This window comes from Hylobates moloch, unplaced genomic scaffold (assembly GCF_009828535.3).
Source record: "Hylobates moloch isolate HMO894 unplaced genomic scaffold, HMol_V3 SCAFFOLD_16, whole genome shotgun sequence".
Taxonomy (NCBI): Eukaryota; Metazoa; Chordata; class Mammalia; order Primates; family Hylobatidae; genus Hylobates; species Hylobates moloch.
In genome coordinates, this window is record NW_026652291.1 from 20,086,958 (window position 1) to 20,159,046 (window position 72,089).

General features: G+C 37.3%; 1 long non-coding RNA gene across 1 annotated transcript; it reads right to left on the minus strand.

Moving 5' to 3' along the window:
* Nucleotides 1-24,364: 24,364 nt before the first annotated feature.
* LOC116456190 (uncharacterized) lies at nt 24,365-50,597 on the minus strand. The gene is made up of 2 exons (XR_004244567.1): nt 50,553-50,597; nt 24,365-24,755 (listed from the first exon to the last, which is right to left on the minus strand). It is a non-coding gene; the product is annotated as an uncharacterized LOC116456190 (long non-coding RNA).
* Between the last annotated feature and the right edge of the window lie 21,492 nt (nt 50,598-72,089).

Sequence of the window (72,089 nt, forward strand, 5' to 3'; positions counted from 1 at the left end):
TCTACTAGAATGCTAGCTTCTGGACCACAGATCTTATGAATTATTTAAATATTGGCTGGGCGTGGTAACTCACGCCTGTAATCCCAGCATTTTGGGAGGCCTAGGTGGGTGGATCACTTGAGACAAGGAGTTCGAGACCAGCCTGGCCAACAGGGCAAAACCCTGTCTCTACTAAAAATACAAAAATTAGCCAGGTGTGGTGGCACATGCCTGTAATCCCAGCTACTTGGGAGGCTGAGGCAGTAGGATTGCTTGAACCCAGGAGGTGGAGGTTGCAATGAGCTGAGATGGTGCCACTGCACTCCAGCTTGGGCTACAGAGCAAGTCTCTGTCCCCCTTCCCCACGTAAAAAACCCTAAAAACCAAATAATAAATCTTTATGACCAGTTCCTTGGCATGGCATAAACTTAATAAATGTCTGTTGAATGAATGAATATTTGTTGAGTGAATGGGTGAATATTATAGAACCATGACTTTATTTAACTACTATATTTATTGGGAATATTAATTGCTAGCATGTACGGAACACTGTGTGCCAGGAACTGTTCTTTGCATTATATGTTGTAACTCATTGATGGTGTGTAAAAGTCCTGAGAAATGCTGTTATTATCCCATTTCACAGATGAGGAAACTGAGACACTGGAAGAGGAAGTAACTTGCCCAGTGTCACTCAGCCAGGAAGAGGTGGAACCCAGCATTGAAATCCAGACAGTCTAGCTCCAAAATGAATAAATAATACCAGCATACTTTTACCTTTTATGCTATAAATTTCTAATGGCCAATGAAGAAAACAAATTGAAAACAAAATTCCTCCCTCCTGCTCTTGCTTATTCCTAATGGCTGTCCTTTTTAGCTCATGTAGAAAATAAAGTAGTAACATGTTTCAGTATTTATTGTAGCTTTAGTAATTTCAGCTTGTAAATTTGCTTTGGAAGCCTTAGTGTTCAAATATTAATCAAAGAGATGAAACCTTCCAAGCAACTGTTGTCAGAGAAAGATCAACATTAGTTAGATTTTTACTTACTGACAAGTTAAAAATAAGATTATGGCAGCTTTCCTACCTCCTGAAAATCTGTTGGTCTTTAAGACCCTCGTGAGATTCTAAAGAAATATTTTGCACTCAACTTTAAAGCAGAGATATATAAAAATTAGCAAATAAATGAAAAAGTGATTAAATTCTTTATTAAAGACTTACCAAAAATAATCCTTTAACTATGTTATCCTACAATTGTTTTCAAATACAAATGATTTTCCCCATGTTTAGATTAATGTATTTAATGAATACAATTCAGTATAATGATCTTCCTAAAAATCCCCCTTTTGTTTCCTTTTCTGAGACTTCTAATATATTAAAAAATAAATAATGCCAAAAAGCTTTTATTAAATTGTGAAAAATTTAAAATTTCCACGCTTGTTAAAGAAATACTTTTAAGCACACACATGGGCAGTGACTTGCTTGTATTTTTCCCTTGATAGTAACAGGATTTATAAAGATGTTATTTTGTAGCTCACTTTGTTAGTTATAACACTTGGGGCATTTGGGATCAGTTACTTAAACTGTTGCTGATTCCTTTTCTTATATGTAAAATAGAGGTAATAATATGACTTACTTTAAGAAATTAAAGTACCTAGAACAGAGCTCACCAAAAATTCAATAAATTGCGATTATTGTTATTATTGGCATTGAGCCATGTGGTTTCATAAAAGAACAAGCATTTAGAAAATGACAAACATTAGCCAGTCGTGGTGGCTCACGCCTGTAATCCCAGCACTTTGGGAGGCCGAGGCAGACGGATCACAAGGTCAGGAGATGGAGACCGTTCTGGCTAACAGGGTGAAACCCTATCTCTACTAAAAATAGAAAAAAATTAGCCAGGTGTGGTGGCCGTGGTGGCGGGCACCTGTAGTCCCAGCTACTTGGGAGGCTGAGGCAGGAGAATGGCGTGAACCCTGGAGGTGGAGCTTGCAGTGAGCCAAGATCCACTGCACTCCAGCCTGGGCAACAGAGAAAGACTCTGTCTCAAAAAAAAAAAAAAAAAAATGAAAAACATCATTTGGTATGTCAGGTCATCTTCTGTGACCACAGCTATGTGTTAGTGTGCTCTGGTTACCACAAGTGAATGTCACAGACTGTATGGCTTAAGCAACAGAAATTTATTTTCTCACAGTTCTGGAGGCTGGAAGTCCAAGTTCAAGGTGGCAGCAGCATTGGTTTCTAGTGAGGCCGCTCTTCCCAGTTTGCAAATGACCACCTTCCCACTGTCTTTACACAAGCTTTCCTCTGTGTGAGTGCGTTCCTAGTGTCTCTTCCTCTTCTTACGTTAATATTAACATAAGTTCTATTGGATTAAGGCCCTATCTTTGTGACCTCATTTGACCTAAATTATCTTCTTTTAGACCTTATCTCCAAATGTAGTCACATTGGGCCTTAGAGGTTCAACATATGAATATTGGGGGGCACCACAGAGGCCATAACAAGGTAGAACATCATTTGGGGATATCTTCAATGTCTGAATTTGAAGTTCTTCATATAAAGCCTAAGTCAAATTCCACCCCCCGCCCTCCCTCCCCACTGGAAGGTTTAAAGAGGTCATCTGATTCCCATTTTAAATGAATGACTTCAGCTCCTGTTTGAAGTTCCACTCATTAATATGCTTTCTTTCTCCAGTCCTGTAATAACAGGTATTTCCATGGGGTTTTCCATTGGTTTTATTTTATTCCTTAGAGGACTGGTGGGGAGCTTGATCACTACTTGACGCCAGGAAATAAGAGATTCAGAAATGGAATAAATAGGGAACAGTGGAACATTTGTCTGGGCATACCATCAGCCTCAAGCATGTCAAAAATGTTGCTGGAATGGCTTTGCCATCAGAGGAATGGTTCTAGCACCACATATCAGTCCTTCACTTGGGGAAGTGTGAAATTCCTAAGGTTTTAAAAATAACAGAATGATGTAATAGGCTCTCATTGCAACAAACTGAATCTTACCCACAATTATAATAAATAAGATTTGGATAATGATGACATTTTAAGTTGACACTAAAGTGTCTCCAACCAGAAAGCAGTAATGACTAATTTCACATTGTGCAGAATAACTTATTTGTCAGGGAAAACCTAACTCCTATGCTTAGATTCTCATTGTTCTTTATATGATAACTGCCCAGCGTTTCTGTTTAGTTATGATGTCAGTTTGATATACTATGTAATATTAACAACTCATCACATAAAACAAACAGAGAGCTAATTTTCTGCAAGTGCTCAAGTAAATGCTGAATTATGGTTAACCCTTAGAGCAATGCACTTGAGAAAACTTCCACTTTCCTTTTACAGTCTGCCAATCTTTAAAACAATTTCCACCATCCCATGTGTTTGTATAAAACCTCAAATGGAACTATCATTTTATTTTATGTGATATGGCTAGTGATTCTATTTTTAAGTACTACTATGATCTGGATAAACTAAGTAATCTACAGGCCTTAATGGTATCTTACAGCCACTAGATCTTCAGGTAGATTAGATAAAACATTAATTGTTATCTATAGGAAGTCCTTGGCTAACTATATTTTCATAAGTCCTAAAAAGGCGGATCATCTGAGGCTAGGAGTTCAAGACCAGCCTGGCTAAGACGGTGAAACCCCATCTCTACTAAAAAAAGAAAAAAAAATACAAAAATTAGCCGGGCGTGGTGGCATGCACCTGTAATCCCAGCTACTCGGGAGGCTGAGGCAGGAGAATCACTTAAACCTGGGAGGTGGAGGTTGCAGTGAGCTGAGATTGCGCCATTGCACTCCAGCCTGGGTGACAAGAGTGAAACTCCGTCACAAAAAAAGAAAAGGAAGAAACGCTCTATTAAAACAATAACTTTTGGCCCACATTATAAAAACAAAGTAGAGATATCCAAGATGGAGATGGTAGTAACAGACAAAGTATCCCTGCATAGAAATCTAACTCATACAAATACATGGCTTGACCAGTATTATTGGTTGCAGAGAATTTTTAACAATTCTCACAGCCTGGATCTTCAAAATATGGGTCCTCTGTTTTTCTTTCTTATTCCAGATCTGACAGCCCCAAGTAAGTAGCAGACAAGTAATGCTAGAAAAAATCAGCCAGCACAATTCTGGCAGCTGGGTTTTATGGTCAGGCCCTGGGGAAAGTGAACCTACATTTGTCTCCAAGAAAAGATTAGTAGGCCATAGGGAGAGAAACTGTGTGTGAGAAAAACAGGGCAAACGTTAGTGTGATTCTTGCTATGCGTGGCTTGGTCTCTCACGGTGGAGTCTTAGTTTTTCTCTTTGGCTCACAGTTAAATGACAACTGTTTCAGGGAAAAACTGTCTCACACTACGTTTTTCCTCTGCTCTCACACCACCAAAACAATCATCAACACAGAAGCCTTCTGTGACCAGATGTGTGGGGGTTTCTCCCCACACACCAAGCAGCGGGTCCTCCAATTCAATTCTGACGCTATCTACCCAGAGATGGTGTCAGATCCCACAGATTGAGGACTCAGTCCCACAAGACCGCCACCCTCCTTCCTCTCAGTCACCAGTCCCGGCCTCCAGAAATCCTGACCAACTGGCTTCCAGTTGGGATTCCCACGACCCCTTCTTTGAGTTCAGTTAATTGGCTAAAGCAGCTCTCAGAATTCAGGGAAACACTTCCTTATGTTTACCCATTATTACAAAGGCTATTTTAAAGGATACAAATAAATAACTAGATGAAGAGATACATATGGTGAGGACTGGAAGGGTCCCAAGTGCAGGAGCTTCTGTCCCCGTGGACTTGGGGCATGCCACCCTCGGGGCACGCGGATGAGTTCACCTTCCTGATGGCCGCCATGTGTTCAGCTCTCCAGAAGCTCCCTGAACCTTGTTCTTTGGACCTTTTATGCAGACTTCGCTGGTTGTGTATCGCTGAAGCATGAATGATCATGTGGAAATGTAATTGGACACAAAGGATAGGATCTGAATCCAGCAAGACCTGTCCGTTCAGATTTTTCTTGGCCTCTCTGTGCAGTGTTCCCTCCCCCAGAATATGCGGCAGGACCCTCTCTGGGATGGGGGTCTTATGACCCACAATCAGATGAGATTCTTGCCTTGGGCAGATGAAAGGAGGACAAGAGAAAGTCAGAGAGATACGTTGTGTTTCTAAAACCTAAAGTGCCCTCAATTTTGTAACAAGACCATAAGAATGGAAAATGGTAAACGGGAGTTATGAGCTAGGAACTGTGAATAAAAACCTGTATGTACATATATGATCATAATTTCACACAAGAAACCCAGCATTGACTGTAAACTTTTGTGGTTGTTGTTGAGCTTTTTGGTCTCCTGTACCTTCCACCTCCTCTATCTAATAACTGGGTCTTTGTTTCAGCCTCAACCTTAAAGTTACCTTCTCCAAGAAATCATTCACCTTCCCAGCATTTGGAATCAGTGTTTTATGACACAATACATGGAAAATAATACATATACTATATGATAATCTTTGAAAAAAAAAGAAGGCTGACCAAGCAGGGAGATTGTCTGGCTTTGGAAAGCTATCACGAGTTGGCAATTGTTAGAGAGTGACTCAGCTGTCTGGCTCTATCTACCTTTCAGACAGATTTAGGTGAGCTGGAGACAGATTCAACAGTAAGGCTTATTCACACATAGGCATGCCTGGATCAGCCAAGTCTCATCAGCATACAGGAAGGCCAAATATCCATGACTGCATTAGGCAAATCCTACCTTTTCTCTGTTGAAATGCCATCAATTTAAACTTTCTAAGCTAAGAGCTGCCTAATTATATTTAAGGATATATTTCTATATGTTTCTTCACACATTCATTATGTTTTTAGTTTATTCATTTACTAAATGTTTGCAATGTAACGGTGTCGAATGCATTTAATGATTATTTAAGAACATTTATACTCATTTTACAGAGGAGATAGAGGCTTAGAAAAGTTAAATGACTTTCTCCAATTCACATTGCTGATTTATACTAGAGACCAGACTTAATACTTGTTTGTACATTTCCCACTAAATTCTTACGTAGCTGTCTTTTTTCATTCAGATTTTATATAATTCCAAAATACCTAAGTGTATTGAGTGCCTTGTGTATACTAGGTTCCATTCATACTGGTCCAGTTTCTGAGATTGAGAAGAACACACACAGAGAATAGCAAGGAAGAGGAATGGAAGCTCATGGGGTCTTCAGTGACTTCCCTGTGTCCTGAGCCCATCCTGGGGACATGTACCTACACTTTCTTGCCATGCAAGACAGTTACATGCCCTTATTGTTTATTTAAATCAATAGTTTGTCATTCTCTTATTTGCAACAAAATGTTTTTAACTAATAGACTAAAATAATAAAGATAGTGCAATGACAAAGTAAAAGGTTTTTTTTAAGGCTTCAACTTAAACAAATTTGCAAAAACACAACCCCATTAAAAAGTGGGCAAAGGACATCAACAGACACTTCTCAAAAGAAGACATACACATGGCCAACAAACATATGGAAAAAAGCTCAACATCGCTGACCATTACAGAAATGCAAATCAAAACCACAATGGAATGCCATCTCATGCCAGCCAGAATAGCTATTATTAAAAAGTTAAAAAACAACAGATACTGATGATGTTGTGGAGAAAAAAGAAAACTTTTACATTGTTGGTAGGAGTGTAGATTAGTTCAATCATTGTAGGAGACAGTGGGTGATTTCTCAAATACCTAAAGGCAGAAATACCATTTGACCCAGCAATCCCGTTACTGGATATATACCCAAAATAATATAAATCATTCTATTATAAAGATACATGCACTTATATATTCATTGCAGCACTATTCACAATAGCAAAGACATGGAATCAAATTAAGTGCCCGTCAATGATAGACTGGACAAAGAAAATGTGGTCCATATACAACACGGAATACTATGCGGTTATAAAAAGGAATGAGATCACGTCCTTTGCAGGAACATCAGTGGAGTTGGAAGCCATTATCCTCAGCAAACCAATGCAGGAACAGAAAACCAAACACCGCATGTTCTCACTTATAAGTGGAAGCTGAATGATAAGAACACATGGACACAGGGAGAGGAACAACACACACTTGGGGCAGAGGGGTTGGAGAGAGGGAGAGCATTAGGAAGAATAGCTAATGGATGCTGGGCTAAATACCTAGGTGATGGGATGTTCTGTGTAGCAAGCCACCATGGCACACATTTACTTATGCCACAAACCACATCCTGCACATGTACCCTTGAACTTAAAAGTTGAAGAGAAAAAAAAGCCTTAAAAAAAGCCCATGCTGAACATATTTGAGTTTGTAAGAGTCATGTGTGAAGAAGCTGTTTTGAATTTACACAATGTGGTTCACTACCAGAAATGCTAGGAAACTCTCATTATAAAATTATTCACCTTATAACACAATGTCAAGTACAGGTACTTTCATTCTTTTTTTTTAAATTATACTTTAAGTTCTGGGGTACATGTGCACAACGTGCAGGTTTGTTACATAGGTATACATGTGCCATGTTGGTTTGCTGCACAGGTCAACTCGTCATTTACATTAGGTATTTCTCCTAATGCCATCCCTCCCCCAGGCCCCCACCCTGCAACAGGCCCCGGTGTGTGATGTGTCCATGTGTTCTCATTGTTCAACTCCCATCTATGAGTGAGAACATGTGGTGTTTGGTTTTCTGAAGTACAGGTACTTTCAAAACCGTGTTGTACAGGGACGATGGTGGACGATGGTGGATGATGGTGGACGATGGTGGATGATGGTGGACGGGTCAGGGACTGTAGATGCTTTCCATGAGAAAATGTAATTCAGACTGTGCCTTGGAGATCAGCATATGATATAAATGGCTTAGGTTTCTAACATCCTAGTATGAGAGAAGTGTGCAAGACAAAATTTGATTGCATTTTCCATATCAGGAACACCTTTGTAGACACCTGATTTCAAGGATTCATAAATATTAGGCCTGTTTCATAAAGAGTTGTTATAGAGCAAAATAAGATGTGACAGTGTGTATCATCACTCTGTAATGATCGGTGATGTTGATCCTTTTTTCAGATGTTTCTTGGCTGCATGTATGTCTTCTGTTGAGAAGTGTCTGTTCATGTCCTATTGCCACTAATGAGAGGTAACATTTGCGGCATTTACTATTTTCCATGCACTATTCAAAGTGCTTTTCATGCCTTTCCCTAGTAGAGCCTCATGCCCTTGTTAGATAGGATGTTTATAAATCCCTCTCTTTATATACGAATAACCTGTAGCTTGGTGTAGTGAAATAACTGGTGTAATACCATTAAACTAGTAAGTAGAAGAACCAGGATTTGCCCATAAGCAGGGTGACAATCTCTATGCCCTACTGTCAATTGCAATAAAATTATAAGCATTTTATATTACTTGCATACCAAATAGATCATTTCCCTGAGTGCCGGTTGTCTGTTTTCATGTAGTGTTGCCGGACCTCGAAGACCTGAAGTTTCTTATCCTTGAAAGAAGATAAAAGCCACCTTAATTGTGATTGAGATAAGAGATGGGGTGAAAGTAGGAACGTTGTGTAGAATAGCTGAGGTTTTGCTTCAGTCTCTTTGCTGTATGCTATCATGGGCACATGTGCAAGCTTGGGTTAAAGGGAAAAGGAATTAAGTGGAGAAATTGAAGTAGTCCTTCTCCTTGTCACTGGGCATTGTCATCCATTAACATTTGGTCATGTGGGAAGTAGAACAAATAAAATCTTTAGAATCGTATAAATCTGAGTTTAAATTCTATTCCACCATTTTTCTGGCTAAGTCTTGGTTTCCCTACGTTCAAACTATGAGCCTAATGCCTACCTTGTAATGTCATTGAGGAGAGTTGTATATGTTTGTAATTGTCTGTGCATTTATCAAACAAAATGCTTGGCACAGAGGTGAAACAACAGACAATAGTTATACCTATTTTATATATATGCTTATATAATAGTTATAAAAATTCAATTGTTTTCTATTATTATTACCTTGCTAACTACTAGTTTATTTTCTCATTTTGCCTTTCTAATCTCACCTGGCTGCTCTGGCTCTTAATGACCTCTCTAGGAGTTGAATTATTTTTCTTTTCTTCATTTTCAGCTGAGAAGATTTATTAACTGTATCATTATGGTTTGAATTAAAAAATATTTCAATCAAAGTGCTTCTAAAATCAACCAATTCATATTTCTAGCATGCTCGTATTCCCTCTTTAATATTACCACCTTTTCTCAAAATGTGGCTAAGGAAAAAGGCTATGATGTTCATATAAGCTGAGGCACATAGTCCCTATCAAGGAAAACCTCCTCAGATTTTTATGCTTGTTACAGGTGATTTAGAGAACTATTAAGTAAGATAGTGTGATTTTAAAATGATGTACTTGGCCATGCGTGGTGGCTCACACCTGTAATCCCAACACTTTGGGAGGCCGAGTTGGGCAGATCATGAGGTCAGGAGTTCAAGACCAGCCTGACCAACATGGTGAAACCCCGTCTCTACTAAAAATAAAAAAATAGCTGGGCATGGTGGCGCATGCCTATAATCCCAGCTACTTGGGAGGCAGTGGCAGGAGAATCTCTTGAGCCTGGGAGGCAGAGGTTGCAGTGAGCCGAGATTGAGTCACTGCACTCCAGCCTTGGCGATGGAAAGAGACTCTGTCTCAAAAACAAAAGCAAAAAAAAAAAAAAAAGATGTTATTGTAGACAAACAACTAGACCAAAGAATGGCTTAGGGAAACTTCTATATTAAAATTCATGATTGTATTCAGTTTGGATAACTCTATTCATGGTTCATGATGGCTTCCATCTCATTAAATACGTTTTGACAATTAAATAAGATAACACATATGTAGCACCCAGCATACAGTAAATATGTATAGTAAAAATCTAGCATATAGTAAATGCTATTAAATGCTAGCAATTACCAGTATTGTTTACTGTATTGTGGAACTACAAGTATAGCTTTGCAAACAGTAATGGTAAGTGACAGGCAAATTAATACAGGTTGTTTTCCTTTTGCACCAGTTATTAAGCTATTGCCTTTCTCAGCTTTAAACCCTCCCTACTATGTTTTGCTTTGTATTCTGGAGAAAACCACACTTCTTTGCCAGCTATCTTCAGTTAGGCTTTGACAACAGTCAGACTTAAAAGGAGATTGGAAGGCAGGAGGAGGCACGGACCTTCTTCAGGGGACTCTCACCGCTCTTCAAGTAGAGGGCACCTTCCCCAGTAACAGGGAGTGAGTGTTTTCTGCTCTTATCTGCTGTCGTTATTGGGGTCATCCTTGAAATAGCTCTTCTCACTTATGTCAAAAGTAGATTCCAAAAGCTGCAATTGGTCCCAATTTATAGTTTATCCACATGCTAGAAATAGCCTCTTAAAGCCTCCTCAACTTTATTAAAGCCAGCTAATCTAGGTCCTAACTCCATGGGGGTCCCTTTTTTGAACCCTTGATGTATTAGTACCAACTAGCTGGGACACCTTCACCAGAATTCTAGGTCCAGGCTCTGCAAGACTCTTCTCTAAACTTCTAAATTTTCATAATACCACCCTCGTCCCATTAGTTCCTGAACCCTAAGGGAGATAGTTGCTCCCTCCAGTAATTACCTATGTGAATCCCCCGAGTTCCTCTTTTGCCTTTCACTTCTGTAATACTTGTTTGCCCATGCTTTATAACAACTTTTTCCATTAAAATAACTAGTAGACTTTTTCCCCTGACAGGGCCCAGACTAATAAGTGATCCCACTTTCTGCTCAGGGCATCATGCCTTGATAGCAAATATTGCATGCCTAGGAAAGCATTTTTTTTTTTTTTTTTTTGAGAAGCAGTCTTGCTCTGTCTCCCAGGCCGGAGTGCAATGGCATGATCTCAACTCACTGCAACCTCCACCTCCCTGGTTCAAGCAATTCTTCTGCCTTAGCCTCCCGAGTAGCTGGGATTACAGGTGCATGCCACTATGCCTGGCTAACTTTTTGTATTTTTGGTAGAGACGGGGTTTCACCATTTAGCCAAGATGGTTACGATCTTGATCTCCAGACCTCGTGATTTGAAAGCCTTTTATTATGTGTAAACTAATCTCAAATGGTGGATTTAAGATTATAGCATATTAGAGTATTTAAAAGTTAGATCTATCTTTCTAATAATTGTGGTTGTGCACATTCTCTTCTTAAGATCTATATTGACGTGTGTGTGTGTGTGTGTGTGTGTACATAGCTCTTAAGATTACATATTATCTATCACTTAGAACCCTGCAATTTGAAGGAAAATTCTCTCAGGTTACAGTGCCCAAGAATATTCTTGGATTGGAGGAAGGTTTATGCTCTTTAACTTAAAATGTCAAGAAAATTAAAATGAAGGATTTTTTTTCCTACAAAATATTTGACTTAAACTTTATCATGTAACTTTAAATTAACATGTGGATTGTTAGTGACTTGGGGGCCTTCCTCTTTTTAACTTTTATTTGCACTTTTTTTTATTATACTGTAAGTTTTAGGGCACATGTGTACAACGTGCAGGTTTGTTACATATACATACATGTGCCATGTTGGTGTGCTGCACCCATTAACTCGTCATTTGCATTAGGTATATCTCCTAATGCTTTCCCTCCTCTGTCCCCCCATTCCACAACAGGCCCCCGTGTGTGATGTTCCCCTTCCTGTGTCCATGTGTTCTCATTGTTCAGTTCCCACCTATGAGTGAGAATATGCGGTGTTTGGTTTTTTGTCCTTGTGATAGTTTGCTGAGAATGATGGTTTCCAGCTTCATCCATGTCCCTGCAAAGGACATGAACTCATCATTTTTTATGGCTGCATAGTATTCCATGGTGTATATGTATTTGAACATTTTTTAAAGTTTATCTTTCTCCTCCAGCCCTCTGCCCCTACCCACATTTAATCTATAGTCACACTTTTTTTTTCTTTTTAAACACATTCCTTTTATAGGTTCTTGAATTGTTAGAAACTAAATTACTTAATACTAATCTGGCAACTGTAACCAAAGTAATGATTTCAGCATTACAAATAAAACCATAGCAAATGTTGGAAAACATTAGGGAGGAGAAGGAGAACCAGAAGTTAACCATGTTGCGAATGACTGATCTCAACACAAACTGGCTGCTCTTCTTGTAAAGTTCAAATAAAGTCTAATACTATACGAGTTTAAGACTACCATACCTACTTCATTGAGTCTCTCTCTATATATATATCTCCACATATATATATACCATACAGATATATATATACACACATATTTATACAAACACACACACACACACACACACACGTGTGTGTGTGTATTCAAAGAAATTGAAGAAATTGTATAGATACAGAAGCAGTGCTTTCCCAAACTAAATCACATCAAAGTACAATATGCAGATATATACATATATACGTGTATATGTATATATATATAACTGTGTATATATTAATATATATGCACACATATACATCTATGTATATATATACAGACATATATACACATATGTATATCTGTATAGTACATATATGTGTGTGTATATATGTCTATATATATCTGTATATATATAGTCATGCTTGAATAGCTTACTTACAGAAGTATTCAGAAAACTACAAATGAATCTCTCAAGATGAGCCAACTATAAGATAGATATTGACTTTTCCTGTGTCATGAGTAAAAATAACTTAGGAATAGGCTGGATCTTTCCACTTCGTTTGATCTGTTGAGATATGAATTGAATCTGATAATATTTGAAAAATGTTTAAAACTAAATTTAGTGGAAAGTACCAAGGTTTATTAAAGGAAATGAAAGCTATAATATTAATCACTTCAGTTAAGAAAACATGTGTGCGCTCAAGTGGGCACTAACTGAGTTATAATTGTAATGGGAAACAGAAATTTCTTCTTATGTGATAGATCTCAGTTTTAATTTAGAGCAGAGCCAAACAAAATTAATTACAATTACTTGGCAGTATATGCAAAGCCACATTCTATGCTTTCTATAGATACTATAAAGAATTACTATTACTTGGCTCCTTCCTGAGTACCTTCTTAAAATGTCTGAGTTTACTAGTCAAATTCATGGTACAGCTTCCAAAACCATTGAGCAATTTACTAAACTTATTAGTGTACTTGCATATTTCCTAGCATAGAGAATTCACTGAGGTTCATCACCTTATTCTTTTTGTATTGGTTAGATGTTTCTAAAAGAAGCAGCATGTTCAAGTAGAAAGTTAGATTGAAGTCATTAATGTGGTTTAACTCTGTGTCACCACCCAAATCTCATCTTGAACTGTGACATGAATTGTAATCCCCAGGTGTTGAGGGAGGGACCTAGTGGGAGGTGTTTGGATCTCCATGGTGTTCTTGTGACAGCTAGTGAATTCTCATGACATTTGATGGTTTTATAAATGGCAGTTTCCCCTGTCCTCTCTCCTGCAGCCTTGTGAAGAAGGTATATATTTCTCCTTTGCCTTCTGTCATGATTATAAGTTTCCTGAGGCCTCCCCAGCCATGCAGAACTGTGAGTCAGTTAAACCTCTTTTCTTTATAATTACCCAGTCTCGAAAATTTACCTATAACAGTGGGAAAACAGGCTAATACAGTCACATTTCCCCCCAAATAAAGTATATAACAGAATTATTATGGGTTTTAAATGACACGATTCTCTAGAATATAATGTCCATGAGGACGGAAATTTTTGCCTGCACTCTATTCCAACAACCTAGAACAGTGCCTGGAACATAATAGGTGCTCAATAAATAGTTATGGGCTGGGCACAGTGGCTCACACCTGTAATCCCAGCACTTTGGAAGGCCAAGGCAGGCAGATTACTTGAGGCCAGGAGTTCAAGATCAGCCTGGCCAACATGGCAAAACCATATCTCTACTAAAAATGCAAAAATCAGCTGGGCATATTGGTGCACACTTGCAATCCCAGCTATTTGGGAGGCTGAGGCATGAGAATTGCTTCAACCAGGGAGGCAGAGGTTGCAGTGAGCTGAGATGGTGCCACTGCACTCCAGCCTGGGCAACAGAGTGAGACTCTGTCTCAGAAAAATTAAAAAAAAATAAATAATACATAATAAATAAATATGGAGTGAATGAATAATAATTTTAAAACCACATGGTAAACTGCAAAGCTCTGTGAAAATATTATTTTTCACTGGTATGGTTTGGCTCTGTGTCCTCATCCAAATCTCATCTTGTAGCTCCCATAATTCCCACATGTTGTGGGAGGGACCCAGGGGAAGATGATTGAATCATGGGGGTGGGTCTTTCCCGTGTTGTCCTCATAAGTGAATGGGTCTCATGAGATCTGATGGTTTTAAAAACGGGAGCTTCCCTGAACAAGCTCTCTCTTTGCCTGCTGCCATCCACGTAAGATGTGACTTGCTGCTCCTCACCTTCTGCCATGACTGTGAGATCTCCCCAGCCATGTGGAACTGTAAGTCCAATAAACCTCTTTCTGTTGTAAATTGCCCAGTCTTGGGTACGTTTTTATCAGCAGTGTGAAAACAGACTAAACGTTCACTAATATACTTTGATGTCAAACCTGTTATCAAATGTTATTGGAACTCAATAGATAATCCCTGCCCTTTATTATAAAATAAATCCCACCTTGGATTTATTTGCTTTTGTGTCCTGCTAGGATATGTAAGCATTTTGCTACAAAGAAGAATTTGTTTAGGTACAGAAGCAGTGCTTTCCCAAACTAAATCACATTAAAGTACAAAAGGGTAGTAGTATGTATGCATGTTTGTATCTCTGTGTATGTAAATCTCTCATTTGCAAGTGTATCTGTGAGTATGTGTTACTGCTACTTTGATCTTTAGTCTCTCACACATATGTGAGATGCTAGTTTGTGAGACTCTTAGAACTGAAGGACCAGCCAAATACATAGGACTTTACTTTGCCAAGTCTTAATTCAGCACTTTCCAAGACCACCTATCATAGAAAGTTTAAAACAGAGAAGGGAAAAAAGGAAAGAGAACAAAACTAAAAAAGATTTGTGCATTAGATAGAACTGTTTCTATAAATCTTGAGATAATAAAACAAATTACAAGATGAATTCACTTAGTCTTCTGTTTTTATGGCTTCCCATGAACTGAGTCTTGAATCTTCTCAAGCTCCTATATGAGACACACGGTATTTGTGGGAACACCAAACTACTCCAGAGTCCATGAATCCTCCTTTGTACTTTTTGCAAAGGCTATATATTTTCTAACTCTATGAGTGGGAGGCACTTCTTTCCTTATTCAACCTCATTCTATATAACTCTATCTAGAAGCTGAATATACTACTTTGCAGGCAGCTATGAGCAACATCCCTGTGATCCCTGTGAATATAATGGATATATTTTTTCATTCTTTTTATTATTATTATTTTTAAAAACATCTTCCCTTGTGAATCAGCACTCTTGGTCATGCTCTTCCAACAAGCTTATGACTACCACGTGGTCAGCTTTAATAATGAGGTTTAAAGATAATTTAAAGATGATAATGTTTGCTACTCTGCCTGAAATAAAGAAAAGGGTCTGCAAACTGACTAGGATTGCTCACTACACCTGTTGTTGTGAGGGTTCGTTTCACTCTACAAAAGAGAAACGCGTTTAAACTAATTCAAGACAAGAAAAGGAAGCAAGTGAAAAGAAAATGGGAACAACATAGAATCCACAGGCAGGAAGTACAGACAGTAGTACTCTTGAGTCTGGAGAATTAACAATCAAGAAATTTTCATTCATTCTCTTGCTCTCTTTCTTCCCTTCCAGCTCATTCTTTTCTTCCTTTCTTATCTCTTTCTTTTTTCCTTCAACAAGCATTTATCGAAATTTCTATCACCTCTATAAGGAGCAAGGGAAACACCAGTGAACAAAACAAACTAAAAAATTCCTTCTTTATGGATTCTATAATCTTTGCGTGTGTTTGTGTGTGTTTGTGTGTTGTGTGCATGTATTGATATAGTAAACAAATAAACACACACAATATATGATATACTATGTCGTAATATATCATATGTTGGTTACTAATAGAATCTATGGAGAAAAAGAAGAAAAGAATGGGGACCCAGAGAGCAAATGCAATTGCAATTAAGGAGCCAGTAATTCAGTCTCTCACCTCTATTTTTCAGCCACGATTTCCACAGCTCTTAGCATTTGCTTTCTTTTGATTCATGCCGCTCTTCCTACTTCCTCTCCTCAACTCCAGCTGTGTCCATGTGTTCTATGGACTCATCTTGTGTCCACTTGATCGAATCTCACATGGTCTTTTAACTCAAGTGCCCACCATTAACTACAGTATAACTTTGGATTCTCTTAGTACCAATCCCTAAGAGGCTCTTAGGGCTTCAACTGGACAAAATCCTTCCTAGAATGGCATCAGTCCATAGTATACTGTTGAGCCAATGGATGAAATCTTTTGGTTACATATTTTGACTCCGTTGTGTGGATTTACCTACTGAGTCTTGAAGACCTCAGTATAGAGTATAGTTGGCTTTCTGTATTCATGGGTTCTTCATCCGTGGATACAACTAACTGCAGATAGAAAATATTTCTTAAAAATTGTGTCTGTACTAAACATGTACAGACCTTTTTTCTTGTTATAATTCCCTGTACAATAGAGTATAACAACTATTTATATAACACTTACATTTATTATGTAAGTAATTGAGAGATGATTTAAAGTATATGGGAGGATGTGCTTGGGTTATATGCAAATATTATGCCACCTTATATCAGTGATTTGAGCTTCTGTAGATTTTACTATCTGTAGGGGGTCCTGGAACCCATCTTCCATCGATACTGAGGGACGACTATATTCTACTTTGGATGTATACTCTACTTTGTCCTGTATAATATTTACTATTCTAGAGAAATAGATTAAAGACAAGTATCCAATTTCCTCTTTCTTAGAGGAGGGCAAGATAAAAAGGCAAGACTCACATATATATTTTTTTTGGTAGGCAAAGAATTATAGATGGAAAAAGTATTTTGGAACATTAGTATATAATACTTCCTGAAATTACCTGCTACTGTTTTGAGTATATATATATATATATATATATATAGACACACATATATATATATATATAAAATATATACACACATATATATAGCAGAAATAGCAAAAGAAATAAAAGATCAAAACTCAGTTTTTAAAACTTTTAAAATATAATCTCAAAATACTATAGAGACAATTTTTATGGAAGAAAAATTTAATTTTTGTTTGAAAGTCTGAAGTTTTGAATATTAAAAACCATGGGCTTGATGACACGAGTTTTAAGTAACAGACTAGAGGTAAACTTTCTCCCTCTGTTTTCCCAATTACAGAAGAGACACTATGCATCTGGATTGGGAGAAAAGAGGGGCGTCATCAAGGAGAGCAGTTGAGTGAAATGGTTATGGGGATATCTGAGGAAGGGCTGCAAGCTCTGCTACATCTGCCCTCTCTGGACCACATCCCAGATTGATGGTTGGGACCTAGAGCTAACCAATCATCTATGGGTCAGTGCCTTGCTTTCCTGGATGGAAAGTGGGAAGCAAAAGCCTGTTAAGACTCCACTGCCTTCATCTCCTGTCCTGCCTGAGTGATGCGGCAGCCACAAGTAGAAAATGTGGTCTGTTCAATCTAGGCAGACTGAATAGTCCTCTAATGGTCTTCAAGTTTCCATTCACCAGATTTGGAACCAGAAAATGGAAGAGAAGAGCATCCAGAAGTTTCTTGTGGTTTCCACCATGCTGAGGGATGTGAAAGTGGCTGAGAAATGACCACAAGAGCTAAAAATACTTCATGGTAGTGATGCCAGTGACTCAGGGTTACCTCTGAAATGTCAACCAGTGATACCACCGGAAATTGGATGCTTGGCTGGGGTGAGATGAGAGGTGCTAAGACAGGAAACCTGACAGGGTGGTACATACCTTAGTAGATGAAGGATTATACAGGTGAGACTGGGCCAGGACCTGGACACTGTGAAAGATTCATGGAATTTGAATCAATACAGGGAAATAGGAGCAAGAGCAAAATCTGGAGCTGAATGAGTTTACCAAGAACTGACTTCAGGTTAGGATTTTTGATAAGAGAAACAGTGACGATTCCAGGACAGAAATCAAGTAACAGAAAAAGCTACCTTCTTGGCATATCTGAGCCTATGACCTGGGAGGTTCATGCCCAACACACATTTCTAGTGCTACGCCAGCTGCATTTTAGAAATAAAGCTTTTGCTATCATTTTATCTAGGGTGATTCATCACATTTCTCTTACAAATGGTACATATTTGATAATCTCCAGCACGTGGCCCCCAAGTAAATGGAGAGAACCCACATTTCTCTTCAGCTTGATTAATTTGGAGAATTATGTTTTTTATAAAATCATTCTGATGATATATCCCAAGTTATTGTAAACAGCTGTTTTGATGCCTCAGCCTCTGAGCCTTCAGAGCTGATTTCCACATTACCTTTGATACATATGTCTATAATTTAGTCTGACGGGATCTTCAGCTCTTTAAAGCAATAGGCTTGCTCCTTCTTTTTTCCACCATCATAACTCTGCATTCTTATTTCAGCTTTAATTTGTACACAGCTAGAATACACCTGTCTGACCAGATGCATGAGTTAGCTACTTCACAAGAAAATTTTGAAATGCTGCCTCCATGTCAAAACTCTGTAATAAGCATTTAAGGATTCTACCCTCAGCCCATCCCACCAAACTCACAAAAGCAGAGAAAGAGAATGCCATGCTCCTTTTCCAGTAATTATTCTGGACAAGACCATAAATGGCCAGCAGGATACGATGAGAATGGAAAACAAATGGTTTCCAAATTTCTAAATCTCAGTGTACAAAGCATGGAGAAGCAAAGAAAGCCTGCTCTCCATCCCCACCTTTTCCCCCTTTCACTCCTGCCAGGCATTTCCTTTGTTCTATTTTCTATCTCACTAAGATTAAAGTGCTGATCTCCCCCTTTTTGAAAATGATGTCACCTTTTTTTTTTTGCCTTGGCAGAGAGCAAGTTCATTACAAATCTGCTGTGTGACTGATGGCTTTGAAGAGATAAGGCAGAGGGGGAAAACACATTTGGGAAAGGTATGAAACTCAAGAGGCAGGTTGACAATTAAACAGGCAGTCAGAGAGATGATGAAGGATAAGGAGAAATAGATGCAGGGGTAAATATCTTTTCCATATTCTCTTTTACAGCCACTGAAAAACTATTTATTTTTTCATGATAGTTTTATCTGGAAGCAATGCCATAGATGAAAATTCATTTCATATGTTTTCTGGTGTGATCCGTGCACTTTTGATGACATTATTACAGGCAGGTCATTGTGGATGTATTTGATGTTCAGAGTGAGGAAGACATTTCCTTCTGCCATTAGGAAAGGTAAAAGAGTTTGGTACTGAATTTGATTTACTATAATTGCTGATCACTGGACGATGAGGCAGTTTATATAAGAAACATTTCAGATGTAAAACCAGATTGAAAGCATAATGCACGTTCTAGCATCATGTATATTATTTACAATTATTAGTGACAGATGCAGAGCCTGGGAATCTCAGAATCTTTTATCCCCAAGGTCTAATCCTACTGGAGGCAGTGGACATATACGTGGTTTGCATAGGCCAATTTACTGAAGTGTTTGACATCTAGAAATTAAACACACACACACACACACACACACACACACACAGTCCCCTAAAGCTGTATTTTCACCATACAGCATCTTGTGTAAATAACTTTGTCATATGTATACATCTAAATTAATGTTAAAAATCCCTTGTCTTGCTGGGCATGGTGGCTCAAGCCCATAATCCCAGCACTTTGGGAGGTCCAGGTGGGCAGAATACTTGAGGCCAGGAGCTCCAGACCAGCCTGGCCAACATGGCAAAACCCAGCGTCTACAAAAAATACAAAAATTAGCTGGGCATGTTAGTGCATGCTTATTACCCTAGCCACTTGGGAGGCTGAGGCAGGAGAATCGCTTGAACCCGGGAGGCAGAGGTTGCCGTGAGCCGAGATCGTGCCACTGCACTCCAGCCTGGGCAACAGAGGGAGACTCTGTCTCAAAAAAAGAAAAAAGAATTTAAAAAGAGCCATTGTCTTTCCTATGGATGGTTACTTCTGCAGATGAAAAGATTTTTTTAAAAATATGCTTCTGGGTTAAGGATGAAGTAGGATGTTTCAGAGAAGTAAGTAGTGGATGATAAAATAGAGGAGGGACCCAGAGACAAATGTTTGCCAGGCTGCGGCATATCTGACGAGAACACCAGCCATTCCTTCTCATCTTCTGCGGCTCTTCTGCTCCTTCTCATCACCATCACTCACCTCCCGCCATCACTTGTATGTAATAACAGAAATATTTACAATTGCATCCTGCGTGTCTGAGAGGAGGGTGTGTATGTGGAAGGTGTGCTTGTCACTCCCAGCCCTGAGGCCTGAAACATATTGCATGAATTTTACTTTTAGTTTTCCATTGGCCTTGAGGAAACACTTCTAAATAACATATGCTATGCTGGTATTCCTCTGCTCACCACTCCCCAGTATCTTCCTGGGCTCGCATTGCCTCCAGAATAAAATCCCAGCTATTCACGTCTCCACCATCTGGTTCCTGCCAATCTCTCCACTCTTGCTTCTGGCCATTTTCATTACACATTTACTTGAGTCCTAATGAAATGCCTGGTTCTTGAATGCACTTGGCTGTTTCATTCCTCTGAGCACACTCTTTCCTCTGACAGAGATGCCCTTCACCATCTAACAAACATCTATCTCCATTTCCTTCTAGTCTTGAGTACAAGTATGACCTCTGTGAAATTTTCCATGTACTCAGAAAGAATTGATCAAACTTTTCTTCTGGCCACAGCTTACCTTCTACTTCTACTTTGAGTTTAGTATCTTTATTGAATTTTTCAAAATTTATGTGTCATGATCTAGGTGATTGGGTGTACCCAGCATCTATAAACCTGCCCAGCTAAAAGCTAGTGCTCACTTTATAAACGTTTGGTGAATAAATGGTTATATACATCCTGGTATTTGAATTCAGGTTAAAGGATTTCAGGACTGCATATCTGCTTTCTAAGTTAAAGATGCACCCTTTTCCTTAGAAAAAAAACCCTAAAGAGACTATGAGTTAATACAAATTCATACAATATTTAAAATAAAAATAAACCAGACAGAAAGGTGTTGTGGAACGGCATGTCTTATGTAAGAGCAATACATTTTCTTGCCCATACATTATTATTTCTTTCACGGTTCATTGTTCATGAACATTATCCTTCATGAGGTATAAGCAACTGGTCCCTCCAAACTCTCTACCCTACCATTCTGATTCTGTTTGTAAGCACAAATGAAACACTTTCAGGCAAAGCAAAAGTGGCAATTCAGATGTCTTTAATACATGCAAATACATCATTCCAGAATTGGAAGTTACTATCTTCTTGATAATCTAGAAAGGCCGTTATGACGTGTGTCTTTCTTTTTATGTGTTTGTTTTTATTTTATTTTGTTTTGTTTTTCCAGTAATTGCTGGAGTGGCTGAGTTAGGTTTGAGTCTAAAGCAGACGGTGGTTGAAACTGATCGAGGCACAGGGCTGTGGCCTCCCACTTGGGCAGGTGTGTTACAGTGTTGAACCAGGGATGAGGTGAATGCCAGGAGTATGGATAATATACAGTTATCATCCATCTACTTTTTAAAATTTCACATATTTCTTACTGATTCAAACAGCTTATCAAAATGTTTAAAACTTTCTGATTTTCTCAGCTTATCTTATGTTAGTATCAGCATCAATACATCGATGACAAGTGTCACATGGGAAATTGCAGAAGCCAACGGCTTTCTACCATTCTGAATAATTAAAGGGGTAATAGAAATCTCAATGCTGCTGGAGCAATGATAATTATTTGATGATCCATGCATCGGAATGATTTAGGCATTTAGTGAATGCCATATATTTTTATAACTAGCATTTCTTTAAACATGAGCCATTTGGAGGGGTGGTAGGTAGTCAAATTCTCATTTGAAGTATAGGAAATAATTTCAAAATGTAGCATTAAGATGAAGAAGGATTCAGAGTTTAATTCAAACCATGGTCCTGATACCATGCTACTTTACTTCATCAAATAGACTTCATAAATATCGGGTGGAACGTTTAGGCCACATAAATATCGATGAAGACCCTTTTTCTATAAAGAATAATAAAGTGTTGTCTAACAGCAAGATGGCTGACTGGATTAGGGCATTTCATAAATGCTTTATCAGAACTCACTCTAGCTTTCCCAATTTCTCAGTTTTTATCATTATCCCAGATGTGTGCATATCTGATTTAAGGAAACTGGTTAGATATGCAAGCACTTATTTTATTTTCTTAGAGAAGGAAATTAATTTCAAGCTCTTTTTTAAAAGCTTTTTTTTTTTTTTTTTTTTTTTACTTACCAATAATATGTAAAAGAAGAATGCCACTCACTCTTACTCTCAGAAGATATTTTAAGAACTCTGCCTAGTGGGTTCATTGTGGAGTATGACAGACCCAGAGACAAGGATTCAAGCGCAAGTTATTTATTTGGTATGTGGTTCCTGGAAATGCTGATAATGAAGAAGTAGAATGGGGAGGAGGGGGATGCCTCAGAAAGTCAAGAAAACTTTCTTTCCAAGCAAGTTTCCAATGAGAGATTGCAATTCCATCCAGATGGGTTCTCCGGGAGCCAAAGCATCATAAGTGGATCTGCAACATCCCACCTCAAGGGTGAGGCAACTGGGGCGTTTTGCACCAACTCCCAGTCAGTCACTGGCTGAGGGCTGCTCCTAGGGGCTCTTTTTTCCCCAGTACTGCTACAGGCAGAGTGAGATCTTATGACTAGAGAAGGGCCTCAGGCAAAGAGAAACAGACATGCAAGTTGAAAATTAGCCCTGCAGGCACTGACATGGTAAGGCCCAAGGGCATCTGGCCCTTGCAGCCTCAGCTCCACCTGCTGCTACCATTCACTCAGTCAGGAATGGCTTGAGTTCCTTAGATACTAACTTCTACTGTGATAATGGTGGAATACCCTCTGTGGAGAAGAAACCTCCCTGCAGGACTTCCCACAACATCAGTAGCGATGCCATCATCATGGCCTCTTAAGCCATTCACAGATGGTTCAAGAGTGTTAATCACAAACGCTTAGACAAAGACTCTGGAAAGCACCTTATTCTTGGACAATACCCCACAGGCATTTATACAACAGTCTTAAAAATTCATCCGCCGGCTTGGTGGCTCACGCCTGTAATCCCTGTACTTTGGGAGGCCAAGGCAGGCGGATCACCTGAGGTCAGGAGTTTGAGACGAGCCTGGCCAACATGATGAAACCCAATTTCTACTAAAAATACAGAAAACCAGCTGGGCATGTTGGTGAGTGCCTGTAACTCCAGCTACTCGGGAGGCTGAGGGGGAAGAATCCCTTGAATCTGGGAGGCAGAGGTTGCAGTGAGTCAAAGGTTGCAGTGAGCCAATGGTTGCAGTGAGCCGAGATCACTCCACTGCACTACAACCTGGGCAACAAGAGTGAAACTCCATCTCAATTAAAAAAAAAATCATCAATGGCAATATAATTATTGCAAGGTCTTGTGATTCATGTTGATGACTATCTAATAGGTGTTTCATGCATATTTGTGGAATGAATTATTATCATTATTGTTATTACTAGTATTTTGACCCTTCTTGCAGAATCACACCATGCAACTCTTATTCTAGAGAGTGTGAATCCACTCCCCCAGCCAAGTTGTGATTGCTTTATCTGAATTTACCTGCAGACTTGCTAGGAAGTTTGTATCTTGGACTCTGCTGACTCTGCTAAGGAGATTTATAGCAGCCTGATAAATAGTACTTATATCACAACAGACTCTTTACATTTCTGCCATGCTGGAATGAAATTTCCCGGCCAGAGCCTTTTCTAAGGCCATTTTTTATGTCAAACTGCAGTCAGTCTGGAGGCAGTGTTGAAGATGGTTGTGAATGTTACAGAGCGAGCTAGGCAATGCATTAGCAAAGAATTTCTGTGAAAATGAGTATAAAGGGAGGGGTATTGGCTCATCAGTACAAGCAGGATATCCCCAAGAAGAGGCTGATTTCAGTGGCAAATTTAAATCTAACCTATAACAGACAAAATGTCTGTTAGACACTTACTACCTTCATTAATTACAAAAGTTTAGTTTCCCTTGGTCTTGTTGTCTTATCCCATTCATATTTATGTTGTTACATATATACATCTTCGTAAGCCACGCCAGATTTTTTTTTGGAAGTAAACAATAGTTAATTGATCTGAGAACTTGTGACAGCAAACATACAGTTTCAAAGATACTTACAAGAAAGCAAGACTTGTAGTCTATGATCTTTGCTTTCTTCTCTTTTAAAGATGGATTAATATCTAGCTTATGAATTCAAAGAAACAGATAACACTTTTTAATGTGAACCAAAGTGGTTGTTTTGTATACAGTGTTTTATAGTAGTTCTTGAGTAGATTTCCACTTCTTTTCTTTTATAGATCTGCTACAAAATTTTAGCTTCCTCATCCAATGAGACAATGTAGTTTTTGTTGTTTGTTTTGGTAGCAGGAGAAAGCAAGGAAAGGGGAAAGAGTATACCCCCATCTTTTTGTGTTATTTTTCTGTTGTTTATTGTTCAGTTGTTGTTTTGTTTTGGGGGGAGTCTGAAACTCCTCTATGACCCTTGTCCCTGAAAGGCATAGAAAGGTCGGGATATCCATGGTTGTAGCAGAACAAGTACATTCCAGAAAGGGGCTGTATATTTCATTGACCCATTCTTAATTCCTAGTGGCAAAGAAAGAAATGAGAGAAACACTTCGAATGTAGGTTCTAGTGCTCAGTTCTCAAGTCTAAGTCTTTAACAGAAATGCCTGAACCCCTTCATCAAAAACAAACAAAGATTAGTAATATTTTGAATATCGAGATTGGATAGGAAGCAACATTTATAGCACTCTCTTGAAAGAAATACATGACAAATCCAACTGATTAGGAATTGTAATTGAATGGAAGAGGGAACTATTTCCATTGTCTACACCCTATCAGTGACCTGGATGCTAAATGAAATCTTAAAAAACAAAACAAACAAACAAAAAAACCCCACTTGTTTATGTATCCATTCACTCTTTTGCATAAGTTGATAGAGTTGGGGATTCAAATTTTTCAGCATTAGTTTAAGAAGTTTCATCTGTAAAATTATGTATTTAAGACAGAATGCTACATTTCTCTTTCATTCTTATTTCCAAAATTTGTCACATATGGAAAGCTTCAGTTTTTCAGTAGAATTCTTATTTATTATCAAAGACAGCTTTTGTGAGGAAAGCAACACTTTTTTTTGACAAACCCAATTTGTTTGCATATAAAATATAATGTGAAAATTAATATTGTACTGTGTTTGCAATACTGTGAAAATACTGGGATCTTATTTTGACTAATTATACATCTTAACTTATCCTATAATGAAACATTTAGCTGAGATGTAGTCTTGCTTTGCACTTTCTTTTAAGTAGAGGTGTGAGCTTTTCTGTTTTGGCTGTGTTCCATTTTGTGCAATAAGATTGCATTTTCTTTTAAAAAATCCTCTGCTTAAAACCAACTTTCACTTTCTTGTACAGAGTTTATATTTACTCTGGAGAGGTTTGCAAATCATAATGAGATGACAGCTTTACACAGAGCCATGGGATTCTTTGAGATTAAAAATAACAATTGAATGTTATATATATTAGGGGTTGCAAATTATGGCCCATGCCGAATCTGCCCTGAGGCCTCTTTCTGTATGGAACTCAAGCTAAGAATAGTTTTTATATTTTGAAATTATTTAAAAAATAATATTTTATGATACATAAAAATTATATGAAATTAATTTTCAGTGTCCATAAATAACATTTTATTTGAATACAGCTGCACTGATTCATTTACATATTGTTTAAGACTTTTGTGCTGCAACACAAAAATACGTGAGTAGTTATGACAGAGACCATATGGCCAGTAAAGCCTTAAATATTAATTATCTGGCCCTTTACAGAGATATTTGCTGACCTTGGTCTCTCTCTTTCTCTCTTTCCTTTTTATATAGAGGTATAGATAGGTAGGTAGATTTATGATCTATTCATCTATATATGTTTATTATCTATCTATGATCTAGCTATATCTACATCTCTATATGATCTATCTGCATCTATTTATATGATGTCTATCAAAGAGAAGGAGAAAATGACATTCAATTAAGAAATATAACTGCCATTTAATCTCAAATGTGTTTGGACATATTTATACTAAAATGAACAAAATTTATAGTAATCAATATCTTGTTCTCATTTATTCTTCATGTGAAAATAGCACACAAATTAAGACAGAAGATCCATCCCATTTCATATTCACATTATTAGCCCATCTTCATTTACATAGATATACCACCGGCAAAGATGAAGTTTGCACTATTAGGCAGACACTGAAGTAAAAATAAACTTCTTTTCAACATGTGATTTTTCCAGCTATCATGTCTTTGTTTCACACAGACTCATAAAAAGCTTTAAATTTACTACATTTCTGAAAGGATACAGTTTGTGCAGTCGGTAACTGTCACATTCTATATAGACACTGGTGAAGTATACTCACAAAGCAAATCAGTTATTCCTCTCCTTTGCCCAGAGATGGAAAATCATTCGATCTCATAAAATCTTCTTATTTTATTTTATATTTTTATAGCTAAAAATATGAAGCTGAATAGTGACTTGGGTGGTAATTGTTGCTTTTAAAATGTCCTTTCTCTAATTTTAATGTCAGCATAGCAAATGGAGAACCACTATGGTTTGTTGCTTGATCATAATCACTTTCCTGAACTAGGAAAACCACAGAGAATGTGTGTGTGTGTGAGTCTGTGTGTGTGTGTGTGTGTGTGTTGTGTGTATGGGTGGGTGGGTGAGTGGGTCTGCACAAAATAAAAATACAGCATTTAATTTACATGTAGTTTGGGCTATAAATTGTGAAGAGGCAAAAATTTTTGTTATTTTTTCTAAATTAATGTCACTGAAGAACTGTGATTATTAATACTTTAAGTGGATGGTGCTTTCCAATTACAATTAATAATAAAACCTACTTAAATTTTAAAAATAATTGTTTTGCTAGCTAATTCAGGCTAATGTCAAGATAATCCAATCAGTGTAGACATTTAACCATATTCAATTATTTGAACTACAACGATGTTACAGAGTTTGAAAGGCAAGTGCACATTAAATTTCTGCTAAAATAAACACTTCTCATTTCTTATTCTGAAATCACCTTGTAGGCAGGCTTATATAATAACAAGGACTCTTTGAAATCATTATTTGCTCAGTGTGCTATTAATAATAATCTTTTCATGTTGAATGAATTGAAGATGAAGATCTACTCTTTAGCTCTGACAGTTAAGTGTAATCTTTTAGGAATGTGGGCAAGAGGCAAGAAAGGAAACGTGGGGATTTACATTTCTCAATAGTGCTGATCCTGAGACGACATACTGATAAGGCACCATGAGCAGAGCCTCCCTGTGAAGTCAGAATTGTCCTTCCTGTCTACACAGTTAGTTCAACTAATCTTACTGGGGTGACCACACATTGTCCTTATTTCATCACCCTTTCCGTCTACTCACTAGACTCTTCCTCTCTACCCACACACACTACAGGACATTGTTTATTTCAATACAGTGAAACTGACTCTGTCTATAAGCTGCCCCTTCCTTACTGGTAAACAACTTTATCGAATGTTAGTTCCTTTCAATTTGTTGCAATACAGGATATTGAAATAGTTGGAATGCTATTGGAAAAGATACTTTCTGTTATACAAAACAATCCATTGGAACATTATTCTTGAATGAAAAAAAGGTTATACATTTCCTCTTAAAATAAGATGAATTCCTCTAAAAAGTAATTTTATAGGAGAAATATTAAGAAACACTGTCGTCTGAATTTTCAAAGCATCTCATATTTCCAGTGTCCTGCTAAATCTAAAACATATTCTTTTATTTTCTTTTTAAAAAAAAGTTTAAAAAGATAAAGTGTCTTTGCAAAACAGGAAAAAGTATTGACTTAAACATACAAAAAATTACTGCCTTTTTTAACCACTTGGATACATGTGTTTTAATAGTAGATTTGTTTACATCATCAAATTCTTTCTATCTTTGCTATATTGGTTTTTCAAAAGTAGACCCTAAAAATTATTCCTACTAAATTTCAGAAATATACAAATTATATCTACATTTTCTGTCCTGAACTATTAGAATAACCTCTCATGTGACCATATAAACACCAGCCACGTTCTAGTTCAAAATGCTTTGGAATTGAAAAGAAGTTTTCAATTCCTACTTGTAGTGGGGTAAAAAAGTCTTTAGGCTGGTTAGAGCTAAAAGCGCCACACACTTTGAAGATAAATTAGTTTCATTTTTATTAGTTTATTGCCAGCTTCTCTTCCAAATTACATTTTTAATAAATTTGATCTATAGCCATTTTGAAGGGTGAAAGCCCATAAACACATCTTTCTGCTTTAATTGCCTTTATAAAGCACTTACTCAAAAGGGCAGTTTTTCTTCCCAATTGTACCACCAGTTTTTATAAGTGAATCTTCCTGCCTCTCAGGATAAACTGAAACTCACTGCTAAAAATGAATCCCGTACTGTGGCGGGTTAATATATTCACACAAATTTTTATTGCAACAAAAAGGGAGGTTGTATGACATTAACAGGTAACGTTTATATTCCAATTTATTCACAATAACATATATATTATATTCTACATATCATGGTCCTATTGTCAGATCAATGCTGTTTGTGACTTGCAGGCAGTTAAAAAACCACACCCTTTGTCATAGAACAACAGGCTTGAGCAAGTTTTCTACTGGGCACTGAGCCACATGAATCCATGTATCTTTCTCTTCTTTATTTGTGTGTACACTCCTCCCTGGGTGATCTCATCCAGAGTCATGAACTTGCATTCCATCTACACGCCCATGCCTCTGTCGTTTGGATCTCTACTCCCATCTCCCCCTGAGTTCAGACTTGCACCGCCTACTGGCTCTTCACTTTGACCGGCTAACTGATGCTCAAATTCAATGTATCGAAAGCAGAACTTGTAAGTCTTCCTGCAACCTGTCTTCCCCATCTCAGTCCCTAGCGTCAACATTTCATCGGGCCCAAAACCTTATAGAAATCTGTGACTCCTCTTTATCTCCCACATTCCTCATCTATTAGCAACTCCAGTGGTCTCTAACTGCATAATACAAACGTGTACACACAGAATCTGACCACGTCTTAACATCTATTCTGTGAATACTCCAACTAAGCCGCAATATTCTTCACCTGGACTGTAACATACTACTGACAGGTTTCTGTGGCTCTGATAATTCTCTAAACACTGGCTATAGCGATATTTTAAAATGTGAATTAGGTAATTTCTCACCCTTGCTCAACACCGGCCAATGGTCTCTATCACACTCAGAATGAAATCCAAGCACCATAGGCTACAATGGCACACGTGAGGCAATCCTTACCTTATTGCCCATCTCACCCCACTCTCCTCCTCACGCGTATTGCTCTAGCCATGTTCACTGACCTTCATGCTTTCTGTGAACAAGCTAAGCCCACTCCTGCCTCAGGCCTTTGTACTTTCTCTTCTTTCTGTCTGGAACACTCTTCCCCAGGTTTTTGGATGGCTCACTTTCTCACTTCATTCATATTTCAGCTCAAATGCCAATTCCTCCGGAAGGCCTTTCCTTTCTAATCTAGCATCTTCTACTCCATCTGTCACTCAGTAATTGTGCCCTTCTAACATTTTTTCTACATAGGTCTTATCGCTCTCTGAACTTTTTATTATACTTATTTATTTTTCTATTCATTTATGGATTTTTTCTTGCCTCTCCCAGCAGAATGTTGCCTCCATGAAGGACAGCAGCTAGTCTCTTTTCTTCCCCACTGGATCCCTTTTGATTCCTGTATCCTTTGAAGAAACAAATAAATCTTCCCACATGGGGATATTCGATTCCACTACTGTGTAGACGGCCACTAGGTATGGGATGTGGAAGGTATAAAGTAAACTCAGACACTGAAATACTAGGCCCAAGTCAGCAGATGCACTTCCCATCTCAGTCACAATTTCCTCAGCAATCGCAAGAATGTAGGAGGGGAGAAATGGGGAAGTAGAGAAAGAAGTGTTGAGGCATTGGCATTCTGGGATGAATACTAAGAATATGTGGGGCAAAAAAAAAAAATTGCTGTGAACATCTCAATTCCAATAACACATAAGAAAGCAATTGAGTCAAACTGGAAAGTGAAAATCAGAAATTCATGATTTTGAAAAAAAAAGTTTCTGATTTCCCACATAAACTCAGAAGTCATTATATTTTAGCAGTTGTAAATATTGCCAGGAAGAATTTTAGCCATGCAGACTTTTGAGCCTCTGGGATTTGGGTCTGTTCTCCAGAGGATTCCAATGCAGGTGGTCCATGCACATGTTTTGAAGAATGGGGACTGGGAGCAATGAGTGCTCTAAACTATTTTATTTCAAAAAAGAAAGGAGAAATATTTTCTAGCTTCCTTTAGATGCACAATAAAAATATATTTTTTCACATATTTATTTATTTATTATTTTACTTTAAGTTCTGGGATACATGTGCAGAAGGTGCAGGTTTGTTACATAGGAATACATGTGCCATGGTGGTTTGCTGCACCCATCAACCCATCCTCTAGGTTTTAAGCCCTGCATGGATGTCCTAATGCCCTCCCTCCCCTTCCCTTCCACCTACTGACAGGCCTCAGTGTGTGATGTTCCCCTCCCTGTGTCCACGTGTTCTCATTGTTTAACTCCCACTTATGAGTGAGAACATGCGGTGTTTGGTTTTCTGTTCCTGTGTTAGTTTACTGAGAATGATGGCTTCCAGGTTCATCCATGACCCTGCAAAGGACATGAACTCTTTCATTTTATGGCTGCATAGTATTCCATGGTGTATATGTGCCACATTTTCTTTATTGAGTCTATCATTGATGGGCATTTGTGTTGGTTCCAAGTCTTTGCTATTGTAAGTAGTGCTGCAATAAATGTACGTGTAGATGCATAATAAAAATATTCTTAAGATCGTCTATGAAAACATCAATCTTGGCTGATTTATTTCAACATATTCACAAGGCATTATTTTTGTAAACTTATAATTAATTTTCAAGAATGTCATTAAAACAGTTTTAGCATTGCCTCAGCCCCTCCATTGGTGAAAACTAGGACGATCACAGCATCTATATCACATGATTATTCAAACATGTTAAGTGATGGAAACACTTAGAAAAGTGCCTGGCCTATAGTAATCTCAGTAAATACAGCAATTGTTATTATTATTACTAATTGAAATCATGATCTACACAACTTTTAAAGTTTCATTCATTTGACTATAATCTTAATTGGTTTACAACAGTTTTTGCTTAGGGTGTAAACTGACATCTAAATTTTTATACATTCTGGTTAGGTGCATAAATATTCTGTATTAGAAAAATCACAAAGTTTACCTCAGTCAGTGTGATAATTAACCCAATTTTAATCTCTAAGTGTGAATTGAAATAGGTATTTCTTTTGAATCCACACTATTAAACTTTAAAAAGTCATGTATTTTTACTGTAAAAAATCAGGAAATGCAGAAAAGTATTACCTATAATATTACCTGTAATCCATTAATGTATTCCATGCAAAATGTCATCTTATGGTGTGTATAAATTTTTCTTTTTTTGAAACAAAGTCTCACTCTGTCGCCCACTCTGGAGAGCAGTGGCACAATCTCGGCTCACTGCAACCCCTGCCTCCTGGGTTCAAGCAGTTCTCATGCCTTAGCCTCCCGAGTAGATAGGATTACAGGTGCCTGCCACAATGCCCAGCTAATTTTTGTATTTTTAGTAGACACAAGGTTTCACCATGTTGGTTAGGCTGGTCTCAAACTCCTGACCTAAGGTGATCCACACACCTTGGCCTCCCAAAATGCTGGGATTATAGGCGTGAGCCACCATGCCCAGCCGCATAAAAATGTTTATAAAAGTAATGACAAAACTTTACATATTTCTTAATTTTTTTCAGTAAAATATACTTAAAAATTTATTCTATGTTAATTTTCATTTTATTAATCTCATTGTTCAATTATGTGACTCCTGGAAATTAAAAAGACAGTGTACCCTTACAGACAAAGTATAGGCACTATTTCATCAGGGGGAAAAAAGAAAAGTATGGTGCCCTATTATAAATCCATCAGTGTGCCCTTCCAGGATTCCTCAAGGAATGAAAATTTTCCAGGTATACAATCCCCAGAGTGATCTTTGAGTGAAGACAGCAAGTCTATCCTACCTAGAGCTGCCTAATGGAACACTTTAATGATAACTGCTAGTTTAATTATGCACAATGCAATAACATTTGAATAGCAGCAAAAAATGCAGTAACATTTGAATAGCAGCAAAAGAGAAGTCGAGTAATACTTAATCTGCTTTAATTATGTATTATTTTAGAAAGGGATATTTTCTTAACGGGAACTCTCAGTCAAAGTTGCAGCTTTATGCTTTTAACATGGATATTTAACACACAGGCCAGCTCCTGAGTATTCATGTGGTCAGATGTACCTTTGCATAATATTGTGGAGAATTCTCTTTTAACTGACAAGTGAGTGGAAATCATGCCAACATTTCTTTCTTCTTTTTAAAAAATTTGTTGCAGGCTTATGCTCTATAGACAATACACCCATCCTTCAACTATACAGCTTCAATACAATTATATTTCCCTTTATTTCTCACTTTTATGTCTTTGTTTTGAAACGCAATGGTGTGTAGATAAAAGCTTGCGAGTAAGATAGACAGTAAATTGAATTTCACCTCTCTATTTGTTTACTGTGTGACCTTGGACAAGTTGCTTAACCTGCCTAATTCTCAATTCTCTAATGTATAAAATGGAGATGATGACACATTTTATAATTCCGTTGTGAAATTTGAATAATAAGAGGCATAGAGATCATCTGTCACCTTATGCTGTCTCAATATAAGTCTCTTTCCTTTCCTTTTATTGTATTGTACTTTTCTGCATATTTCGTTGTGTACTTGTCACATATTTTAAATTACCTCATCTCTTTTGCTTTCATTATTTCCAGGATGATCTCAGCTGCATAAGATATGTCTGGGACCATCCGGCTTATCAGTCTCTCTCTCTCACTCTTTTTTGTTTGTTTGTTTGTTTTTTCATCTTTACATTTACTTTCTTTCAAATCGAACATGTCTTTTCTTTGGAAAAAATCTGAAGGTGTCATATACAAGTACATAACAAACAGCTTCACCTCAGTCCCTTATCATTTTATTTTTCGTATTCCTATGGTGATGGCTCTAGACCTGATATATAACATATTCGTATGTGTTCCCAACTTATCTAACAAACCATCTCCTTGCAAGTTTTTCTTGACCTGAATGGTATAAAATAGCCTTAGCTATGTTATTTGTCGTGATACCAGAATACAATCTGCTAAATAGCTTAGTGGCCCAGGACTGCATGGGCCACATCCTGCCTCTTGTCACACTAGCATCTTTTCCTGGAAAACCAATTTTATCAAGACGGTGATGTTTGTCACTTCTAGTTCTTCATACCTTCTCAAACATCCTTTAAAAATACGACCACAAGATTCTTTTATTGTGTTAGTTATTTCACTTTTATGTATGATTTTTTAGCTAAAATAAGATATACAGTTTAGGGTTAGACCACTGGGACTGAGGACACTTCTCTTTTTCAACTCACTGATTATCCAGTCTCCAGGTTGTGGAGGGAGGTCTCATATTGAATCACTGGATTTTTCATCTTGGGCTTCTTTTCTGTTGGGAAACCGTATAATTTTCTTTAAAGGCCTTTTCTTAAAATTGAAACGTTAAGTTATCCAATTTCTTTTTCCATATCTTTTTTTTTTTTTTTTTTGCCGTTCATTTGCACTCTAAACCCATCAACCTCTCGTCTCTTCATGAACACAGTAAGAGGTTTGTAGCTCACACCTTCATTTTTGCCTTACCCTCCTTTTTTTCTTTCTTTCAGTTTGACTGTATCAATACAAATGGCCCTCATTTTGCTCTCTGATTTATGCGGTAATTTCTCATCCTTATTTTCCCCCTACTGCGCTCATTAAATGTATCTGAAAGTAAAAATATCTTCAGCCTATGAATTGTTTGAGCTTCATTTCTTCTTCTCAGAGTGCTTCCTCTAGAACTTTCTCGATGGACTCCGATGTCCTGACAAAGGAACAAAATTTTTCACACCTTGGATATTTCTTCTAGAATTTGAATCATCTTCCTGTTCTGTAGGAATAAGGTTATCTTCCAAGTATATTTTCCAATATATGCAGCTTTTAGGGACAATATTAATGATTTGAAAAGTTGAACTTTTCTTTTTCTCTTACACATAAACTCTTTTTCCACAATTGACATCCATAATCACCCATCTCAGAGTTAGTTCATTTACCTCTGAAATGTTTACATGCCCTGTCAGCTAATGTGATGGTTGCAGATATACTCACTCTCAGTACAGCTATTTCCCAATTTCCAGACTCACAATAAAACAAGTTTATTTAGTTTGAGTTCCAAAGGCTGTAACTCTAGCTTCTGCATTTTAATTATCTGTTTTCATTATCTCCTTTTCAGTTGTGATGTGCTCGTATTTATCCTTCAAGGTTTTGTGCCAAACTTCTTTTTTCCTTTTCGTGATTCCTCATAATCCACAGACTTACGGAAACACAATATTTCTTCCTGTTTTTCTCTTTTTTGTTTTGAATTTGAGTTTCATTTATTTTGGACTTTTGGAGGCCTTTCCTTTTATTTATTTAGTGATAATTTTGTCCTTTCCCTTATTTATTTTCTTTTTCCTCAATAAACTTCCCCCCAATTTTTGTTCCAGTGTACACATTCTCTTTCCTTCTGCAAAAACCTTACTTTTTCTTCTTTTTATTTCTACAGATCTTGATCATCACTAGATATTTCATTTACTTGTCTTTTATTCTTCTTTCACCATTATGACTTAAATTGTTCATTTTTAATCATCTCCTCATCTCTACCTAAAGCTACTTTGAATAATTTTCCATATCAATTTATTCTAGGACTCAATATTTTCGTTGTGTACAATTTTATTATCATGTGCTTTTAGGAATTTTCATAAACATTTCCCTTTCACCACAAAAATTACAAAAGGTACAATAGTAGCTTAGCAGCTAATATTAAGCAGTGCTTAATAATGTTTAGGAAGTGCTTAATATTATTTATGAAAAGGCTTCTATATGCCAGGGCCTCTGCTATGTGTTTTACCTGGCAGAATTCTCTGACTCAGCTACTGTTAGCCTTTCATTTTATAAGGGACAAAACTGAATTTTCAGAAGCTATCTAAGTTAGGGTTTAGTTTGCTAAGAGTCACACAAGGAGTAAGAGGCAGATCTAGTATTCGACTAGCTAGTCTGACTCCAAAGTCTGCTCCCCCCAGTGCCCCCCCAACTCCCCCCCTGCCTCCGCCAGGAATAAATCTTCCTCCCAGAGTAAGCATTATTTAGGCAGCATTTTAGTGTGGGGCAAGACATGAAATTAAAGCCCTAGAGAAATCACTTGGATACTATGATACAGGACAGGCAGCACACATAGGTGAACACATTCTTCCAAGTGGTGCTACTGCCCTTCTTCTCCAGCTGAGAGCTGCCACATGCTCGTGAGGAGGGGTCAGGATTTGCCAGAGTTCTTAATCAGTCAAGGCAATTAGAAATCCATGTATTTTGGGTGTGATGTTTCCCATTAGAAAAGTTGTATCTCCTTAAAAAAATTATTCATCATACTGGCAAACCAAAGACATCTGTATGTGTAATCCAATCTGTGGAATTAGACACCTCCATGTAACTGACTCCTAAGCCTGTTATATCCCATGGATACCATTTTTCCTCTAGAATAACGTAATTAGGAACATGGTGCCTGTCACGCCTCGATTCTCACCCTGAGGTTATGCTCTAGAACCAACCAACTAGGTTCAAATCTCAGCTTTTCCACATGACCTTATGCAATTTACTTAACCATTCTATGCCTCAGTTCTTTGCTTATTAATATAAAATGGAAATAAAATTATCTGCATCAGAGATTTTAAATAGTTGCCTTTAAAAATAATTTTCATCAGTTTCACTGGAGAGTGGGGGAGTAAAACTTCTCATCTGCCATGCCAACAGTCAGTTCACCATTGGGTTTTTATGAGGATTGAGTAGGTTAATATTTGCATGTTTAATAAAATACTGAAAGAACAAGAATAAGAAAAGATCACTAGGCTTTAACTCAGGATCCCTGAAATTTGAATTGAAGTTTTTAATCCACTCACTATGTGACCTTGGGAGAGTCACCTAAATGCCATTTGTGTCCTCGTCTGTAAAAATATATTTTGTTTTGAAAAATATGTGCGTTATCTTATTATCTCAAGTTATTTGAGGATCCCTCATGTCTATTCTTTACGGAAGCAAAACATCCCATCTTTCCATTTTATAGGACAGTGCCAACTCCTCAAGATGTTGCTCTACATGGCCAAAGGGTGAGCATACTGCAGGCAACCAAAGGTCAAGACAAATTTACAGGATCCCTCCCTACTGTGGCCACTACCCAGCTTCCCAATAGTGCCTTCCTAGTAAGTGTCTATCTGGTCTCAGTAAAAGAATACAGAGTCACACAAAGGACATGAGCTTTTGGAGCAGCCTTAGGCACACTGAGTTCTATTAATGATGTGGTTATAAAAGGAGGCTGGAGAAGTCATGGTTGAATGTTAATTTAACTACGGCCATATATAGTGCAGTTTAGAGTATAGGAAGGAAAGGTATCCTATTAATATCTATGAGTGTGTTAGGACTCCCATGTACCAGTCAGGGTGAGTGACATAGCAGTCCTAAAGAACAAACTTTATGAGCCACAAACTGTTCTTGGAATTCAAGATCTGCGAAAATAATGAATATTTCCCCAACACTCTTACTTTTGAGAATAGCAATACTGTTCCATAGCATAGTGCTTGATATTATTTAAGAATTAATTTTAGGATGGCTTCTTCTAGTTTTATTGATCAGAGGCTGGAGCTGCTTCTTTAAAAGGAATTGTGCTAAAGTGTAAAAGTTTAAGGATTCAGAAAAGTCTTATGGGTTTATGTTGGCTATGTCAATGAGAAATAGCTCAACAAGGTAGAAAGATAATAGAAGACCACACTTTGTTAACAAAAATTCTTTGGTCGCTCATCAACTTTAAAATTATTGGAGTCTAATAACATTTACCTTCCGCTTCTCTTTTGGCAGTTTTTGCTTCATATTAAACTTATTTATGTGTCCTCAGATTGTGTGTTGCTGATAGTCAGAAACTGTCTTTTCTCTAGAGTTTCCCTGCACCATCTAGCACAATGTCTTTCGAGTGGGATGGGTATAAATGTTTGTTGAATGAACAAAAATACACGTGTCTTCATAGGTATACATATATACTCATCCTAAGACATTACCTACTTATTTTCCACGGATCTCAATATATGTTTTATGCGTTTTCGTTCATATAACTCTAATACTCTAATTTCTTTTAGAATAGGTTGAGCCTTGTTTAAAAGAAGAGGGGGTGGTTTACACACACACACACACACACACACACACACCCCCTTAACACACCCTTGGCAGAATTCTTGATCAGTCAAGGCAATTAGAAATCCAAGTATTTTGCATGTGAAGTTTCCCGTTAGAAAAGTTGTATCTCCTTTAAAAAAATCATACATCATGCTGGCAAACCAAAGACATACGCATGTGTAATACAATCTGTGGGATTAGACACCTCCATTTAACTGACTCCTAAACCTCTTATAACCCATGTATACCATTTTTCCTTACCCCAAAGAATTCATCAAAACAAAATCCACAGAAATCAGAAGGAACTAAAAATTATTTAATTCAGTCTCTAATTAATATTCATAGATCTATGGTTATACAATATTTGATTACAAAGTCATTTAAAATGGATTAATGGAACAAAACTTTATGGTTACTAATAAGGACTGACTAAATGTACATTATAATCATTAAATAATATAAATTCCTAGAAATGTGATTGTGTAAGTATAGGAAAACTAATACAAAACTACAAGCAAAGTTTCAAAGATGATTTTTTGAAAAAACAAAATTCTAAACCAAACACCATTTCCCTTGATAGATCTGCTGCCCATGGCAATGGAGACAAATACCTGCAGAAGAACATAATCAAAACTTAAAGGAAAGTAAGGAGGAGCAAGTTTTTTTAAAAGGAATACTCTTTGCAATCCTATTGTTACTAATTCTTGTTGATAATTGATTTTGTGCTTAAATCTCACAAGAATAAACAGTTTTTAGCAACACTTTAAATTCTTAGTGTTTTCTAGGAAGCAGTTGTGATCAGTGAATCAGATCTGACTTAATCTGATGAATGAGTATTCTTTTCAATAGAAAAGCCAAGAAGAGCTAGATACTATTCGAATGCTTCCTAAACTCAATTTCAACACTTTTCAAATTGAACTTACTCTTTTCCTCCAGATATGCGCTCTTCCTTTTATGTCTCATGTCTCCATCAATACATTACCTTCCTTCTAATCACCAGAGCTAGACAGTCCTGGTTACTGTTGATACATTCTTTCTCATCCACAGCCACATTTAATAGATCAATTATCCTCCGAAAACCCTTTCCTGCCTTGCTTTTCCCACTGCCACTAGTTCAAGCCTTTGTCATCTTTTTCCTACTGCAATAATCTCTCACTGGCCCTTCCCTCTCAATTCAACTTTCTGTAATACCACTGGATTTATCTTCCTAAAATACTAATAAGCTTACATTGTTTCCCAGGTTAAAAAAGTAGAAGAAATGATTTCTAAAAGCACAGATATCTCTCCATTTCAATCTGGGTGCCAGCAGGCATATTTTTTTTAGTCCATGGTCTAAAATTTTTTTTGATTGGTCAACATTTAATAATTGGTAGAATCAACTTTTGATATTTACTGCTTTTCTTGAAAAAGAGCAACCAGCAATGAATGGTAGGTTGACATTTCTCCCTTTGGACTGAGTTGCTGTCCCCACATACTCCTGCAAATGTAAGGCTTCTCTATGTCACTACAGTCTCCATCACTCCCTGTTGTCCCCATGTCTCCTTAGCAATGACAACTTCTGTTGCTTTCACTTGTCATATCTTTTTTCACTGTAGTTTTTCTTATTTCCAACCCACTTCCTCCTACTGTATGATAATGTCCATGTTTTTTAGCACAGCATTCAAGGTTCTTATAGGCTGGCGTCATTATCCTCTCCTCGTTTTATCCGCCTCTATATCCCACCTTATATTTTAGCCATATTAGACTGCCCCCTGTTCCTAGACATGTATAAGCTGGGGGTTTCAAGTACAGATGGACTCAGACTGTTTGGCGTCAAATTTCCATCTTTGTTAGCTCTGTTATCTTGGATAAACTACCTGACATCTCTGTGGCTTGGGTATTTCATTTCTATACTGGAGATGTTGGTTCCTACCTTCTACAGTTATGGTAATGATTTAAGAGAGTTAATACATAGGAAACTTTTAGCAGTTAATAAATGCTCAGTAAGTTTTAGGTACTGTTAATTTCCTGCCAAATATTTTACTCATGAAGTTCCATCAGTTGGGCATATTTTTTTGTTTTGTTTTTTTGCCTGGTATACTTCTACCTCTTTAATATTTAACTTAGGTGTTACATTTGGGAAATGTTTTCCATTTTTCCCCATCAGAATTAATTACTCCTTTTGTTTATGTAAGTACTCATACCCTAATTTGGTTATACCTCTTTTACGGATTTGCCATATCTCCCGCTGTATTTTCAGCAACTTCAGGGAAAGGAGCAGGTCTTACATGTAACCTTATGTTCTGAATATCTAGATGAGTGCAGTACAAATAGTAAATGTTCAGAAAAAGTATTGCTTGAAGAAAAGTGAATTTATGAGCTTGTCTTTGATGAATCAAGTAATTATAAGCTGAGTGAATTTTAAAGAGAATCATGTACAATTCACTTACTGGAAAAGTGAAAAATCAAACCCAAACTGATGTGGAAATTAAATAATTTTACTATGGACAATTAATGAAGTACAACAAGGACTAGACTGCCAACACCATAACTTGCACTTCTGTTTTTTTTTAAAAAAGGTATTCATGAGGAGCCCCTACATTAAAATAACAGTGGGGTCATGCAGGCAGGTCTCCTAGAAGGTAATTGTCTGCCAATGTTATGCCACCAAACCATATGTCAGGATGAAGATGGTGGCAACAACCATATTGTTGAGGGACCATAATTTATGAGGTACAAACTTGCCATTGCCAGCATCTCTTTTGTGCAGGGGACTTGTACCATCTTCCCACTCTTCTCAAATCACTCATTCATATGCTGCCCTTATCTCCACTCAGAGGACATGAGCTAGGGAGGGAACTTGAGGGTAGGGAACCTGTTTCAATCTATTTTATGGCTCCAGTATCTAGAAGAGTTCTCAGCAAATTATAAACACTCAGTGGATTTTTTTTTCAATAAATCTCTGGAACAAAAGTCTCAAGAAGCTCAAGAAGTAGAACATGGAGCTATGGAGATAGATCACAAGATAGAGTCAACAATTTGCTAGGCTCATGCAACAACTTATTGCTGAGGACTCACCGCTGTCTGTTCATAACACTTATCTTCCTTTCTTTATACTCCGTACTAGACCCAATAGATAGAAAAGATTAATTCCCAGTAGAACTTTTGTATGTGTGCTCTAGGCTATTTTTTTCCACTTTCTGTTATAAATTTAGTTTGCCACTACACCCAATTTTCTTCTTTTCCTGCTGTGGGCACTATTTCAACACCTAAAAACTCTCAATTTAAGTAGAAGTTTGTAGTTTCTCCCAAAACTAAGAGCCAGCATATGACAGCAAGAGGAGATATTTCAACAGTAGCTGATCACAAAATCTTGAAGTGTTCTTGTGCACATAGGTTAAGAAAATGCATCCATGTAGGGTGGTTAGATTCAAAAGCCTAGAAGGTATAAGTTTAGAGAAACTGTGACTACTAAAAAATTTAAAAGAAATTGGAACCTCAAGGTTTGAGGGTAAAGCCTATTTTTTTTTTTTTTTTCTTTTGCGGAAGACAGGGGAAGGTGGCGGGAGTTTGGGAATGCTTTTTATTTTCAGCCTCAGATGCTGTCATAAGAAAGTAAACCCAAGACTAGGTGAGAATTGTGTGGCTTCATTTTGTCAAAACATATTGCTACTTATAAGATTAGGGATGCTGCCAATAAAATATTTCTTCAACCCTCGAGGTTCTACAAGAATAGACTCTTGGATAAGATTATTGTTAACTGCACAAGTGTTGATATAGCCGTGAGTTAATAGCTACTGGCAAACAGCAGCCTTTTTTGTTCTGTGTGAATAGTTCCTCCTCTACTACTCTGCCAAACTAAGCACATTTGGTGTGTTTTCAAAGTGACACACAGGAGGTCAATTCATTAATCATTCTCAAATAGTAGGAAACATAGACTTCTGTCTAGGAAGCCACTGGAAATGCGGTCTTTTCTGTTTTCCATTTTTAGTTAGAAGGTGATATTCTTTCCCCTAAAAATTTCTTCCTTCTTTGTCTTACTTCCTCAATGTCCTATACATTTCTCATCTCTTTATGTGAGAATTCCAATGAATGGATTATTTTTAAGTAGAGACTTGAGTGGGATTTGGTAAAAAGAGGATATTTTGTTTTTAATCATGTTTTACTCTATTTACATATAGTGTATAAAATACTTGGCCAAAATGGGTTTTTCCGAATTTTACCCCACTAAGAAAGTCACTTCTTTGGGCACGATGTATGCTCACTGTTTGGTAACCACACATCTATCTTAGGTAGATGGGACGCAGATGGAGCTAATTTGAATATCACCCACTCTCCATCCTAGGTTGACCTCGCAAGCATGGGATTTGGTGACAGATAGACTTGGTGGATGTCTGACTCCAATTCTTGCTAAATATGAGACACCGGGCTTACAAAACTTCCCAAAGCTTTGCTTTCCTCTCTCTAATCTGGGTCTAATTGTACAACCTATCTCACAGAAGAGTCGTGAGGCTACATTTGATAATGTATGCCAAATATCTCAGCAGAAAGAGGAAATTTCCTCCTAGTTTTCTCCTTTCTTTGCCTTCTCTTCCCCCCTCTTTATTCTTTTCCTCCTCTCTTTCTTTCTTTTCTTCCATTTCTACTCTTCGTCCCCCTTTCCTTCGTTCTCATCTCCCATATCCGAAATGCATCCCGTTGCTCTACTTTCTCATATGAATTCCACTAGAAAATGATTCATACATATTTTAATTGATTAGGAGTCTGTAAACAAATGAAAAACAAGGGACTTTTTCCTCTAACCTGAATTCTATTTACACAGAAAATAAACTAATTTTTTAGTATAGAATTTTTTTTTTTCCCTGAGGCTTCTAGCTGGAAAGGACTTCAGATTTTGGATGACACTGACACAGCTGGCTCTTTTGTTTGGTGGAGAGAATTACAGAGCTGAACACTGAGTGTAGTATCAGATGGAATTCAAGAGCCTTTCCTCTCTGCTCTCTGGATCTCAGTGAAATATCCTGTTTGTTTTGAGGGTCAAAGTGAGTTCTACTCAGTAATTGAATGCAGAGCATAAAATCCTTGCCCATTTTCGATTTGAAGCTTCCAAAGCTGATCAGGCAACAGACCTCTGACATTTTGTTTGTTTTCATGTGAATATAAAACTCAAATATTTAATTGATTGTGAGCCTCTATAATATGTGGTTTTGCCTTCATTTACAAGCATCTCCCTCCCTCTCCCCTTACCTCTGCTCTGAGTGCCCAGCTTTCCTGCAGTCCCCAGCCTTCTTTGCCTTCACCAAAGCCCACAGTACAATTGTCTAATCTTTTGCACACTCATTATTCAGAACGGGCAAATAAACAAATCCACTTGGGAAAACACTTTTTAAAATTTAATTTTATCTTATTTCCAGTGCTCCTTCCTGCAATTATCTTTGCTTTCTCAAAATGTTTTGACTTCTTTCAGGTTGTAGATTTGATGCATGGTCACATTTCTGAAAGTATAATGCCTGATTCTCTTAATGGTCTTCTGAGAAAGAATCTGGAAGTTCTTTCTAGTTAAGTTACATCCAATTACTCGACTAAATATCCCAGGTGTTCCCTGGCTTAGGTGCTAAAGACATCACCCTTTCACATTTCTCCGGAGATATGATACATACCAGTTTTGGCTCAATCATCCAAGTAGGAATTGGACATCACTGTAAACAGTTGTCTCCAAAGAAACCTGGCTGGCCCATGTGTGACCCCAATGTACTCTCTTGTTCTTCAATTGCCTTTAGGTTTCTCCAGACACTTCCTATGTTTGCAGTTGATGTTCTTTCTTTTCTTCACCATTAGTTTCTTATGCCTATATCTGCTCAACTCTTTATCACTTTCTTTTCCATTTTTTATGAGTATTTATGGCTTGTGCTTCTTACAAAGACAAGGCAAAGAAAAATAATCTTACTATTTAAGAAGCACACAAAAATGACAATCATGGAAAATATAGCTCAGTCTAGGAACACAAATGGATTCTTTCACGACACCAAACACACTTGAAGGCAGGGCTGCAGTGCTATTCCCATCTCTCTGTCTAGGCCCTAACACAGTACCAGTTACAGAGTAGGAGCTTTGTAACTGGTTAATGGATGGCAGTGTGGATTCCCCTTCTTTTCTTAAAATCAGAGCCTAACACAGGCACACTGAGATGTTGGCTCTTTATGTGATGATTTCATATTAGTACAAGATTGCCTTTATTTGGGGCAGCTTAAGGAATATTCTATACTTGTGAATTAAATTATATATAATCATATATAAAATGGTAGTCATGCACACCTACGCAATTAACACGTTAATGGATTGGTAAAAAAAATGTGGTCATATAAGGCTTCAGAATTTGGGATTCAGTCTCTATGAGGAGAGTCCTCAAAGGTAGAACAGCATTTTCGGTACTGAAAACCTCATGCCGTGGAGTTCTTTTGGTTCCCCAGATGCTGGTCATAGGCCAGGATTTTTGGCTTTCACACTCACTAGCTGTAGAAACTTGGGGAATCAACCACTCTGGGCCTTACTTTTGCCATTCATAAAATAATGAACCTTAAAAACTGCCTAAATTAGATGATTTCCTTGGAAAGATCTTTATATATTGTTTGATTTATTGAGTTATGTGTTAAGCATTTAGTTATGTGAAGCATTTTAAACAGTGACTGACAAATAGTAAACACTTAATATTAGCACTTGTTGTAGTTATTAGTAGTAGTAGCATTACTGAGTTGCTGTCATGGGTGTGTGGCCCACAGAAGAAGAGGTATGCCTTGGCAATAGTTGCTACTCAATAATTAGGAAGAGCATCAATCCATGAGATAACTACGTCACTTTACTCTCCTTGTTCATAGGAGCTACACAATACTTTTGCAATAAAATGTGCCTTAAAAATTTTTTTTTGCATTACTAGTGTGGGATCAACACAGCCCCCACCTTTTCCCTACCACGTTCTTCCCAAGAACAGAAAATAGCTTCTAAACTCTCACTGTACTTTAGAAAATGCAAAGAGACTGTATTTTTCGGGCAAAATTATACATTTGCTGGGGCTTCCCCGTGTTTTCTTGTAGCTGTCTCAGAACCTACTGCCAGACTTAAGGACATTCTTGAAGTGGGTGCAATAATGGAGGATAAAGCAGGAATGAAAATCTCTGAGTGTTGCTGCTTGTGTGTGGTCCCTCCTTTCCCCAGAGCCCCACCCTGCTGCTCTAGGAGACTTGCCAACAGCATTTTACCAAAGGGAAAGAATCTCCAGAGTGGCATCTCCCTCCTCAAAATGGGAGAAAAACCATGCCTAGAGAGGAGAGTTTCAGGGCTGATAGAAGGGGTGGAATGGAGGAAGTATTCCAAATTTCTTATTGTCAGTTTCCAAGAGACTCCTCTCCATTCTCATATATAGCCAAAGTGCTCATGTAAGAAGGGGAAATGACATTCATTCAGCCATTCATTCATTCATTCAAACATTCATTGAGGATCCAAGCAATAAAATGTGGTGGCAAGAGGAAAAAAAATGCTGCACAGTCCCTCTTCTTAAAGTAGTGAGGAAAAGAGGAACTGCATAACTGAAACATAATAGTCAAGTCTTTAAAATATAAGGCATGAGGGGAACACAGAAGACAAAGTCCTAGTAGGTCCCGAGTGAGGCAAGGTGTGCGTGAAAGAGGCAAGGTGTGCGTGAAAGAGGCAAGGTGCGTCTAGGCAGAGGAACGACAAATATGAAGAATGGAAGAGACTGAAGCAGCATAGTTTTTAGAGAGCTAAAAGTGGAAACTAAAGAAGCCACACACAGGTATGAGTCGAGAGACGAGGCTGGATGGGTAGGCAAGGAAGGTATGTGTGAAGTTCACTTGCCATGCTAAAGCATTTGAGAGTTTTTAAAATTGTCTAACGGGAAGCTATTAAATAATCTTAAATAAGAAAAAAAGTTAATTCTATTTTGCATTTTAGAAACATGAGGCTAGCAAGAGTTTTAAGGCCAGATTGTTTATATGAGTGAGTGTTTTGGGGGGCTTGGGTGCACTTAGGACATGTTGGCCAAATAGTAGTGTATGCAAGTAATTCTACTGAGAAATGATACAACCCTGAACTATGCCAAGAAACGGGGGATGCAAAAGATAAGATGGTGTGAAATGTGAAAAGAAAGTCCAGAATGAACACCTGGATCCTGACCTGGCCTCTCAGGTAGCTGGTGATGCTTGTAACCTGATACAGAAGGGTGGGTTGGGCTGGGAGAGAATAGCTCCATTTTGTTCTTGTTCAGTTTGAGCAAGCACTGGAATATTCACAAAGGCAGGCAGCAGACGTGCTCATCAAAAGCATTTTTGTTGCATATTGGGTTATCAGGATGGACATGCATGGACTAATCAATGTGCTTCAGTGAGAGCTGTAGAAAAATGGAATGAGCAACAAATGGAGTCATCATACAGCCAGCACCACATAGAAGGTGAGAACATGGACCCTAGAGCTACAGTGCTTAAATTCAGTCTCCATCCTCATAACTTAGCAACTGTTCAGCCTTGAGCAAATTGTTTAGCTTCTCTGAATCTCGGTGTTATCTTTAAAATGAAGACAATAGCAGTATCTGGTATAACCGTGTTATCAACAGTGAATAAATTAATCCCTACAAAATGCCTGGACCAGTGGGTGACACAAACTTAAGTAATAGTATCTCTTTCTTTCTTTCTTTCTTTCTTTCTTTCTTTCTTTCTTTCTTTCTTTTTCTTTTTCTTTCTTTCTTTTTTTTGAGATGGTGTCTCGCTCTGTCCCCCAGGCTGGAGTGCAGTGGCGCGATCTCGGCTCACTGCAAGCTCCGCCTCCCGGGTTCACGCCATTCTCCTGCCTCAGCCTCCCGAGTAGCTGAGGCTACAGGTGTGTGGTACCATGGCCGGCTAATTTTTTGTATTTTTAGTAGAAATGGGGTTTCTAGTAAACCCGGGATGGTTTTGATCTCCTGACCTTGTGATTCGCCTGCCTCGGCCTCCTGAGAGATTTTTCTAATGAATGAGAAGGACCAGGAAATATTTTTGGTGGGAGAAAACAAAAGCTTTAAGAAGAGCCTTATGGCACCTCATCATTTAAAAGTAGATAAATAAATTGGCAAAAAAAAGGGTGAAATATGGAGACCAAGAGAAGACAAAAAGGCCTAGAGAGAATTATGTTATTGAAGCCAACGGAGAAAAGATTTTCTGAGACTATTTAACATGGGCAAATGCACACACGTGATTCAATTAAGGTTAAAAATTAGGAGTGTCTTTGGATTTGTCAACGTTAATATTTTCAGTGAAGTGAGCCTATTTACAGCAAGAGGATCATGACCAGTAGGCTGAGAATGAATGAAGGACAAAGATGTGAAAATCCTTTCTACGTGATGCCGTTTCAGGAAGCTTGGCAATGTGAGGGAGGAGGGAGGGACAAGTGTGTCTGGAGGGATAAGGAAGGCTGAGGAAGTATTTCCTTTATTATTATTATTGGTAATTTTTGCTGTTTTTAGTGTGGGAGAGACATAACTATGCTTGAAAGGGAAGAGGAAAATGAGCTTGAACATGCATGAAAGAGAATATATCAAGTCAGATTCCTGATAAGAAAGAAAGAAGAATTTTCTTTGCTTTCAGTGAGAGCAGAAAAAAGGCCTGGAACGGCTGCTTTGCCTACATTCTCCAACTCTCACCCGAGTTCCTGACAAGGTGCTAAAAGGCCTAACAGTCTCTGTTTTGATATCAATGCTGTCTTACTATCTGATGTCAGTTATAGGTCAATCTATATTTTGCCTCTCCCTGTAATCCTACAGCTCTAGTCTCTGCTGCCCAATATGGTAGCCACGAGCTCCATGTGGCTATTTATATTTCAATTTAATTAAAAAGTCAGGTTCTCAATTGCACTAGCCACACTTCGAGTACATATGTGGCTAGTGGTTTCTGCATTAGGAAGCATAAATACAGAACACTTTCCTTATAACTAAAGTTCCTCGGACAGTGTTTTTCTAGGTGATGAAATAAAGTCCATTTCTCTTACTGGGGTTTGTCACATGTGAGGACCCCCTGATGCTGCTCATATCACTACTCTATTGACCTTGAACCCTGAGCAGGGTCCTTGCTACCTGGCCTTCCCACTGTGCTTGTGGTCTTTCATTAATTCTCTCTGTAGGACTCCTCTGTCTTTTAATCTTTCACAGCACCCTAGGTTCCCATGATTCTCTCTGAAATTCCCTTTTAATTGGCCACAGCTGCCTCCCTTGAAGAACTTTGTAAACACCCTCTTGCCCACTGACCTTGGAGATACTATGTCAAACTGTTCTCTTTGTCCAACCCTGCAGTCCACCATCCGTTTAGTCCCACACTTCGTATTCAGAACTTCTCCTTACGCTCCTCCAATTTTAAGTCAAAGGCTGCCAGCGACGTTCAGCACGTGGACTTTGGATTCCGATAGACCAGCTGGTACAGCATTTTATGTGTGTAACATGGACACGGTTCTTAACCTGTTAGAACCTCACTGACTTCATCAGTGAATTGGGAACAAAAACATTATCTGCTTCCATGGGTCTCATGAGCATTATGTGACACAAATTTGTCTGCTTTGTAGCGTGACTCATGCTAAACTGCACACTGTATTCTTTCTTCCTCCCTTCCTCCCTCCCTCTCCCTTCCCCTCTTTTTTTTTAAGTAATTTCAACTTTTGTTTTAGATTCAGTGGGTCCAATGTGCAGGTTTGTTATATGGATATATATATATATATGATGCTGAGGTTTGGATAAGAATGGTCCTGTCATTCCGCTGGCAAGTGTAGTACCCAACAGTTAGTTTTACAACCCTTGTTCTCCTCTCACCCTTTCTCTCTTTTTGCTCTCATGTCCTCTGTCTTGAGTGTGTTCCTAGAGACTCAAGAGTCAGAGGTTATATTTGATTGTGAGTACAGAGGCCTTGTAAAAACACATGAACACATATGTTTGTTGCAGCAGTATTCACAAGAGCAAAGACATGGAATCAACCTAACTGCTCATCAATGATAGACTAGATAAAGAAAATGTGGTTCATATACACCACGGAATACTACACCACAACAAAGAACAAGATCATGTCCTTTGCAGGGACTTAGTTGGAGCTAGAGGTCATCCTCAGCAAACTAATGCAGGAACAGAAAATCAAACACGGCATGTTCTCCCTCGTAAGTGGAAGCCAAATGATGAGAACACATGGACAAGTGGAGGGGAACAACACACACTGGGGCCTTTTGGAAGGTAGAGGGTGAGACGGGGGAGAAGAACAGGAAAAATAACTAACAGGTAGTGGGCTTAATACCTGGGTGATGAAATAATCTGTACAACAAACCCCTGTGACATGAGTTTACCTATGTAACAAACCTGGACATGTACCCTTGAACTTAAAATAAAAGTTAAAAGGAAAAATAAATCCTTTTTTTTTTTTTTGAGACGGAGTCTCGCACTTTCACCCAGGCTAGAGTGCAGTGGTGCGATCTTGGCTCACTCCAAGCTCCGCCTCCCAGGTTCACGCCATTCTCCTGCCTCAGCCTCCTGAGTAGCTGGGACTACAGGCGCCCACCACCACGCTCGGCTAATTTTCTGTATTTTTTTTTAGTAGAGATGGGTTTTCACCGTGTTAGCCAGCATGGTCTCGATCTCCTGACCTCATGATCCGCCCACCTCGGCCTCCCAAAGTGCTGGGATTACAGGCGTGAGCCACCGCACCGGGACAAAAAAATTATTAGTCATCCAGAAGTACCTAAACAACCATACTAGAAATCAAGTAGCCCTTATCCCTGCTTCCAGGTGCATGTACTCACTCCAGTCCTGCAAATTTAAGCTGCTGTTTGATACATTCGCTGTGTAGGCGCATCCCTAGATAACCAATTGCTTGATTTAAACTGTGTTTCTGTCTGAATATAATCTTTACTAAAGCCTCTGGAATCAACAATTATTCATGTAATTAAAAAAAAAATACAGCCGATAGCCCTGTAGTTAATTCCTTTCCACAGTTTTGACTTCACATATGTTCAAGTCAGAATATTCTTTTTATCACTGAGCATAATACAATTGCATAAAAAAATATATTTTGGGCCAGGTGCGGTGGCTCATGCCTGTAATCTCAGCACTTTGGGAGGCCAAGGCAGGCAGATCATTTGAGGTCAGGAGTTCAAGACCAGCCTGGCCAACATAGTGAAACCCCATCTCCATTAAAAATACAAAAATTAGTTGGGAGTGGTGGCGCAAGCCTGTAATCCCAGCTATTCTGGAGGCTAAGGCAGGAGAATTGCTTGAACCCGGGAGAGGGAGGTTGCAGTGAGCCAAGACTGCACCACTGCACTCCATCCTAGGCGACAGAGTGAGACTCTGTCTCAAAACAAACAAACAAACAAACAAACAAACATATTTCACAGAGGATCAGTGGATACTGTTTTGTAATAATTTGTGTTCTTAAATATCTTCTCCTTTTTCATATTCCTGGTTTCCATTTTTAAGCTAAGTAAATCTACAAATGACTTTTAAACTGTTTATTGGAACATACACATAGACATTTGTTGATATATTTGTATATCACAACCTGGAAATGGTGACTATTTCTGCTCATTTTTAACCTTTTTACATTTTATGGTTTTATTTGGTCTCTTAACTGCTTTGCATGCTATTTAAAAAGAAGAAAATATTAAGAAAAAAGTGTGTAGCTCAAAGACAGCTCGAGATATTAATCACTCTCTGACTTGAGGAGCCCGTGAGTAACGTCAAAACTCATAGTATCATAAATAGTCTTATTGTAATGTGAACATAAATGTTGCACACAAAGTCATGACTCTTGAATAAGGCACCCTGTGAAGAATGTTCAAAGACCTACCATACTCTAAGGGTAAGCAATACCAGCGCTAGAGTTATGAACATCTGTTTGGAACAGTTTTCCGGTAAGAACTGTTCCTTTTATGAGGAAAAATCTGAAGAAAACATCAAGTGCTTACCATTACATCATGCTACAGATTTTCTACACCTCCGTAAGGAACAAGGTTATATGAGCTTACCTCCCCCTGCCCGCATAAACTGTCAATAAAACTGCCCTCATGTCATGCACAACGGACATTCCTGGAGGTTCAACATTGAAAGAAGGACAACTCAGCCAGACCCGTGCTGGCAATTGTATTTAAATTGTATCTTTAAATACACTTTTAAAATTAAATCTGTACCGTGTAGGCCCCCACTAAGTAATCTGTGTTGGAGGAAGAAGGAAGCAAAACAAGTCAAATAAAAATAAAAATAAATAATTCTAAAGCATATATGATCCACAAAGCAGTTTAAAAGGAAAATGGTTTTCAGAACCATTAATCACATTACGTAGGGCTTGCTTTTATCCCTTGCAAAATTCCAAAGGGAGAATTTATCCGGGGCAAAGTATAACTAACAAAAGAAGCATTAGACAAGAAAGCAATCTCCCTTTCAGTGGCATATTGATTCTATGAGAGAAAAGCCACCTAATCAGCACTATAAGTAGGGTAGAGAGTGGGAGAATTTAGTAGCAAAGACACAGGACTTGAAGTTCTGATTCTAACACTCAATTATGAGCCCACTGGAGTCACTTAAATTGGCTTAAACTCACTTTCATTATCTTAGAAACAAATAAACAAACAGACAAAAAACCAGGACCACTGTGACACCTGAGCAGTAGGACTATTCTATTTTGAGAGCCAAATGACATAGGCTCATAGAAGTGCTTGGTGAAATGTGAAACACTGTGAAATGATTGCTTCGTAGTTTTTAAAGACAATTGCAGGATAAATGAATGAAAGTTTTTGAACAAAAACAAATCCTGCATTTGGTATTCAGGTTTCACTTAAACTGTTAAATATTAGATATTTTAAATAGAGAAAAATATTAAATAAAATATTGAGATATTTTATAGGATTTCCCAAATTACTAAAAAGGGATCTACTTTTCCAGTATTCCCTTAAATGACCTATTATAACCCAAAATAATTTTTTTCTATTTTACACAGTGTCAAAAACCGGGACGGCACATGATACAAATTTCTAAATTCTGTTCTACAAAATTGCCGTCTTTCTCCTTCACTCAGCACTGTTTGATAACCCAAAATCAGAAAGGACTCAAGATGAGATAGGGTGGGAATCCAACCCACACTGCCTTCTAAGCACGAGATTTTAATCAACAACACTGGTTTTTAATACAATAGAGAAATACTTAGAGGAAAATAAATAAAAATAATTATTGTGCAACGGGGTGACTACAGTTAATGACAATATACTACATTCTTGACATTTGCTGAAAGAGTAGATTTTAATTGTTCTCACCACAAAAAAAATAGTAAGAATGTAAGATAATGCATATGTTAATTAGCTTGATTTAGCCATTTTACAATGGATACATATTTCAAAAAATGTACATGATAAATATATTTAAGTTTTATTTGTCAATTAAAAATTAAGTACAGGATATTACCACTTCCCATGTCAAGGCTCTGTCACATGGAAGTGGATTCCTTTCGAAGTATGTTTGCTCTCATGAGCTCATGTATATTGTTATTCTAAAAACAGATGAGCTCTTTTAATAATCTGTCAAATTTATTTATTTTTTATTTTTTTTTTTTTGAGACGGAGTCTTGCTCTGTCGCCCAGGCTGGAGTACAGTGGCACAATCTCGGCTCACTGCAAGCTCCGCCTCCCAGGTTCACGCCATTCTCCTGCCTCAGCCTCTCTGAGTAGCTGGGACTACAGGCGCCCGCCACCACACCCGGCTAATTTTTTGTATTTTTAGTAGAGACGGGGTTTCCTTGTGGTCTCGATCTCCTGACCTCGTGATCCGCCCGCCTCGGCCTCCCAAAGTGCTGGGATTACAAGCATGAGCCACCGTGCCCAGCCTGTCAAATTTATTTTAACACAATAACTAGGCCTTCAGGGTGCATCTGACTTGACCCTTTTCTGTACAGTAAATCCTCAATTAACGTCATCCATAGAATCTTAGAAATTGTGACTTTAAGCGAAAGATATACAGCAAGTCCTCAAGCAACATCATTTTCTTCAACATCATTTTTTTATAAGGTTGATGAAAAAATGGTTTTGTTATGTGTCATTTTACTTAAAATGTGGCAGTTTCCAAGAACCCGTCAGGGACGTTAGCTGAGGACTTCCTGTAGTCTTGTCTGTTCTGTCCCACAGTCTAGGCACCAGCCATATGTAGCTCTTTATATTTAAATTTAAATTAATTAAAATCCAATTAAAAATTCAGTATCTGAGTCACATTATCAATATTTTAAGTGCTAAATAGCCAGCCACATGACTATTGCTACCATATTAATTACTGATTCATAAGATACCATACCATCTAATGCTAGCATATTAATTTCTGATAAGAACATTTTCTTCATTACAGAAAGTTCCATTGGACTGTGCTGGTCTAGCTTCTTTCTACTTAGTCCATGACAACTTCATGTTAAAAAAGTGTAACATAAATACGTATGAAAAAGCCATTCATAGGAATATAGAATTCTGATCTGCAAATGACTGGAAAAACCAAGGGTTTGGCCCAGATTTCTACCTTCCTGTGAGTGAGATCATGTAATTCTTTATAAGGTGAAGTAACTCAGGCCCAAAACCACCAGGGGACAGGTTCAGGTTTATACAAAAAGGGTGTCAGACCAAAGTTTTGAAACTCGGTTCACGTTTTTCCTATTGCAATGCTTCTTTTATAATGTCACACTATTTCTTCTCGTTCACTACATGCCTGTAAAAGACAAAATGCAACAGGCTGCAATTTTATTGACTTTGACAATCATTCTTTGTGAAATTTAAAGTCGGTTAGAGCATGTCTATAAAAACACATTCACGATAAAGCCATAAGCAAAAATACCACCTCATTTTCATATATGATTCAGGAAAAAATAATTGCTAAAATTACTGAGCAGCTATGGTCTACATACAGCAACACATACCTTAAGCACATCATTTTTTTATCATACTAAACAACCCTGATAAATTAGTAGTATTATGCCAATTTTATCGATGAAGAAACTGAAACTTAAGTAACAAATGTCTCAAGACAGAAATCCAGGTGTGTTTGACTCTATAATCCATATCCCCAATCAGAGCCCTCTATCCATAATCCCCTGTGAAGAGTAAATCACAGAAAATGTTCTCTAACTTTTCATTCGGCTCTAACATTGCATGAAGGTTTTGTTTGTAAGTGAGTGAGAGAGAGTGTGTGTATGTGTGTATTTGTGAAAGAGATAGAACACATTTTTCATAGTGCTCATATATTTTGGCTCAAATTTCCATTTTGATAGACTTATTTCAGGGGAATTAATTCATGTAATAAAGATAACAGAAGAGGAGAAAAGAGTGAAGAAGAAAAACAACAAGAACTTACTAGTTTATTAAGGATAGATTTATCACATATATAGAGCACCCAATTTCTTACTAGTACCTCTGCTCCTACTCTCTGTCTCTCTTTACATATTCATTCTAAGAAAAAATAGTTCAATTTTTAAATTGCAGGGTAATATTTATGTACAGCAAGAGAGATCTGTGCTTATGATTAGCAACATAAACATAATACTCATTTTTTCCTTCCTAAACAAAACCATGGAAACATATTTATTGAGTGTTTCTTATGTTATAGAAATTGTGCCAAGTTTTAGAAAAATAAAAATAAATTCAATGGCATCCATGGACTAAAAGGCATATCTAGCATGTAAGATAAATAATGAATCTAAACAATCCCAAACCAAATGACAACAACGCAGTAAAAACCCTTGAAATAAAAGACTTTCTGGGACAAGTATCTGATGAAAGATTACAACTGGAATATGGACCACCATGCTGTTTATCTAAATAAATATTCATTCTACTGAAAGGGTCGCTGGTAGAAAGAGGAATTAAGAGACTATTCATTTCTAATGAGTGCCTCATTCTATCCTGGCTCTTCCTGGGTAAATGGAGGAGAATCTACATGAAATGGCAAAGCTCTTTGTGCCAGCTGTTTCTTACATGTGCTATCTAATGAACAGTCTCCTTTTAGTACAGGAATGATCTAACTCCTATCTCATCCTATCTTGAAGCCTATAATAAAATAGATACAGATGTTAGCAGGTATCCAAACACATTGGTTAGGACTATCATTATTCTCAGTATAAAAATGTTAACATAGCACTATGAAAATAAAAATAACTTTGCATTTTAATGAAATTCTTTTATGTTAAATGTTCACAGGCTGAAAAGTTGTCTGTAACTTGATTCAAGCAACAAATGGGACGTATGAATAGCAGAAATGTGCCCATCAACATTCTTATTTCTAGGCCAACTGAAAACTGACTATGTTTATATTGCTTTCCAGATGACCACTAAAGTAACTTATTCCTTGAGAATTTTTTTATACTGATGTATCATTAAATTGATAAGTGCTGAAAGACTTGATACTTTCAAACCATGTGTTATCCATACATTGATATGTAGGCAATAGAGAGCTCCCTTTAGAACCTGATTAGCATGTGCTATGGCTTGACTGTGTTCCCCAAAGTTCATGTGTTGGAAACTTAATCCCCAATGCGACAATGTTGACAGGTGGAATCTTTAAGAGGTGATTAGAAAATGGATTAATTTTATTATCACAGAGGTAGGTTTATTGAGAAAATGGGATTGTTATAAAAGCTAGTTCATCCTCCCTCTTTCTCTTGTGCTCTCTTGTCCTTCCACCTTCCACCATGGGAGGACATAGCAAGAAGACCCTCACCAGATGCCACCCCTTGATCTTGTATGTCTCAGCCATTGGAACTGTAAGAAATAAGCCACTGTTCTTTATAAAGTACCCAGTGTATAGTATCTCGTTACAAAACACAAAACAGACTTAGCAGGCTTGTGGCCTCAGCACAACTCACACTCAGAGAAAAAGGTGAGAGGAAAGACAGCTGCCAAACATTTTATATCTGTTTTTCCTATTATCTTTTCATAAGCCCATATTACAACCAAATTTTTACACCAAGTACAGAATATTAAATATTAATGTAAAAGAACTTGAGGAAAATCATATTACAACTTCACGGTAAATTTAATTTAAAATGCTAAAAGCAAATTCTTTCCCTGTACATTGTATTTGCGTTTTTAGAAACAGGAGCATGCAAACTGATTCTCATTTTTATTAAATGACTATCTGTAATTGTAGGATTCTCAGAGAGTCAGAAAGTGAAGCCCACGGTCCATGAGAAATGGACAAGTTCTTATTATTTGACAATTTATTTCCCAAGGCTTTCTAATCATTTCACCTAACAACCAATTGAATCTATTTAAATATAATCTCCCCTTGCAATACTGCATGGCTAAAAAACATATTAGCTCTAAAAATATTTTCTTTAAGAAAGACAAAGATGCATTAAAAATCATTTAAAGTCATAGTTGCATTTTTTAAAAGGGGGAACCTACAGACAAACAATGTAAATCCACTTAATTATTTGTTTATTTATTTTCTTTTACCTCAGCACTTTCATTTGACAAAATGCTTTATTGTAGTCTTCCAATAATCCTTAGGAGATGCAATTATGTAGATTTCATTTTATGAATTTTCTTTTTTGTTGAAGAAGAGGAATACTGTTGAAGAAGGGACAATGATCACTTACAGTTCATAGGAATTAACAGAGTATGAGGCTAGGCATAAAAATACATAGAAGGCAGAACTGAGGGGGGCTTTAATGTAATCATTTTAGTCATTTAATTCAGAAAATTTAGACCTTTGGCACACACACCTAACTTCTCGGTGAAGACTGAGTGTGACCCACCAGTCAAAACCTCCTTCATTTTCTTTCAACTCTCCAGTCAGCCAGTAATGCAGGGACCACTAGAATGTTCAAACATGATGACTTGATGAACTTAGAGAGGATCTTTAGAATCATGCAGAATAATCATGCCATTAGGTTAATAATCCTTGGAAGTTTATCCTCAATCTTTGAAATAACTTGGGTTATTAGTGAAGATTGCTTTCTTTCAGTTAATGCATTTGTCCATAGAGTGGACTTGTCCCCTCAGTTTTGTAACAGTGAAACAAAATCGGAATGGATGTCAGCCTAAAATGTTGGCATAGCAATCTCTTTAACTAACAACCAAGATAATTTATTCATGTTGCTTAACTTCTTTAACCTCAACAAATACTTTCTGATCATCTTCATCAGAAAATGAAGTTTTGAATAATGAACTAACAGATGATAAATGAATAGTTAAATGGCAAATTCATAAACTATAAAACTATAGTTTTTTGAAAGAGAGGATATTCAGATTCATGTGCATGAATTAAAATTAAATCTTAAATGTTTTGTGAAATTTTAGATTATACAAGAATACTTAAAACTATATACATTCCCATTTTCCTATTATATTAATGGTTGCCTTGGTTCAGGCCCTTGTATTTGAAAAGTCTCCTACTCATATCTGTATTATCAGCATTTCTCCTATTAATCCCTCTTTCACATTGCAACAAAGTAAGCTACATAAGTGCAATTTGATTTTCATCCCTCTACTTGAAACTCTCTGTTGCCTGTAACAAAGTCAAATCTCCTAAGACTGGCCCACAAGGCCACCCACAATCTGACCCCTTCTCTCCCTCATTCTGTAATACCTGTCAAGTCACAAATTAAAACTCTTTATAGTTTCCTACATACACAGACATATGCATGCACACTTATATACACACACATGTGCATATGCACATATGCACACCAGGTAGATGGAACAGCACTTCAACAACTATTACATGAGTTAATGGAACTTCCTATTTCAACAGCAAGCTGAGCCAGCAGAAGCTAGCATAGTAGCAGATGGTCTTCAGGCAGTCAGAACAAGTTTTCTGATTGATTCCCTGTGAATTTATAGTAACCACGACTGACCTTTTGGCTGATTAAGCTTCCTGGGGTTTTTGGTATGCATCACAGAGATTAGGCAAGTGGAATCCAACGTGTGAAAAGGGCCAGTAGATAATTCATAATCATATCATAGGAATATTAGAAATGTGTGACCCTAATTTGCACCTCAACTTGGTGAACTGTAAGAAGAGATGGTTTTCATTCTGTGTTATTCTGAGGCTGCTTTCTCAGCTCAATACAACATGCTGGCACATGATAGCTTTCCTGGAGCTTCCCAAGAGGGTGGGGATACCTTTATTATCTTACTTAACTTTTCAGCCTTTCTTAGTGACTTGATAATTGCATGATTAAACAGGGGTGAATTTGATCATTATTAATTTACTTAAATACTTAGAGAGCCATTTTCATCTTATATAGGGATCAGCACATCCATTAGTTGATGTATACAAAAATATGTGGAGAAATTACAATTGCTTTGCAGAATGTATTCCAAAAAGTCAAATATTACCAATATATTAATATTTTCTAATGTTAGCCAGGAAAGAAGACAATTGAAATAAAACAAGTACCATATCTTAGGTCTTAAGCTTAAATTACTCTCACCTATATGAAATAGTCAATTTACATATTTTTTTGGTTTTAAACAGGCAACTTATTTTCTTTCAGTGCTGGGAAATCTAATGAAAACGAGACTTGTGGCATTCTAAGCAGTATTGATAAAAAGAGCAAGCAAAGTCTTAGAACCTTACATTTTCTCTTTTAGGATGTCTTTAATTCAGCATTCCAATTCAGCAAGTGAATTTCTTTGGATTTAACTTAAAAAATTATTTTATGGGTATTCTCTGGAAGACATCTCAGCCTATGCTTATTTGAGGATAGTGGCTGCATTTTTGTTATTGTTAGTTCTACATTTATTTATCTTAAACTCTAGCTGTTTTCATGCCTCCTACTTCATATCCTGAATGGTCCTAGTCATGAAGCAGCAAAATCAGGGCTTTTCTTGAAACACATGTGTAATTTCCAAGCTATTTGTTTTTTGATGAAGTAAATGCAGAGGATGAAAATCATCCGTGGGAATCAGGATACACGTGCAGAACAAATTCAAAATTAATGAACCTTGTGAATCTATAATTTCAATACAAGTGACAAATTTATATAGGAGAAACAGATCTTCTTAAAAGGATGAAACTTCTATTTAAAATTGAGTAACTAACAAGTGGGGCATTTGTACAGGTACAAAGTCATACCTCAAAAAATTCAATGAAACTCTCCTCTCCGTAGTACAAGAGGACAGCAGACCTGAAAATGTCCACTGTGCTATTCCACAAAGCCCAGTTCCAGGATTCAAACTTTACCCAGGCTAAGAGAAAGGGTGCGAAAGTGCTGGTTATTCCATACGGGCTTGCAACAGTCTGACTTTGACTGTGCTTAAGCCAGAACTCTTTGAAAGGATTGTGGTTGTAGTTTCCATGGCAATGAAAATTCCAAGCAGCAAGAAGGGCATTCACCAAAAATTGTATATTACCTTCCACCCTCCTGAAGTCACTTTTTTTTTTTCCTCAGAAAGAGAAAGAAGACTGGTTCCAGAAAAAATAGTTGTTAGTTTTAAGCTGAAGATTAGTATTTAAGATCAATTTAGACATCCTCATAAATGGGATGCAAAGTTGGAGGGTGGATAGCTTGGTCTAGTAAAGGGAAAGAGAATTGCAGACACAAATGGACCACTTCCTACCCGATCTCATCCCCCAACTCCTGATGCCAAGGATTTTGTGGGTCAGAAACACCAGATTTCCTTTCTTCTTGTGGAAATTATGATCTGAATTCCAGGAGGAAGCTTGGGAATAAAAATGCTTGTATGTAAGATGACTCATATAGCAAGCACCCCTACCACTTTTGTTGGTGGTATAGAGACCTTGCTGCTTAAAATCTCTTTTCAAAGAGTCCAATGAAGTTATGCCCCCAAACATAATTTTATCAATTCTACTAACACCAACAGATACCATTAGCAGTTGCTTGTGAAATATTACTTTAGATTTTCTTAAAGGCTTAGAAACATCTTTACTTAGAAGAAATTTAACTGCCTAATAAGCTTTGAGATTAATGTCTCTTACGTAATTTGCTTCTCAATAAGTATTTCTTTTTTCTTTTGGAAATCCAGGCTCATAGTCTTTTATTATTACAAACTAGCTTACAACTGGGTAAGTAAAGATTTATTTCCGTAAGAAAATTTAAATTGTATTCAACCCTGTAAAACACCTTTATATACTTATTTGGTGAAAGAGAGAAGGTGTGATAAAATGAGGAGTATATGGACTCTTCTCAATGGAATAAATATTTGTTCTGCAACATTTTTTCTTATGAATATTAAACGTTATTTTTCACATATAAAAATATGAAGAAACATTTCATGTAACTATTATTAAAATATCAAACATTCTAACAAAGTAGTGTGAAAATGAGTACTTTCCAAGTTAATCCACAAATAGATAAAGAGTAGAAGAAGATTGGCTGGGCATGATGGCTCACACCTGTAATCCCAGCACTTTGAGAGGCCAAGGCAGGAGGATCACTTGAATCCAAAAGATTAAGACAAGACAGGGTAATATCAAGAGACCTCATCTCTACAAAAATATTTTTTAAAAATTAGCCAGCTGTTGTGTCTTGTACCTGTAGTCCTAGCTACTCAGGAGCTTGACACAGAAAGATCTCTTAAGCCTAAGAGTTTGAGGCTGCAGTGAGCTATGATTGCACAGCACAGTTACATTCCAGCCTGGGCAACAGAGCAAGATCACATCTCAAAAAAGAGAGAAAAAAAAAGAGTAGAAGAAAGAAAATTATCCAAAAAGAGATTTTATAAAAACATTGCTAAACGGAAAGAAGTGGTAGTAGCAATCAAAATACTATCTTTTTATTATCAAACATTCAACAGTTTTTTACAAAGTTAATAGTCCATGATGGCAAGGAAATGGTGAGATAGCTATTTTGACCTACCTTAGAAAGGGATATGCATTCTATGAGCCTATCTAGAAAGCAACTTTAGTTGTCACTAAAATCTTAAAAAGAGATTTATACTCTTTAGTAATGGTATTTCTAGGATTCTGTATTGAAGAAGAGGCTGGGAATGTGAACAAATATGTATCTAAAAATATACTCTTAATAGAATTTTAGTAGTAATAAATACCCAATAATAGGAAAATAATGTAATAAATTATGATGCAGCTATATGATGTATTGTTGGTAGTAAAAAGTAGCTTTAAAAATAATTTAATAATTAAGCTCATCACTTGTATCTTCACAGTTGGAGATAGTCTCATAAGAAAAAATAGGCACATGTATAGTCTTGTTAAAGTTGATAAATAGATAAACAGACACGGATAGATGGCTCCAGAGTATAACACTTTCCATGAGGAAGAGTGTAAAAGAATAGGTGTGATTTGACGTCAGAACGCTATTCCTCCTGCAGAACTCTTGAAGAGGGGAAACTAATTTGTACAAGAAGCCCAGGCAGGTTTCTTGAATGAAAAGAATAGAAATTTCAGCATTTTCTTCCCAGGATTCCAAGCTCATTTATAAGCCATCTATTATTGTGCAACGAAGGCACCCAAAAACACAGCGGCATAAAACCACCACCATTTTAATTGCTCCTAATTCTCTTAGAAATCTGAGCTGGGATCAGCTGGGTAGTTCTACTTGCTGGTTTCACTTGGGACCACTCATGTGGCTGTAGTCAGCTGTTGACATGACTTTGACTGGGTGGTCTGTATAGCCTTATACATATGTTTGGAGTTTGGGGCTGTCTGTTAGCTGGGCCTTTCTCTCCACATATTATTTCATCATCAAGGTTGCAAGCTCAGGCTCCTTCATGTAGTCGAAACAAACAGCAAGTGTCTCAAAATAGAATATATAAGGCCTCCTGAGGCCTTGTTCAGAAGGCACAAAGCATCACTTCCACAATATTCAGTTGGCCAAACCAAGCCACAGGGCTTGCAAATTCTAAGGACAGAGAATTAGATTCCACCTCTTGATAGAAGAGTGACAAAGGGCATATATACAGGAGTTGAAGGAACCACTGCATTTATCTTGACAGTCTGCAATAGATAGCAGTACCTGTGGGGACTGCAATAGTACTGATCAAAGACCATTGGCTGTAAAGGACCTGAGAGAAAAATTCCTCATTAGGAATTCCTCATAGGAGAGAAGACCAAAAGAGTAATCAAGCCACACTACCTAAACAGTTAATTTTTTAGCAGGGATAGTTTGCCATAGAATGGGAGTCAGGTTTGAAGGTCCTGTGGATTCAGCAACGTGTCTGGCTATGGAGAAAAAAAAAATGAGCATCTTTAATGTGCACTAACATTTCTATAATCTTGGAGCATGAAGTGTCAGGTAATACTAAGTGCTATACAGGAATGTGGGCAAACAAGACTCCTATCACGATGCCAGTAAAGCAATATTCACTGTGTAGTACACATATTTAGAAGGGTTGTGATTTGGCAGAGATAGAATAGTAAGATACAGCAATCTAATTAGACTGTCAATCTCTTTTTATCTTCACCTGGCCTGACTGAGTGACTCTCCCTTGCCACTAATCCTGGTTCATGAAAAATCAAGGAGGAGAAAGGTCTTGTGTGAAAGATTTTGAACTTCCACTAATAGGTAATAAATAAGAAAGAAAATAAATTGCTAACATTTATTAAGCGTTACCTTTTTTAGAGGTTATTAATGTTATCTCATTCAGTCTTCTGAAAATTCAAGTAATTTAGAAATAATGCATCCCCTCTTACTTATTCAAATATGCATATGAATTTAATATATGCATATTTAAATATGCATTCCTTCCCACCACGTTCTCCATTCTACTGTTTTACTGTATTGCACATGAAAATTGAACTGGGTCTCAGTTCAAGGGAATTTCACTACCTACAGATGTTCCTTGCCCTATGAACTGCACACAGGGACTACTGAACCTGCCACTGAATACCTGACCACCCTGGTTCCTCATGTTACCTACAGGCAAAGCATCCGTTGTAAGTACTACAACAATGCTCTCCTTGCTCCATTACTCAAGCTAGTACCTTTGCCAACTAACACAGTGCTGGCGGGAGCACTGAGACAGAGAAAATACAGGGGGTCCGATGTGACTAGGACTCTGTGTATTCATGCGTTTGTTCTACCTTTCATTGCCCCATGAATCCCATAGTGCAAGTAGCTGCTTCTTGACTTGATTTTATAGTTCATAGGGTTACTGTTTTATTCAGCTGGCTCTTGAAATCCAAACCAACTTGTGCATTTAAGGGCTGGAGTATAATACATTCTGTAACAATATGTGTAATATTTATTAATAATTATATATAATATAGTATGTAATATAGAAGAACATTGGCTATGCTAATACTCAAGACAAAGGGGCTGCTGTGAATCTGTTTGAGAGAAGACACTGATGTCGCAGAAAATATACAACATCATATATTTTGTTGTTGATTTAAAGAATTTAAAAAGTGATTCTTACTTATGTATCTCCTTTGGGGTGGATCCTTGCTATGAAATATGAAGCTCTCACTGTACTTTTATTATCTATGGGGAAATTGAGGCAATGAGAAGGCAACTCACTTTGCTGAAAGCACATAGCTCTTGAGGGTAGTGGGGGATTTAAACACAAGTAGAGTCTGACTCCAGAGCCTGGTCTACTTGAAACATGACATTTTTTGCAGTAAACTTCAGGAATGATGAGGGGACCAATATTGGCCAGCACATGAGGGACAGTGACCTGTAAAGTAAATATGGCGTAAGTTCTCCAAGACAGAAGTGGACCAGGTTGAGAGGATGATGGGTTGCTTTAGTCATGCTGAGTTTGAGATGCCTTTATGATGTTCAAGTAGGCATCAGGAACCCATAATTTGACACCAGTAGTTTTCTTACAGAATCACAATTGTTAACATATTTGAATGCCAAAGAAAAAACTGAAATGATTTAATAAAATCCCTGAATTAGCCAGAGTCCAATATGCACTTTTGGTTAAGCACTTAACATACTTAACCTTTGAGTGGATCAATGCATGGATTTAAATATATTTCCTCCTGTCGTTTCATACTTCCTTCAGCAATGTTTAAAGTAGATTCAGTTAGAGAAGAGGCTAAAACTGCTATTTCAATCCTATTAGTGTGAGGTCTGTATAGTAATCTGAATGTTTTCATTTTAGTGGAATTTCACTGTAACTAGCGTATCATATTCCCAACACACACAGCCTTTTCCTCCTAACTTTGTCACGACCTCTTTATTTCTCCTCTAAGCTATCCTGTGTCCGGTGTTAAATTAGTAAGCGACGGGAAATCCCTTTAAAGGCTAGCTACTCTGTGAGTGTTATTGCCTGACAAGAAGCCATCTAAAAAAGAACTGCAAGCTTTTAATCCTACTGGTTTTGTAGACAGTGTTAGAGAATGAGGAATTGGCCGCCACTCTCCAAACTGTGATTTATAATTTTTCTATCTTCACCCTTGCACACATTTCAGGGTTGAATTGTGGTTTTAGTCATTATGAGTGCCTTGTGTATGAATACTTTTATATCCTCTACACTGAAATATTGGAGATACTGGTATCTAACTTTGGGCTTATATGGAGAAAGCTAATAGAGAAACATCTGGAGTTTTAAGATTGTTTGGGAGGGCCAAGAAAGTATTGTATTAATCAGTTTGTCTTCCTAAACCTTGTAACTCCTTTCATCAGGCTCCTTTCAATCTTGATCTGAGGGAAACAACTGGATGAAGCATATGAAAGACTTCATTGCAAACAAAACAAAATTCAAGTAAAAAATGAAAACGACCTGTTCACATGCAAAAACCTGCAAAACTGTAAAGAATACAAACAAAAACAAATATAAAACCACCCACGCTTTAATCTATTACCTTCTCTTCACAGATGGTGAATTCTGATAAACCCTTTTGCCCCAATCTCCATCTCAGTGTCTCTTGAAAGGGGCCTACATGTGACAATATCGTTAACTGAAGCTCAATCGATGAATCCCATTAAAGGAAAGCTGCTATTGCTAAATCAAAGCATGGAGCCTCTGCCCTCCCCAGTAGGCTATGCCATCCAGGTGCAATGTTTGGGAATTCTTTCTCTACTCCAATCTCCTCATTGATAAGTGAGGAAACAGAGGCCCAGAGGGCTGTAGTGACCCCCTGTCATGCTGAGCATATGGGGAGGGGAAGGGCTCATGAATTTTCTTTCATGCTGGTGCTTCAGGACTGCTCTAGGTTCAATCACAAAGTCTCCAAAATTCACAAAAATACTAAATGAAAGTAATATAAAATGAATGCTGTAAATATTTTAAGATTTACAATAATTTTGAATACATTTTGATTCATTTTCTAATTTTCTCAAAGTCACGTCCACTTCAGTGTTCAATGTAGCCCTTCTTGGTGGATTTGTGAAAAGGAGTTTCATAAATTAGATGAAAGCAGACTAGCTTTGGCAAACAACAAAACTTAATCTGGTTAAGTAATCTCTCTTGCAACTTAATAAAACCCATTATGATAGGACTTTGGGTCTCAATGAAAATGAAATTCTTTCTACATTTGCGACTGGCCAGCAGGTCTTTCAGATGAGCACATATCCTTGATTAAAGGATTTAAGTCCTGCTATGAGCTAAGTCCAGGGCTGCTGAGGTTTGCAGCTCAAGTGCTGTGGCTCAGGGCAACTTAAGATTTTAAGTATTCTGGTTCACAGCAAGTTATGCGTAGTTTGCCTAAAGCAGTGATTCTCACTTGGTAGTAATTTTGCCTCCCAGAGTACCTCCAGTTATGTCTGGAGATATTTCAGTTATCAAACTGGTGGGTGCTACTGGCCAGGGATGCTGCTAAAATCCTACCATACACATGACAGTCACCCCAATAGAGGATCACCTAACCCAAAATGTCAGTAGTGTGGCTGTTGAGAAAAAACCAGCCTAGTATTGTTGCCCTACTGACTTCATACAAATGGCAAATGACACTAGAAGGGGGCCTGAACCAGGAATCCCAAAAGTGGATATTGCTATCTTGAGCGAGTTCCTCTGGCAGAGGTTCTTAAGAATATTTTGACTTGCTAACAGTGCTTTAGTGGTTAGATCTTAATTCCTCTTAAGATCACCTAGACCAATTAGCTGGAGCTCCAGCTCATATAAATGGGTGTTGCATAAGCGCAGGGAAGAGAGGACAACTTCATGTTGAAATGAAGCTTATCAAATTAGATGAAATTAGAAATGGCTCAGATGGCTATCCCCTGTTGAGATTTAAATGCTATTTGAGGTCGAAATGTTACTCAAAAGAAGTATCTAATAAATAAAAATGGCAGCAAATTAGCTACTTTCTGCTTTTCAGAAAGATTAAAACTGAGCCTTCATTTTTTCAAATGGCCCTTTAGTTTCTTTAAGCCTAGTAGGTTTCAATGGATTCCTTATATATGGTGCTCACATCTTATTTCCTGGAAAGAACGTTCCACTTTGGCAACACGAGGAATGACACTTTGGCCCCATTTCTATTTCCTTTCTCAAATCTGACATCCTCAACAAGACACCAAGATATTGTTAGGAAACAATTCACACCCCGTCCTGCTAATTGTGTATGCTCAAAGAGGCCTCTGGCCACTTGGTTTGCCTCTTTAGGATACAGAGTGAATAAGTGCAGTGAGGTTAGAGGTGAGAAGAGAGGTATGAAATCACAACCATTATCGAGCTCAGAAAGGTTTTTTTTTTTTTTTTTTTTTTTAGAAAGCTAAGTTAATAAGTTAGAAAATCATGGGGTTGGTGTGCTGTGGGCGAGGAGGAATGGATACAACTGAGCATGTTGGGAAATCCTATAAAATAGACACTTTTAGGGCCAAGTGTGCCCTAAGATTCCAGTAATCCCAGGACTTTGGGAGGCCTAGACAGGGAGATGACCTGAGGTCAGGAGTTCAAGACCAACCTGGCCAACATGGTGAAACTCCATTTCTACTAAAAATACACACACAAAAACATTAGCCGGGTATAGTAGCAGGTACCTGTAATCCCATCTACTAGGGAGACAGGATTATCGCTTAAACCTAGGAGATGGAGGTTGCAGTGAGCCGAGATCACACCACTGCACCCCAGCTTGGACGACAGGGCAAGACTCTGTCTCAAAAAAAGAGACACTTTACAAAAATTCTGAATATGTTTTTATATGAGCTAATTTTCAAACTTGGATTCAGATAGCGGATCATACAGCCTTATTGCTCTTGACTTCAATTAAAAACATCCATGTGTCTCTCAGCCTTTTAATTATCCCAAGGAAATGTGTTAATATCCAAATATCCTTTGCTTGATCTCTTGACTTTTTTTGTATCAGGGTAAAGTTAGTTTCAACAACTTTCAGAAGGCTTTCAATGAATAGAAACCAAGATCCATTTCTGAATTAAAGCTAAATATTCTTATCTGCAACAAACTTTTAAAAATATTCAAGTTTAATCTTCTGACATAAACTCAGAGAAAAATACCTCTTTCATTGAGCTAAGGAAGCAGTCACCACAGCATATTCGAACAGGAGACCTACTCCTTAATATTAAGGAGCCACCTAGGAGCTGTTTATTTGCTTCCCTCATAGCCACCCAGCTGTTACTCCCATTTGTGGTCTCAGTGCTAATTGCATAATGTCCCTAATTTATATCCGCTGGTTGATCTGATCACCACATTACCTGGAGGGCAAGCTTTAATTAGGGAAATTTCTGAACAAATTGTCTAAAGAACTTGTTTAGTGTGATTAAATGCAAGAACATTTCCCCTTCTCTTTTTAAAAATGAGCATTTACTTTATCCTGAAACTTTGCGGATAAAAACAACATTGGTTCTAATTAAGGCCTATAAAATGAACAGCAACATTACCCATGAAAACGAATTGAATTTTGTTGTCTGCAGTTGAGATATATACGACTCAACGCTACATTTATTCAACAGCTTTTGGCATTTCTACTTTGCCTCTGTCAGAACTAACAAGGTGAAACAGCAAACTGATTGAAAAAGGATAAACTGTGAAAAGATGATACACTGATGCGAGATACTAATTCAACTGTGGCTTATGAAAAGAGATTAGAATCATATGCATTCTCACCTGAGCGTCTCCAGGCACTCGAAAAAGCTAACATTAAATTAAACCTTCCATATTGTTAATAGCCAGATACCATATGAATTAATATGCAATTGTTGTACATTTAACTGAAGTGCAAAGATAAATATCATAATAGGATCAACAAATTTTGATAACTCAAAAACAATTAAAGTCAGCTCCACTGTTTAGATGGAATATTTTGGCCAAATGTCAATGTCATAACAAAGTGCAAGAAATAAGTGTGGCTAGGAGAATTTAGAAATTGCAGTCATTTTGTTATCGGCCTCTGTGAAAAGTGTTTGCATTATTCTTAATCATCAGACATTTTATAGATGCCTCCTTCTGCTAGATCTCTGTTAGAAAATACATTAAGTTTAGAAATCGTATTCCCTGTGTGAGTACACAAGCAGGACATAGTAAAGTGTGATTGATTATTTGATTCTTTTGAGTAAATCTTTGAAAAGGACTGTGTTTTTCATCCTTGTCACCAACTTTCTTAGTGAATATTAGCACCGGCTAAACACTAAAATCACTTTTTAAAAACACCAATGCTTTACCCCAGACCAAGTAAATACGATTATCTGAAGTTTTCATGTAGATACAGGAATTTTTAAAAGGCATTTCCCTTGCTTCTGATGCACAATGAGGGTTGAAAATCCGCTGAAATATATAATCATTTACTGATTGCACTTTAAAAAGCAATCTAAATTACAACTCTGGATTGACAGCCAAAGAACCAAGGCTGTCATTCCATCTTGGCCACCCCAAGCAAATGGCTTAACTTCTCCAGGACCCAATGATAGGTGATCGCTTACGTTTTGATTTAAGCCAAGGAATTAAATTACTTTTATTTTCATCATATGTCCATTACCTCTAGTGTATAGTGCCAAAAAGAGTAGAATATTCAATTTTCCTATGCTTTGATGTCTCTTGTCTTTAGGATATTATCTATTGAGAAATGATTTCAGTCAGTGGAGAGTAAAAGAGAATTTTGTCCCCTGCGAGAATACCAGGGAAGTTACTGTGTCTGATGATAAGCTCAGGATCCTTGGTGTAGCCTATTTTACCAATTAATGACATTTCCCTGTTTATCATGGGTAACAGTGATGTTGCAGTTTGTTCTGTGAACTCAGGATTGTTAAAGGGCAATTGAATTTTTTTTTTTTTTTTTTTTGAGATGGAGTCTTGCTCTTGCCCAGGCTAGAGTGCGATGGTACGATCTCAGCTCACTGCAACCTCTGCCTCCTGGGTTCACACGATTCTCCTGTCTCAGCCTCCCCAGGAGCTGGGATTACAGGTGCCTGCCACTATGCCCAGCTGAATTTTTTTTTTTGTATTTTTAGTAGAGATGGGGTTTAACCGCATTGGCCAGGCCGGTCTTGAACTCCTGACTTCAGGTGATCTACCTGCCTCGGCCTCCCAAAGTGCTGGGATTATAGGCGTGAGCCACCACCGCGCCCGACCGGGCAATTGAATGTTGAATAAACCAAACGTGTGAAAATTATGGTTATATATAAATTCCTATACTTAGTTGGGGCTCACACATTGACTGACTTATTCATGGTTTGATGAGTTCAATGATTGATTGATTGACTCACTGATTTATTCAATGCCTCACTAATTGATTCATTCGACAGGTATATATTTTCCAGGCAACAGATTAAATAAACACTAGTCCTACAGAGTCAGAGGGCCCCAGTGGGATTGAACCCTAGTTGCTCTTAATAGTAATCTGCTCATTAATTTCACACTTCTTTTACTGGTTTTGTTTCTTTGCTTCTCAAATTTCCCCAGGCCAATGGATATCAATTATAGGCCCGTTGGGGGAAATATTGCAAAAAAGAAGCTATCCTTCCTCTGGGGTTCCTCAGAAAATAAGATATTCTTGCTAAGCAGCAGGTAGCCATCATGTCACCAGGAGGAAAGCTCTTTCCTTCATTTCTCCTTGAAATGAAGTCAGTAAACAAAAGGGCTTAGTGTTAGAAAAAATAAGTCTGATTCCATATCAGATTGCTTGAACCCCTGGATCTAGCTGGATCTGTAGCTACAGCTTCTACTTTTCACTTACATGAGACAGGAAATCACCTTGTTTGCCTTAAGTAAGTTGATTCATCATTTGTAAATAAGTGTTGAGACTGATTCTTTACCATCTTGTCTCTAAAAAAGTTACATCTTTACCACTCCTTGCTTAAATTCATTCATTAACTCTGACAAGATATAGGTTTAATAAAAAGATAGTCTTTCTTATCTTGTCACCTGTATAATACAGCAAGAGATTTTTAAGATATTATATTAGTGGGTTTGGCCTGCCATAACAGAATACCACAGACTGGGTGGCTTAGACAACAGAAATTTATTTCTCACAGTCCTGGAGGCTGGGAGGTCCAAGATCAAGGTGCTGGCCCATTGGGTTTCTGGTGAGGACTCTCTTCCTGGCTTGCAGACCGTGGCCTTCTGGAGGTGTGAGCACATGTAAGCACATGACCTTTCCTCAGATGCATTCTTTCTCTTCTTCTTAGAAAGCCTACTAATCCTATCACGAGGTTCTCACCTTCATGACCCCATCTAATTGGAATCACTTCCCAAGTGCCCTGTCTCCAAATGCTGTCACAGTAGTGGCTAGGGTTTCAAATACAAATTTTAGAGGGACACAAATATTTCACCCATAAGAGATATCCACATAATATTAAACATATGATCAAATTTTGAGCTCAATTTTCAAATTTCTATATGTTTGTACACCATGTAATTTATGCTTTCTGTTTAAAGTATAAACATCTTTTTTTAAAGTGTAAACATTCTGCCCTCCCTCCCTCCCATATGAATCATTTTGAGAAACAATCTTACTTAAAAGAAATTTAGGAAATTGAAAATCTTGTGATACGTCTAAAAAATGCTTATCTAATAAATCAGAAGAGATTTGCTTATTAACTTTACATTTCGCTTGGTCTTTATTTTTTTCTTTTTTGGTAGTTATTTTTGTTGTTAAAGCAAAATTTTGTTGTTGTCGTTAAAGCAAAATAGGCTTTTGGATTTTTCATCGTCTTTAGATTAATTACATGGATGTAATTGCAAAAGATATGTAAATTGTACTTTTTTCCTCTATATACTAGAGGTTATGCCATTTGGTTACTTTCCATTTTTTTATAGTAACAAATAATATTGTAAAGAATATACCTTTGGTGCCTATATTTAGCAATTTTCAGGATTATTTGCTTCATTTTACTAATGAAAATATTATGAGCTTGTTTGAAGGAGATATCTATTCTAAAATGATAAATTAATTTGTTGTACCACCAGTATTGTAAGTTGTTTCCATATCAACATACCTTTGACTGTTTTAGGTGTTATTTCTAAGATTTTTTTCTGATTATTAAATAACACCTCTTCATAGCCAATGATACGAAGAGCATAGACAAGTATAAATAACTAAATAAAAATTGTCCATAATTTCACTACCCTATGTACTCTCTTCTAATTGCTTTTTATAAATTTTGTTCCATAAATTTAATATCATACTGCATACATATTATATACTTGTTTTTTTTTTTTTTTAATTATACTTTAGGTTTTAGGGTACATGTGCACAATGTGCAGGTTTGTTACATATGTATCCATGTGCCATGTTGATTTCCTGCACCCATTAGCTCGTCATTTTATATACTTGTTTTTTAAGTTAACAGTATACCAGGAGTTCTTTCCATGGAATTTACTACTTTAAAATTTACTTTTAAATCATTGCAAGCATTAAATTTTGTAATTATGGCTGATACTAAAATTAAAGAACTGTTTTATTAATAGAGGCTATTTCTGATTTTCTCACAAATGTTGCAATAAGAATACTTTAATGTATATTTTTAGCAACATACCTCGATTACTTATTGAAAAGAAATATTTAGGATTGAATTGCTAAATAATTGAGTCCTGAATAAAGTTATTGACACGTCATATCAAATAAAAATGATCATTTAGAAAATCTTTACTCAACAATTATCATGTTAGTTTTTACAATCATAATCCATGCAAAGACCAGTAGAAGAAAAAAAAAAAACACCTCAGTCTCAGTTAAACAAAACATACATACACCCACACATTAAAATGACTTTCTGGAAAGTCTTACATTAATACTTTTAAAATTTCTGTTTTTAAGCATCAAAAGTACATGAACATATGGATATAGCAAAATAATACAAAAAAACAGTAGTTATCAAAACAAAGCATGTCATATGTGTATTTATCCAATAATCAGTTTTAGTGGTCATATTAGAATAAGCCATAAAATTTTAGAAAGAGCATTTGGTAGAATTTTATGCACAAGTTTACATGAAAGTATTTCAAATTGCAATATGGCAAGACAAATTGTGTTGCAATAGTTTCCCATTAGTAAAAGAGAACCACTTTCCTAAGTAGCTAAGCAACTAACTAGATGTTTCAGTATGTAATGACTATTTCCTTTTATTATCTCAAATTTATTCTTTGCTAACAGAAACTGTATGCAAACAATTCTGTCTTACTTCAAAGGTCCTAAAAAGACATCCAGGATTAACA